The 72,089-nt window shown below is 46.2% G+C and overlaps 4 protein-coding genes across 5 annotated transcripts in view; all 4 read left to right on the forward strand.

Annotated features, from left to right (window-relative positions):
* Positions 1–11,531: 11,531 nt before the first annotated feature.
* Positions 11,532–13,129, forward strand: LOC125540597 (cell number regulator 2-like). Its single transcript, XM_048704203.2, has 3 exons — positions 11,532–11,718; positions 12,327–12,398; positions 12,526–13,129. The coding sequence occupies exons 1-3, from the start codon at positions 11,649–11,651 to the stop codon at positions 12,813–12,815; spliced, it is 432 nt and encodes a 143-aa protein (XP_048560160.2). The 5' UTR covers positions 11,532–11,648; the 3' UTR covers positions 12,816–13,129.
* A 4,864-nt stretch (positions 13,130–17,993) lies between these two features.
* Positions 17,994–41,950, forward strand: LOC125534710 (cell number regulator 2-like). Its single transcript, XM_087539352.1, has 5 exons — positions 17,994–18,011; positions 22,322–22,370; positions 22,681–22,752; positions 22,876–22,888; positions 41,674–41,950. Exons 1-5 carry the CDS (start codon positions 17,994–17,996, stop codon positions 41,948–41,950), a joined length of 429 nt encoding a protein of 142 aa, XP_087395478.1.
* A 14,054-nt stretch (positions 41,951–56,004) lies between these two features.
* LOC125540598 (cell number regulator 2) lies at positions 56,005–57,666 on the forward strand. The gene is made up of 3 exons (XM_048704204.2): positions 56,005–56,195; positions 56,939–57,010; positions 57,087–57,666. The coding sequence occupies exons 1-3, from the start codon at positions 56,144–56,146 to the stop codon at positions 57,371–57,373; spliced, it is 411 nt and encodes a 136-aa protein (XP_048560161.1). The 5' UTR covers positions 56,005–56,143; the 3' UTR covers positions 57,374–57,666.
* Positions 57,667–70,374: 12,708 nt separating this feature from the next.
* LOC125534712 (cell number regulator 2-like) overlaps positions 70,375–72,089 on the forward strand; it is a 6,386-nt gene continuing 4,671 nt past the window's right edge. For both annotated transcript variants that reach the window (XM_087539353.1, XM_048697854.2), the window contains exon 1: positions 70,375–70,447. In XM_087539353.1, coding sequence (XP_087395479.1) covers positions 70,375–70,447 — 73 coding nt within the window. The remainder of the gene's footprint in view (positions 70,448–72,089) is intronic.

The following is a 72,089-nucleotide window of genomic DNA, read 5'->3' on the forward strand; positions in this document are numbered from 1 at the left end:
GATAGATCAAGACGCTTGATAATTTTTTCAATGAGTACATACCTTGACAAGATTTTGAAGTAGTTCAAAATGGAACAGTCAAAGAAAGAGTTCTTTCCTGTGTTACAAGGTGTGAAACTAAGTAAGTCTCAAAACCCGACCACGACAGAAGATAGAGAGAGAATGAAAGTCATTCCCTATGCCTCAGCCATAGGTTCTATAAAGTATGCCATGCTGTGTACCAGACCTATTGTATACCCTGCCCTATGTTTGGCAAGGGAGTACAATAGTGATCTAGGAGTAGATCACTGGACATTGGTCAAAATTATCCTTAGTGGAATAAGGATATGTTTCTCGATTGTGGAGGTGACAAAAGGTTCGTCGTAAAGGGTTACGTCGATGCAAGTTTTGACACTGATCAAGATGACTCAAAGTCTCAATCTGGATACATATTGAAAGTGGGAGCAATTAGCTAGAGTAGCTCTGTGCATAGCATTGTTGACATAGAAATTTGCAAAATACATACGGATCTGAATGTGACAGACCCGTTGACTAAACTTCCCTCACAAGCAAAACATGATCACACCTTAGTACTCTTTGGGTATTAATCACATAGCGATGTGAACTAGATTATTGACTCTAGTAAACACTTTGCGTGTTGGTCACATGACGATGTGAACTATGGGTGTTAATCACATGGTGATGTGAACTATTAATGTTAAATCACATGGTGATGTGAACTAGATTATTGACTCTAGTGCAAGTGGGAGACTAAAGGAAATATGCCCTAGAGGCAATAATAAAGTTATTATTTATTTCCTTATATCATGATAAATGTTTATTATTCATGCTAGAATTGTATTAACCGGAAACATAATACATGTGTGAATACATAGACAAACAAAGTGTCACTAGTATGCCTCTACTTGACTAGCTCGTTGATCAAAGATGGTTATGTTTCCTAACCATAGACATGAGTTGTCATTTGATTAACGGGATCACATCATTAGGAGAATGATGTGATTGACTTGACCCATTCCGTTAGCATAGCACTTGATCGTTTAGTTTGTTGCTATTGCTTTCTTCATGACTTATACATGTTCCTATGACTATGAGATTATGCAACTCCCGTTTACCAGAGGAACACTTTGTGTGCTACAAAACGTCACAACGTAACTGGGTGATTATAAAGGTGCTCTACAGGTGTCTCCAAAGGTACTTGTTGGGTTGGCGTATTTTGAGATTAGGATCTGTCATTCCGATTGTCGGAGAGGTATCTCTGGGCCCACTCGGTAATGCACATCACTATAAGCCTTGCAAGCATTACAACTAATGAGTTAGTTGCGGGATGATGTATTACGGAACGAGTAAAGAGACTTGCCGGTAATGAGATTGAACTAGGTATTGAGATACCGATGATCGAATCTCGGGCAAGTAACATACCGATGACAAAGGGAACAACGTATGTTGTTATGCGGTTTGACCGATAAAGATCTTCATAGAATATGTAGGAGCCAATATGAGCATCCAGGTTCCGCTATTGGTTATTGACCGGAGACGTGTCTCGGTCATGTCTACATAGTTCTCGAACCCGTAGGGTCCGCACGCTTAAAGTTCGATGACGGTTATATTATGAGTTTATGTGTTTTGATGTACCAAAGGAGTTCGGAGTCCCGGATGAGATTGGGGACATGACGAGGAGTCTTGAAATGGTCGAGACATAAAGATCGATATATTGGACGACTATATTTGGACAACGGAAAGGTTTCGAGTGATTCGGGTATTTTCGGGAGTACCGGGAAGTTACGGGAATTCGTATTGGGCCTTAATGGGCCATACGTGAAAGGAGAGAAAGGCCTCAAAGGGTGGCCGCACCCCTCCCCATGGGCTGGTCCGAATTGGACTAGGGAGGGGGGCGCACCCTTCCTTCCTTATCTTTTTCCCTTCCCTTTCCTTCTTTCCTACTCCTACTACTTGGAAGGGCTCCTAGTTCTACTAGGAAAGGGGGAATCCTACTCCCGGTGGGAGTAGGACTCCCCTAGGGTGCGCCATAGAGAGGGCCGGCCCCTCCCCTCCTCCACTCCTTTATATACGTGGCCAAGGGGCACCCCATAGACACAACAATTGATCTCTTGATCTCTTAGCCGTGTGCGGTGCCCCTCTCCACCATAATCCACCTTGATCATATCGTAGCGGTGCTTAGGCGAAGCCCTGCGTCGGTAGAACATCATCATCGTCACCACGCCGTCGTGCTGACAAAACTCTCCCTCAACACTCGACTGGATCGGAGTTCGAGGGACGTCATAGAGTTGAACGTGTGCAGAACTCGGAGGTGCCGTGCGTTCGGTACTTGATCGGTCGGATCGTGAAGACGTACGACTACATCAACCGTGATTCGGTCTACGAGGGTACGTAGACAACACTCTCCCCTCTCATTGCTATCCATCACCATGATCTTGCGTGTGCGTAGGAAATTTTTGAAATTACTACGTTCCCCAACACGAAGGTCCCAAAAATGGGAACAAGAGTGCTCAGGTTTATCCCGAATACCCCAGCACTCGTAGCATGGGGGCAGAAGCTGACGACTAGCCATCTCTCAGACTTGATAAACAGCCGAACTGAAGGCAATATTTTAAATTCAAACAAGCGTTGCATAGCGCATATGAACAAGTTTTCATAAATATAGGATTACACGAGCAAGTTTACTCAAATATTACATCTTTCGTACACTCGTCCGCTACGAGACGGGAACCCTTCAGGACACCCTCATAGTACATCTCGGGGTTGCGATGCTCCTTGACCGCTGGTGGCCCCTCCTTCACCAGCTTCATGGCGTCCATCTTAGCCCAGTGCACCTTCGCATGGGCGAAAGCCCGGCGTGCACCTACAATACAGACGGACCGCTTGATGACTTCCAGCCTTGGGCAGGCATCCACAAGCCGCCTCACCAGGCCAAAGTAGCTGTTGGGAAGGGCGTCGCCAGGCCACATCCGGACAATAAAGCCCTTCATGGCCAGTTCAGCCGCCTTGTGCAGCTCGACCAGTTGCTTCAGCTGGTCGCTCAGAGGCATCGGGTGTTCGGTCCCAGTATACTGACACCAGAACAGCTTCCTCGTTGAGCTTCCCTCCTCGGCCTGGTAAAACTGTGCGGCATCCGACACGCTGCGAGGCAAATCTATGAATGCTCCTGGAGAGCTCCGGACTCGGGTAAGTAACAAGTAATTTACTTTCACATACTTGCTTTGCATATTGAATGCCTTACCCGCCGCTATCTTCTTCATCGCATCAATCTCCTGGAGGGCCTTTCGGGCTTCTGCCTTGGCACTCTTTGTACTCTCAAGGGCCGCGGCAAGCTCAGACTCTCGCGTCTTCAAGTCAAGCTCCAACGCCTCGTGCTTCGTCACAAGCGCGTGGAGCTCTTGCTGCACCTCGCCCACCCATCCCTCCTGACTTTCCCGCTCGGTGCGCTCCTTGGCCGCTTTGTTTTTGGCCTCGGATAGCGCTTGCTTCAGGGTCACCACCTCGGTCATGGCACCTGGAAAATTTATGATGATCCTGTCATTTTTCAATCACATTCTTTTTATATATATCCATAGACTAGGTACTACTTACCTTTGTTCTCCTTGAGCTGCCTCTTAGCAAGGCCGAGCTCTTTCTTGGACCCTTCTAGGTCCTGCTTCAGTACGGCGACCTCCGCAGTCAGTGCGACAGAGGTCAGCAGCGAAGCCTGCATACACATATAGACATACTTATATTAGACTCCTGCAGATATTAGTTGATCCTCTATTCGGCTTTTCTTTTTGAACACCAAACAGAGCATCTGGGGCTACTGTCTATGCGGTAACATTTTTCCTATATTTCAAATACTTACCTCAAAGCCTATTGGAAGGCTGGCACAGGCTTCAGTCAGTCCGCTCTTGGCGGACTGAACCTTCTGGACCACCGCACTCATAATGGTGCGGTGCTCTTCGTCGATGGAAGCGCTGCGAAGCGCTCCCAGCAGATTGTCCGGTGCCTCCGGATGGACGGGGGTCACCAGCACAGGCGTTTTGCCCCTTTTGGAAGAAGGTCGCCTGGCCGAGTCCGGAACCACTGGAGGTTCCGGCGTGGTGTTCGGCTGAGGGCCGAACTCAGAGCCCTCGGGAGCCTTGCTCCTTCTGCTCCCGGAGTCCGGAAGGTCGCCTTGAGGCGCCTCCGGGACTGTCTCCCCTCGACCCGGTGCCTCTTGGGACAGTACCTCGGCGTTGTCCGTAGGGCTAGGGGAGGTGGCAGTTGGAAGTGGATCGCTATCCATATCCGACGAGTCCAGGGAGCCGTCCGACGAGGATACGTCGATACGGGCTCGGGGTGGTCTACATAACCATAATTCGACGTTAGGAGAAGCAGTGCGACAAAGGCATGCTATGAGTTACTCTGGTATCTGAATACTTACGACTTCGCCAGGGGCTTGGCCCTGAGCAACCACTCGTCTTCGCCTTCGGCGGCGGTGGTGGAGTAGTACGGAAGGAGAGTCCTTCCCTTCTTGGACCATTCGCCCCCCCCGGTTGGGGCGGCCTTCCTTTTCTTGTCTCCCCCGACTGGAGGGGGAGCATCTTCATCTTCCTCCTCGTCTTCGGGGGAGGAATGCGTCGCGGAGTCATCGGACGATGAGTCCGATACCACCTGGCGCCGGGAACTCTTTTGGGTTCCCCAGGCCTTCGTGGTCTTCTCTGGCACCTTGTAAGGAGCCGGAGTCAGCATCTCCGTCAGGAGAGCGTCCGTAGTGTCTTCGGGCAGAGGAGCCAGACAATTAATCTGCCCCGACATCTCCACCCAGTCCTGTCAAAGGCAGGGAACTCAGACCCCGTACATGGTAAAGCTAGGGGAAATAAATATCCTACCGGATGTATAGAACTCACCGAATGCGCTAGGCGCTTCGCGCTTAGCCCGCGGTCCTCGGTAAGAGAAGGAGGGTCCTCGGCGCCCTTGAACAGCACCCTCTAGACGTCTTTGTGCGTCGTGTCGAAGAGCTTGCTTAGAGTCTGGTGCCGGGCCGGGTCGAACTCCCATAAGCTGAAATCCTGTTGTTGACACGGGAGGGTCCGACGGACGAGCATGACCTGGACTATGTTGACAAGCTTGAGCTTCTTGCTTGCCATGTTCCGGATACATTTCGGGAGTCCGTCTAGCTACACCGATAAACCCCAGGACAGGCCCTTCTCCTTCCAGGAGGTGAGCCGCGTAGGGAATCCGGACCGAAACTTGGGGGCCGCCGCCTAGTTGGTGACGCGCGGCTCTGTGATGTAGAACCAGGCCGATTGCCACCCCTTTATGGTCTCCACGAAGGAGCCCTCAAGCCATATAACATTGGGCATCCTGCCCACCATGACTCCGCCTCATTCCGCTTGTTGGCCGCCCACCACCTTCGGCTTGATATTGAAGGTCTTCAGCCACAGACCAAAGTGGGGGCGGATGCGGAAGAAAGCCTCATAGACGATGATGAACGCCGAAATGTTGAGGATGAAGTTCGAGGCCAGATCATGAAAGTCCAGCCCGTAGTAGAGCATGAGACCGCGGACGAATGGATGAGGGGGAAACCCCAGTCCGCGGAGGAAGTGGTGGAGGAAAACTACCCTCTCATGAGGTTCCGGGGTGGAGACGATCTGCCCCGCAGCGGGTAGCCGATGCGCGATATTCGCGGCTAAGTATCCGGCTCCGCGCAGCTTTTTGATGTGTCCCTCTGTAACGGAGGAAGCCATCCACATGCCTCCCGCTCCGGACATGTTTGGAGAAGGTTGAGGAGAAGGATGTGGAGTTGGGCGTTGGAGGTTGAGTGCGCGAGAATGGATGAGCAAGGAGGAAGAAGGCGTGGGTAGAAAAAGGTTAAACCTTATCCCTTTATAAGGACGGACGAAGCTATGCGCCCTCACTAGCCTGGTAAAACTCGATTATCCCCCAAGCGCCGTAATTGATGGCGCGGTTGGGTTACCCACGCCCGTATTGATGAGAATCCCGTAATAAGGGGGACACGATCTCTGCTTTGACAAGACGTGTCAAGGAACTGCCTCGCATTATGTGCGGGGCTGGTTAAAGAAAAATAGTTCGAATAATCACCAAGCCATGGCATGATGTCATGTTGCCAAAGCATGTCAGCAGATTGGATTTGTGAAAATATTATTCTCTCTATGGTGCAATGTGGAACTTATTTTGCAGGGTCGGACACTGTCCTTTTATTCAAACTCTTCTGTGGTATATCTGGAGGAGGAACCCTCCTTGCAATGCCGAAGACAGCACTGCGCGCCGGACTCATCGTCATTGAAGCCTGGTTTAGGGGCTACTGAGGGAGTCCTGGATTAGGGGGTCACCGGACAGTCGAATTATATCCTTTGGCCGGACTGTTGGACTATGAAGATACAAGATTGAAGACTTCGTCCCGTGTCCGGATAGGACTCTACTTGGCGTGGAAGGCAAGCTAGGCAATACGGATATGGATATCTCCTCCTTTGTAACCGACCTTGTATAACCCTAGCTCCCTCCGGTGTCTATATAAACCGGAGGGTTTTAGTCCGTAGGACAACATACAATCATACCATAGGCTACCTTCTAGGGTTTAGCCTCTCCGATCTCGTGGTAGATCAACTCTTGTAATACTCATATCATCAAGAATAAATCAAGCAGGACGTACGTTTTTACCTCCATCAAGAGGGCCCGAACCTGGGTAAAACATTGTGTCCCCTGCCTCCTGTTACCATCTGCCTTAGACGCACAGTTCGGGACCCCCTACCCAAGATCCGCCGGTTTTGACACCGACAGGGCCCACGAGGGTGGAGGGCACGCCTGGGGGGGCTAGGCGCGCCCCCTACCTCGTGGCTTCCCTGTTGGTTGCTTGACGTAGGGTCCAAGTCTCCTGGATCATGTTCGTTCCAAAAATCACATTCCCGAAGGTTTCATTCCTTTTGGACTCCGTTTGATATTATTTTTCTTTGAAACCCTAAAATAGGCAAAAAAAAACAACAATTCTGGGTTGGGCCTCCGGTTAATAGGTTAGTCCCAAAAATAATATAAAAGTGAATAATAAAGCCCAATAATGTCCAAAACAGAATATAATATAGCACGGAACAATAAAAAATTATAGATACGTTCGAGACGTATCACACAACCTCTCCTCTCTCTTTCCCCTAAAGCCCAATAAGGCCCATCTACTCCCCGGCGAATTCCCGTAACTCTCCGGTACTCCGAAAATACCTGAATCACTCGGAACCTTTCCGATGTCCGAATATAGTCGTCCAATATATCGATCTTTATGTCTCGACCATTTCGAGACTCCTCATCATGTCCACGATCTCATCCGGGACTCCGAACTACCTTCTGTACATCAAAACACAAAAACTCATAATACCGATCGTCACCGAACTTTAAGCGTGTGGACCCTACGGGTTCGAGAACCAATAGCAGAACCTGGATGCGCATATTGGCTCCCACATATTCTACGAAGATCTTTATCGGTCAAACCGCATAACAACATATGTTGTTCCCTTTGTCATCGATATGTTACTTTTCCGAGATTCAATCGTCAGGATCTCAATACCTGGTTCAATCTCGTTACCGGCAAGTCTCTTTACTCGTTCCGTAATACATAATCCCGTAACTAACTCATTAGTTACAATGCTTGCAAGGCTTTTAGTGATGTGCATTACCGAGTGGGCCCAGAGATACCTCTCCGACAATTGGAGTGACAAATCCTAATCTCGAAATACGCCAACTCAACAAGTACCTTTGGAGACACCTGTACAGCACCTTTATAACCACCCAGTTACGTTGTGACGTTTGGTAGCACACAAAGTGTTCCTCCGGTAAACGGGAGTTGCATAATCTCATAGTCATAGGAACATGTATAAGTCATGAAGAAAGCAATATCAGTAAAACTTAACGATCATTATGCTAAGCTAACGGATGGGTCTTGTCCATCACATCATTCTGCAATGATGTGATCCCGTTCATCAAATGACAACACATGTTCTTGGCCAGGAAACTTAACCATCTTTGATTAACGAGCTAGTCAAGTAGAGGCATACTAGGGACACTCTGTTTTGTCTATGTATTCACACATGTACGAAGTTTTCGGTTAATACAATTTTAGCATGAATAATAAACATTTATCATGATATAAGGAAATATAAATAACAACTTTATTATTGTCTCTAGGGCATATTTCCTTCACTAGAAATGTTCGCGATTCAAGAAAGTTTGTAAAAACAACGTTCACAATTAGAGAAACGTTTGTAAATAGTATAAAATGTTCATGAATTCAAAAATGTTCTTGATTTTTGAAAATGTACGAAAATTTGTAAATGTGTTCATGAATTTGAAAAAGATCACGATTTCATACATTCACGAGTTTAAAAAATGTTCATGATTTCAAATACATTCATGAGTTTAAAAAATGTTCATGATTTGTCAAAATTGAAAGTTATAGTGTATCTCGCTGATGCAGCAAAATATGATCATGACCATTAGAGATTATAATTTTTTTCTCCCGTTGCAACGCACGACGGGCCCTTTTGCTAGTTAGTATTAAAAAGTCGGATGCGGATTGGTAGCACCCGGGTGCTCCACACCCCTATATGAACATTAAATTCAAAAAAATACCGAGAAATTCAAAACAAAATCTGGAATTTTGGGATATCAAACATGTGTTCCTGATCTACTCCCGTAAGAAATTTCGTGAAAAAATACCAGGAAAAGTATTCATGACAAAAAAGACGAAAATTTCCCGTGTATAGAAGAAAACCATTTGGATGGATTTTGGTCCGGACAGTTTTTCCTTCACCACATATATGTTTTCTGGTATATTTTTTACGGAACCTCGTCAGAGGGGGGGGGGGCGCTCCCGCACTGCATATAGAAGAAGAGAGTTGGTCCGGTTCATAAGGGAAATCGGACCCAAAAACCATACATGGCATCGGTTAGTTAAGGGAAATTGGCGAAGACCACACACACCAAACTAGCACTTAAGGAACGTCGTCCGAGCCAGATACAAGGGTGCCGAGGCCCAAGACCATCGTCAACACAACATACCCACCCAAGATAAGCACTGCAACCTCAAGAACATGCCTACAACTAGATGTGAACTCGCACCTAACCTTTTGAAAAATGAGATCAACCATTGGCCTCCACCAATGCACGAATTGCCTGGATCGCCGTCGGCGTAAGCGGTTTTTTTGTACATCCGAAGATAAGAGTTCATCTTCTCTTGCACATACTCCTCGGAGCCTTTCTTAGATGTCATCCCCTTCGGCAGTTCCCCATTAGCCTCTACCAACCTATATTCAGCGCGCTTGGCAGCAGGAATGTCGCAGTTTCTGTTCTTCTTATCCAAACGTCCACTACGCCTCTCGGAACAAGTAGATGCCCCGTCAATCTGTACATGAATCGGTTCCTCAAGCAAGGACCGCGGCGCTGCGCAACTGGAACTGCTTAGGAACTCATCCAACAAGGTGGTTGATGGCACACCAATATCACCAAGTGGCTCCTCGGAACCAAAAGACATCATATTGGTAGTGCCCCCTGAAGCAAGCGTCACCGAAGAGGAGACAAAGGGAGGCACCTCGCCAACCAAACCATCAGGCAAGGCCACCTCAATATGCTCCATATCATTGCTCGATGTGACTATCTCAGTAACCTTAGCTTGCTCCTCCTCACCTTGAATTACCATCTTGTGCAGAGCTACATCCACCGCAGGAAGAACATCTGCAGGTAGCGCCATAGTTGCTAGAACATCAAACAAGCACCCGGCCACTCCCGCCTCACTGACATCCTTAATTACCATCAGCAACAACAAAGGGTGCCGCCTCCTCATGCTCGCACCATGGAGGTGGCAAACACAAAGGCGCCAAGGAAGAAGGTCCCCCACCGTTCCCCATATTCCCTCCCTCTCGTGCCTCAAGAGACTGATTGACAACCGACAAATTAACAACTTTGCCACTGATAGCCTCCAGCCGCTCCAAGAGGCCTGAGACCTGGGCCGCCCAACCATGCAGAGCAACAGCCATGTCGCGGAGCTGTTGAATGACCTCCTCCGCACGAGTAGTAACCAGAGCCTGCAACTCGGCGCGCAGCGCCTCGGTCTGAGCTGCAAAGAGGGGTTTCAACAACCCCAAATCAGCAACCAAGGTCGACTCGTCGGGGTCGGACAGACCCGAACAGGGGGCTTCGGATTTGCTACAAGGGGGCCCTTGAACGAGCCCAGTCAGAGCGGCAACAACATAGGCCCACGAGCACTTCTGCAACCACTGTGAAGGAGCTGGGGGCGGGTGTTTGGGGAGGCGAGGAGCAGTCGACGGCAACATGGCGCCACGGAGATGACCATGGCTGGCAGGGAGTCGGTCTGGATAGCCAGGCTCGCGACGCCCAGAGCGGCCGCGGCCCAGGCAGGTGCCAGGCCCACGACAGTCGGCGACGAAGCGGTTCTCCGCCAAGCAATGGAGGCAGAGCCCATAAGCTCTCTGCTTGAAAGCGAGGGCGCAGTCAGTCTCCTTCTTGCGGGGCGGGGCAGATAGCTTCAACCTCCGGCGATGCTGGTCCCCGACCTCCACCTACTCCTTCTCCGTAGACGCCTGCGATGCGTCGGTCACGACCAGCGGCATGGGGGGAGCCGATCTGGAGATGGTGGTAGCTTGAGCAGAGGGAGGATCCTAGGGCAACCATTGAAGCGCGGAGAGAGTCCCCGTGTTCATCCTCAACACTGGCAGTCAGCAGCTCTGGATCTGGATCGGCAGGGGAGCTAGGACGGAGGGGAGGGGAGGAGGGGGGGGGGGTGGTGGCTGGAGAGGGATCAGAGGGTGTGTGGTTGGTGGTGGGTGAGGAGGCCATTTTCTGGTATTTTTTCACCAAACTTCCCACCGGAGTAGAATGGAAACCCAGGTTTTTTTTTAATTTTTGGTATTTTTTATGATTAATATTTGTACAGGGATGTGGAGCACTCAGGAGCTCCTGTCTATTTTCCTAAAAAGTCAAGCTAATTTATGTTTGCCCAAGTATATAGGGAAAACATGACATTTTCTTCCATGAACTTGGTCAATACAGAAAAGCTTGACTTCTGGAGAAAATCTTTTACCACACCATTCATTCTGAGAAATGGAGAAAGCACTTATTTCGTCACCTAGTGTTCGTCCATCGGATCTACTGGTGGGATGGACTGTATTGGCCCGTCCCTACAGTGAAAAGGTCTCCATCGACCCCACACACTAACCGTGAATGTCAAACTGAGAACTGTAGGTGCACGAAGATCCCGTCACCGGGATCACACATGTCAGGTGAACTTCACCCTAAACCTAGCTACCAGCAAAGCCAGCGCACTGACCGAATGTTTTCCGGCGAGGAGGAGACGTCGACGGCGGCGACTCCGCACTACACAGTGCGTGGGGTCACCTCAGGTAAAGCCATGGCTACTCGGGCGGCGACAGCGCGTGCACCCTAGGACGTTAGCCCGTGACAGCCGACCTTTGTGTGGCCGCGCCTGGGAAACGGGCCGGAGTAGCCCGGCTCTGGCCGTCCTTAAATGCCGCGCGCATGGCCGCTCACAGGGCACACAAGTCTCCGGCGAGCTAGTTGTAATAGTGCTACGCCGGTGACCGCATCGTCTCGACCGCAGCGCCGGCGCGGAGGCTACCTTCTGCCCCGACGTCCCCATGGCCGGCCACCGGAACAAGGTCTCCTGGTCCTCCGGCCTCTGCGGCTGCTTCGACGACCTCGGCGGCTGTAAGCTTAGTTTGATCTCTCCTGTTCATTAATTCAGGGCAACGCTGGTATATACCTGGTATGCATACAGCATAATAAATACTCCCTCGATAAAGAAATATAAGAGCAGCGGGTGCTTATCAAAGAAGATACACTCATACAAGCAATTCTACCATGCACGGAATATTTCATGCATGGATCCACCGTCTACCGCGTGATTTGAGATTCATGCTATATTTTCTCAGGTTTGGACGATTCGTAGTTTCTATCAAAATGTTTTAGTGACGTAACGTTGTGCAGTAGTAATCTAATCTAAAACAATCACACTCTTATTTATTGGTACAGGACGAAATCTTAAGGTACACTTCAGGAAAAGATCTTCTCTTTTTGCAATGGAAACATCATGTAGCACTCTGAAAAAAGACAAATATTGGCCTAAAGCAAAACAAAAGCATAAATCTCAAAGCAGCGTTGGACGGTAGACTGATGCATTGGATATCCCTTCCTTGCACGGTGGAAAAACCACGCCCATTGATAGAAACAAGAAAAGAAAGCTAATAAAATCATATACTAAAATCTAAGATAAGTGGGCTTCTTTTGACAACCCGTGCATCATGTGCAACCTACAGGCTTCCTGACACTCTTCTGCCCGTGCATCGCCTTCGGGAGGATCGCCGAGATCGTCGACAAGGGGGCCATATGTGAGTTTGTCTATGCCCCCACAACAAAAATACAACTATATACTTGTGTTTTCACTAATTGTTGAACGATAACTTGATCGGGTGTCCGTATCAATGAATGAATGAATGCTACTATTGCTCTCCACAGCATGCTGTGCGAGTGGGACGATGCACGTGCTGCAGGGCTTGGGGACGTCCGCGATAGGCTCCATCCTCTACCACTGCTGCTACCGCGCCAGACTGCGGGCAGAGCACGGGCTGGAGGAGAAGCCATGCGCCGACTGCTGTGTCCACACCTTCTGCGGGTATTGTGCCCTCTGCCAGGAGTATCGCGAGCTCAAGAGTCGTGGCTTCGACATGCAGGCGGGATGGCATGCCAACATGGAGAGGATGGGGAAGACCGTCGCGCCCCAGATGAACCAGGGGATGACTCGTTAGTCAATTGAAAGCAATGCAGACGGTTACTCTTCTCTATATATCCTGGCTAGGGGTGTCAACGTCCAGCTACTCATCCAGTCTTACTTTTTTATCCATGTATGTGTCGGTGTGCTTAGCTGTCGCAAGTTGTTCTTCGTCCAACCAGTCACTTCCCACCATGGGTCAAATCTATGTGCAACCAATAAGACGTGTTATCATATCTTTGTGTAGAAGAAACAGATGTTCGCCTCCGTAATGAGTGCAATCACGTTTGGGTATGTAATATCTATGGCAGCTACCTTAAATCTTCAAAAAATTATTGAGGAAACCTTAAATCTCCAAAATGGATGTAGTGACCACGCGTATTTGTATGGGTCACATGGTTTGGACATTTATATTTGTTTTTTGTGGGGTCATTAATATATGTGTTCCTGAAGAATTAAATATTCGGGATCCCAAAACAAACCATCATGCACAACGTCAAATTGCAGAGGTAGCTACATGGGTTAAAATAGTCTTGTGTAATGTGGTACAACCAGCTAAGTGAATTAATTTCTCAAGAAAAGATATTACACAAATCATGATGATTGTCCTTGCGCATTTATTAAGATATCTCGTAATTAATCCTATATTATCTCAGTTTATGTTGATTATATAAATATGATCAGCAATGATAATGGGATAGAATAATCTAGTTCTTACTTTACGATAGAGCTTGGGATGGTAGACTGGGGTGTAAAAACAAGCTGTTCTTGGGGCACAACTTGACCACCTTCCGGAAAGAGGTTTAGTTCACTGGTATGCATATATAGAAAGGGTTCTTCAAAGATTTAATATGGATAAATCTCACCCCTCTTAAAACCCCCGCGGTATACATGAACTACTTGTTGCTCTAGTTGTTAGTACACCCCCTTTAATACCCTAAGGGTGTGAGTTTAAACCCTCCAAGCTGCTAGGATTTTTTTTCTAAGCATGACGAGGCCTTCCACCGGGCCAAGGTTTGGGTTGTGCTAAATTAGTCATACAAGTACTATTTGACACTATTTGAACGCTTAGATTCAAATTCATCTGAATATTTTTGATAAGTACCAAAGCTTCTCAAGGTTGAACGAGATTTCCGGTATCTTACCGGAATTCCAACCGCAATTAAAACCTTACTCACTACTCATCAATTAAGGGTGTTAATGAGTTAGCATAGTAATTTTGTTATCAATAATTGTCATGGTGGACCTCCTACCTGAAAACTAAGAAAAACACATGGCAGGGTGGGAACCACCTCTGGCTCCCCACCGGCCACCAGCTAGCAAGTGCCTCTTTTCACCATGAAAGGACTGCCGAAATATCGTGAAATACACTCAAAGACAGCAGCAGCACCATGAGATGGATGAGCGCCGCTCTGTTTAGCAAATAGGAACAGAAGCATATTCTCTTGCCCTTAAAGCCTAGCTAGCTACAGGCAATAAGCTTTGTTCCCTATGCGGGATCAATCAATTCCTTTGACAAGTAGCAATGCTTGTGCCATCTTCATAGTTGAGTATTGATTCTTCTTGATCTTGTTGGTGACTTGATGTTAAGGTTCCAAAAGTATTCAACAATATATGCAATGGTTGAAGTCCATAAATCATGGGCCATGTAGTCTCTCCAATTGACAGTTAAATCCAAAGAGATGGCCGGCCGCTAGGCTGACGTTTATGTCGGGCAAGGTTTTTTTTAATTCCGATTCCGGGTTTTTGGGATGAACCGGAAAATCCGGTTTCCGAAAAATCTCAAAAAATCCGTATTTTTTCGTTCAAAATTTTCATACAAATTTTGAATTCAAAAAATATAGCATCAAAATATATTTTTTAACCTAATGGGCACACCAACTACTTTTTGGTCTAATGGGCAGTACATCTTGTAACCCTGAAGAGGTCATAACTTCGACTCCATGCCACCACATCATGACCTAAGCCTGAATAACGGAAAAAGAACTTGTTGTTGAAATGGTTTTGATCTAACGGGCAGTACACCTGGTAACTATTAGGAGGTCGTGAGTTCGACTCCATGCCACCGCACTGTGACCAATTTTTTAAAGCCTAAATAACACAAAAAACCTATTGTTGAAATGGTTCTCGTCTGGCAGTACACCTAGTAACCATCCCGAGATTGTCAGTTCGACGATACCTAGTAACCATCCCGACATTGTGAGTTTGACTCCATGCCACTGCACCATGAAGAATGAATTTTTTAGTAAGCCTGAATAAGACGAAAAAAATGTTGTTGGAATTGTTGTTGAATTAATTAGTATGCCTAGTACCCATCAGTAGGTCGTGAGTTCGACTCCATGCTAGTGCACTGCAACCAATATTGTTTTTGTAAGCCTGAATAATGCAGAAAACCTGTTGTTAAAATGTTCTGGTCTAATGGGAAGTAACCATGGTAACCATCAGGATCTTGCGAGTTTGATTCAATGCTATCGCACCGCGACCAATACTTATTTTTAGCAAGCTCTGCATAAGATAAAAAACATGTTGATATGGTTATGGTCTAATGGGCAGTACGACTCGTAACCATCAAGAGGTCGTGAGTTCAACTCCATGCCACCACATCGCAACCAATAATTTGGTTCTGGTCTAATGGGCAGTACACCTGGTAAACATCAGGAGGTCGCGAGTGTGACTCCATGCCACTGCACGGCGAGCAATATTTTTTAGCAAGCCTAAATAACGCAAAAAAAAAACATGTTGAAATGGGGCAGTATGCCTGGTAAATAAACATTAGGAGGCCGGTCACGAGTTCAACTCCATGTCACCGCACGGCTATCAATATTATTTTTATAAGCCTGGTAAACATCAGGAGGTTGCGAGTTAATTTGTTCGTAAGCCCAATTATGGCAAAAAAAACTATTGCTGAAAATGGGACTCGAACCTCCTAAGAGGCACACGCCCTACCGCTTGGCCAAGTGCATGGTTGTTGTATGGCATTTTTACGCAGCTTATTTGACAATTTCAAACGGTGTCCAATTTTTCAGTAAAACCCTATTGTCAGGTACTCATGGAGTCTATGTAGTAGTGGACCTGCTTTTCTTCTGGCGACAATATGATGATCTATTTGAAGGTACTGTAGCTAGCAATGACCTCAGTGATGATGTCAACACACATGACTGGCTACCTGGCCAGAGATTCTAGACATTTGAGGTTCTCCATCGATCACTACTTCACCCCACTAACCAATGGAAATATTCCCTCTGCAAAACAACATCGGTTCACACAGAACAGTGTCAACACCATGAAAGGGAGTATTTCAACCAAAAAAACACCCTTTTTTGCGGGGAGCCCAAAAAACACCATGACTGTTATATTTAATTAAGGTGATCCTCCTCGACGGACCGATGCTTCCAGTGATTTCTCCATGGGCGAGAGTCATGCGTGAGAAGCCGAATCACGATGCTCTATGCTGTGAGTATGGCCGCTGCTCGTAGAGATTCCCATCGGCAGCAACGGCTGTTGTAGCTGATGGGGCAGGGACGCACCGGTGGCTTTGTGTACGATGTAATGGCTGCATGACTCTCTTATGCCCATGTGTCACTTTGGGAGAATAGCCGAGATCGTCAATAAGGGGGCCACATGTGAGGTCCTTCCTGTCTCCCCACAAGAAAAATACAGCTACTTGTGTTTTTGCTAATTGTTGAATGATAACTTGGTCGGGTGTTCGGATCAATGAATGAATGAATGAACCTAGTACTGCTCTGCTCAGAATGTTACACGAGTGGGACGATGTACGTGCTACAGGCCCTGGGGACGACATCGACAAGTTCCATCCCATACGCCTGCTGCTATGCTACCATGCCAGGCTGCGGGCGGAGCACGATCTTGACCAGAAAACCTGCGCTAACTGCTGCGTCCGCACCTTCTGTGGGCTTCACACCCTTTGCCAGGAGTATCGCGAGCTCAGGAGTCGCGTCTTTGAGATGCAAGAAGGGTGGCATGCCAATATGGAGAGGATGGGGAACTGTCGTACCCCACATGAACCAGGGGATGACTCGTTAGTTGACCGAATGCAATGCAGACAGTTACTATATATCTGGGTGAGTCCTGTCTGTGACGTGTGCTTTCTTGTTGCAAGTGAGCTCTCATGTGTCAATTCTATGTGCAACTTCAATACGACGTACTATATGAATGATGCTTTACTATGGTGGGGTACGCGGGTGCTGGTTATCTCTATGATCCCAATGATGCTAGATCTTAGACTGGATTCATGTTTCTCTATAGTGGTGCAAAAATTTCTTGTCCATCATGTTAGTAGACCCTCGAGCCACATCTACTAACCACTCAGACATAGTTCCTTTGTATGAAGCCTCATGTGAATGTGTTCGGCCCATATAAATGATTAACCACATCAAGAAGTCATGGACTCGATACCGTCAACACCCCCACAAATATCTATGATGATAATACCTCTTGTGTTGCATAAATGCAAATAGCCAAAGCTAGCCGCATACATTTTAAACTATTTTTTAACAAACCGGATGAAATTCATGCAAGCACGGACGGATTTCATACAAACACGACGGATTTAACTACATTTCGAACATTTAGAACAAAAAAAAGACCCGCCCCTAAACCTATCCTCCAACGGTGGCGCCCAGCGTCCAAGCTCGTGTTGTCCTCCTTCCGCCATCTTCATGAGCACTGGCGATAAGACCGATGAAGTGAAGCTGCGGTCTTCGACGAGGAAGAGTAGAACACGGGAGACGGACCGGCCCACATGGGATACCAGGCCCCGCCACCTCCCGTGGCCTACTGATCCTCAGAGGAGTCCGCGCCTTTTCCGCCGCCGGTGGACGTGAGGTCCACGAGGGAAATGGTGGCGCCTTGGTTGTCGTCGTCTCATCGGGCTGGCTGATGGTTCGGCGGCGGCGCGTAGGAAGCAAAGCTGGCTATGTTCTGCTCTGCGATGGCATGTAGCTGCGCCTCCACGGCTGCCGCATCGTACCGAGCAGCGGCCTGAGTACGGACGACATCGTAGATGGGAAGCTACTCCGCGACGAAATTTGGGTTCGTCGTGGCCATGGCCGCCACGGCTTCCTCGCTCGCGACCTCGCCGTAGATCTGGCCCTCCGCCAGTCGGTGCTACTCCAGGAGGAACAGGTTGTACCGCTGTTCTTCCTGCACTTGCTGGAACACCGACAAAGGCTCCGGCGTAGGCTGCACCTTCTCCATGGCAGCGTTGAACTGCGTCTGCGCCTGCTCCGTGGTGAAGCCGACATGCACAGGAGGCGCGAGAGCCGGTGCGGAGTCGTCGGAGCCCATCTTCATCGTGGTGTCATCCTCGTCGTCGGAGTCCTCGGGCTAGCTGGCCGGCAAGCCGGCCTCGATCCGCCTGGCACGGTGGCTATGCCAGGTGGTGGCAAGGGCAGCCACCGCGTGCTTCATCTCCGGCGACAAACTACCCCACAGTGCTTTTGCGCTGACGGTCATGGCAGATGCAGTGCAAGGGAGGAGGATGTGGAGGGGCTAGTGTTGTGGTGTGGTGTTAGCTGAGTGTGGCCGCCTTTATATAGTGGATTCCGGTGAGGCCAGGCGTCTGGGTGCGTCAATGCACGGCGCCGGAGTGGGTTTCTCGTCCGGCAAGCCTGCTCAATGGCAGCAGATGGATGGACAACGGCGTTAAAACGGGCGCAGTAGATATCCGCCCCGCCCCGTCCAATCACACGTCTCCAGCATTGAACATGCGCGGACACCGGAGACGCGTCGCGGGCGGTGCCCTCGGCCGGCACGCCGCTTCAATAGCGGCGGGAGTGAGAGGTCGCGTCCGCCCTCAGCGGTCTTCAATGTTGAGCGGCACGCTCTACAGGGGCATGAATGCAGGCAACTGGCACCGGGCGGGAGCTTGCGCGGGAGGGGGAGGTGTATTTGGTGGGCCAGGGCAGTCTGAAAACGAGCTTGGGACCGGTCCATACTCCCGTAAACCTTCCACATTTGTTTCCGGTTTGCGAGAGAAATCACGTTTGAACCGCTCCGCGGATCGACACATGTCGGTGTTGGATGGCTTCCGCTGTCGGGACAGTTCAGTCCAAACGGTTGCGGGAGGTTTACAGGTCCGCCTTGAAGATGCCCTAATACCCCAAGGGTGCGAGTTTAAACCCTCCCAACCACTAGCTAATTCTTTTTCTCTAAGCGCTGTTCTAACTTAGTCATACAAATATTATTTTATACTATTTGAACACAATTAGATTCAAATTTATCCGAATCTTTTTGAACTATACCAAAGTTTCAGCGATATTTCCGGTATAGTTTCTCGTGGTTCAACTAGATTTCCGTTAACTTACCAGATATTGTGACCAAAAGAAAAAAAATCTTACTCACAGCTCATTAAGTAAAGGTGTTAATAAGTTAACATTGTAATTTTGTTACTATCAAGAATTGTCATGATAGATCTCCTTCTAGAAAACCAGAAAAAACACATGGCAGGGTCGGAATGACCATCTTGTTCTTCCCCACCGGCCACCACCATCTAGCGAGTGCCTCTTTTCTCCATGAAAAGACTGCCAAAATGTCGCGAAATCCGCTCAACGGCAACAGCAACACCATGAGATGGACGGGCACCGGCGTACTCACCATTCTTACGCAGATAGGAACAACAGCATATTCTCTTGTGCTTAAAGCCAGCAGCTAGCCGCATGCAATAAGCTTTGTTCCCTAAGTGGGCTCAATCAATCACTTGGACAAATGACAATGGCTTTATCATCTTCATGGTTGAGCTTTTCGAAAGGAAAAAAAATTCTTCATAGTTGAGTATTGATTATTGATCTTCCTATGACTTACTGTTTCAAATGTATTCAAAAATACTCTCTTCGTTTCTAAATATTTTTCTTTCTAGAGATTTCAACAAGTGACTACATACAGAGCAAAATGAGTAAATCTCTAAAATATGGCTATATACATCCGTATGTAGTCCATTTAATAAAATCTCTAAAAAGACAAATATTTAAAAACAGAGGGAGTATATGCGAGGGGAGAAGTACATAAATCAGCGGGATGGCCAACCGCTAGGCTGATGGGTTATGCCATGAGCCATGTACTCGGAGAGTATACGGTAGTAGTGGACTTGTCTTTCCTCTGACGACAATATGATGATCTTTTGGAAGATACTGTAGCTGGCAACGACCTCAATGATGCTGAAAGCACACGTGGCCAAAGGTTCCAAACATTTGAGGTTCTCCACCAATCACTACAGCGCCCCACTATCCAATGAAAATATTCCCTCGCAAAAAGACAACAGTTCACACATAACAGTGTCAATAACATGACAATTGTGTATTTTACGCAAAAAACAAACACCACAAAAAATATGTAATTAATGGGGTTGTGCTACACTCAGGTACCCATGATGAACATCACAATTAAAACAAATAGCATAAAAATATATTTAAATTCTGAAACTTTATAGTTTTGGTTATGACCAAATGTTGTAGGCTCTTGCAAAATTTTGTGGCCAAAAGATACCCGAAAAGCTCTCTACACAAAATAACAAAATCAGTACTTAGATTTTTGTGCATTGTTTAGCAGCATATTTGTTTTGTCTGTTCCGCCTAGTGATCCACGTTGAAGATACCACTGGAGCAAGTATAATAAGGTGACATAGGCGGACCGTAAGACACTAAATATTATATTTTTGCTTACTTGAAGGAGAGAGAAGAGAAGCAGGCTACAAATCAACAGCCGACTGCAGCATGTGCTCCTAGGGACTATGTGAGAGAGTGGAGTGGGTTATGTATCAATAAAATGGTACATATTTATATCAAACTATTGTACTTGCTAACTATAAGGTTAGCAATAGATGATGTAGAATACATATTTATACAATAAGGTTCACATTTCCATGTCTTTTCAACGGTAATATTATTTGAACTTAAACCGTACAAAATGTTGGAAACAAATTCTACATGAAAAAGGAGTGGATTTGAAGTAGCTTTCCACAGACATCTCATTTGCGCCATTCCGATAAACCATTAGAAAATGAGATGAAAAAATACACTTCTTGTTTTTTAATACTAAAAGCACATTTCTAAAATGACTCTTAACCCGCGAGGATTCTGCAAAAACGATCAACATGAGCAGTGATCACCTTGTGCACAGCTTTCCAACAGTATATTACATGCTTTGTTCGGACAAAAAATCACAAAAGTTAATGTTTCGTCTGATTCAGTTCAGGTACTAAGGCAGAGACTGTTCGAGGCTATTAACAGAATACCCCCTCCTTTCCGGTTTATTGGGCTCATCTTATTTTTCTTGGTTTTTCCACATTACAAGTCTCATTTTCACTTCTTTCCACCACATGTTCACATACCAAGGTGCATTAATTGATACATGCAAGGATTAAAAGAAACCAACCAATGCATGTCACCATTCCTACTCATTTAGTGGTCATCCATGCATACACTATAATTAATGCAGATTAAAGTTTGAGCAATTTTGTAAACTATGAGACACATTCCTCCACTGACCATCTACCTTGGTTGATGAGATTTCAAATTTAAGCCCTATAAACCGGAAAGAAGGTAGTAATACTCTGTGAGTAGCAAGACATGTATGTATATATATATATATATATATATAATATATATATATATATATATTATATATATATATTATATATATATATATATAATAGTAATAAAGTAGTTCCAACATTAATAGAATTTCAACCCAAAATAAAATAAAATAATTCCATGTGTTCAGAGTACATGTAGACTCGCAAAATTCCAGAAACCACACATATTAGATAATCGGGACAAGCCATCATGCTTCATGACAACCTCCTGCCGCCAGTGCAATTGAAAAACGATGAGTGGGAGAACAGAGGATCTCTGCAATGTGAACCTGCCTGGCTTGGAAATACGTGGTTTTCTTTTTTGGCAGGAGGTATATATTCGATTGGTCAGTGCGCTAGCGCTACCTAGTAATTCCTTTGTCTCAACTTTGACACTTATTTTGAGATGGAGAGAGTAGTAGCTAGGGCATGCAGTGGACGTGTGGCTTTGTCGTTGGATCTTTGTGCATACATAGGCAATCAGATTCTCATTTTTGATCGTGGATTTTGCATACCAAATTCACCCTCCAAAGGAAAAAGTAATCTTACTTCTTTGGCCACCTAGTACGGATCAATCTGGTCCATCGGATCTGCTGGTTGGACGTACTACATTTGCCCGTTGTCCCTATCGCGAAATACCTCTTTTCTGAAGTGACCCCACACACTAACCGTTGGTGTCACCTGGTCACACGTCGATGGTTCACCCTAGCTACCAGCAAGCTAGCGCACTGGCCGAATAGTTTTCGACGTCGACGGCGACTCCGCACTACATAGTGCGTGGAGTCGCATCAGCAGAATCATCACGTAATGCCACGGCTGCACGTCGGACTGGAGAACGCTAACCCGTGACAGCCGACGTGTGTGGCAACGCGAGCGTGGGAAACGACCGGGCCGGTGAGCTCCCCCCCGGCCGTCCTTAAATACCGCGCACATGGTAGCTCAAACGGAACAAGGCCACCTGGTCCTCCGGCCTCTGCGGCTGTTTCGACAACGTCAGCGGCTGTAAGCTTAACTTGATCTCTCATGTTCATCTGGAGCAGCCCTCGTACCTGATGTATGACTTTACAATATACTTTTGAACAAGAAAATAACACATGGAAACTATATAACACTCTGAAACAAGCTAAACTTTGTAAAAACCCAAGACGGTCACGCCAATCTCAAAGCAGTGGTGGACGGTGGACCACTGCACGGTAGAAAAACACCTATGATACATTATGAATAGAAACAAGAAAAAAACCCTGATAAAAGTATATAAAATCTGGGACAAGTGGGCTTCTTCTAACAATCTGTGCGTCGTGTGCAAGTTCAGGCCGCCTGACCTTCTTCTGTCCGTGTGTTGTCTTTGGGAAGATCGCTGAGATTGTCGACAAGGGAGCCATATGTGAGTTCCTTCTGGCTCCCCATGAGAAAACTACAACAACTTGTGTTTTTGCTAATTGTTGAATGATAATTTGGTCAGGCGTCCGAATCAATGAATGAATGAACCCATTGCTGCTCTGCTCAGCGTGTTGTGTGATGTCTACCACACAACCTTCTTCTTGTAGACGTTGTTGGGCCTCCAAGTGCAGAGGTTTGTAGGACAGTAACAAATTTCCCTTAAGTGGATGACCTAAGATTTATCAATCCGTAGTAGGCGCAGGATGAAGATGGTCTCTCTCAAGCCACCCTGCAACCAGATAACAAAGAGTCTCTTGTGTCCCCAACACACCCAATACAATGGTAAAATGTATAGGTGCACTAGTTCGGCGAAGAGATGTTGATACAAAAGTGCAATATGGATGGTAGATAATGGTTTTTGTAATCTGAAAATATAAAAACAGCAAGATAACTAATGATAAAAGTGAGCACAAACGATATTGCAATTCGTTGAAACAAGGCCCAGGGTTCATACTTTCACTAGTGCAAGTTCCCTCAACAATAATAACATAATTGGATCATATAACTATCCCTCAACATGCAACAAAGAGTCACTCTAAAGTCACTAATAGCGGAGAACAAACGAAGAGATTATGGTAGGGTACGAAACCATCTCAAAGGTATTCTTTCCAATCAATCCGTTTGGCTATTCCGATAAGTGTCACAAACAGCCCTAGAGTTCGTACTAGAATAACACCTTAAGACACAAATCAACCAAAACCCTAATGTCACCTACATACTCCAATGTCACCTCAAGTATCCGTGGGTATGATTATATGATATGCATCACACAATCTCAGATTCATCTATTCAACCAATACATAGGACCTCAAAGAGTGCCCCAAAGTTTCTACCGGAGAGTCAAGACGAAAACGTGTGCCAACCCCTATGCATAGGTTCATGGGCGGAACCCGCAAGTTGATCACCAAAACATACATCAAGTGAATCAATAGAATAACCCATTGTTACCACGGTTATCCCACGCAAGACATACATCAAGTGTTCTCAAATCCTTAAAGACTCAATCCGATAAGATAACTTCAAAGGGAAAACTCAATCCATTACAAGAGAGTAGAGGGGGAGAAACTGTTGGAAATATGCCCTAGAGGCAATAATAAATTAGTTATTATTATATTTCCTTGTTCATGATAAACGTTTATTATCCATGCTATAATTGTATTGATAGGAAACTCAGATACATGTGTGGATACATAGACAACACCATGTCCCTAGTAAGCCTCTAGTTGACTAGCTCATTGATCAATAGATGGTTACGGTTTCCTGACCATGGACATTGGATGTCATTGATAACGGGATCACATCATTAGGAGAATGATGTGATGGGCAAGACCCAATCCTAAGCATAGCACTAGATCGTGTAGTTCGTATGCTAAAGCTTTTCTAATGTCAAGTATCATTTCCTTAGACCATGAGATTGTGCAACTCCCGGATACCGTAGGAGTGCTTTGGGTGTGCCAAACGTCACAACGTAATTGGGTGGCTATAAAGGTACACTACGGGTATCTCCGAAAGTGTCTGTTGGGTTGGCACGAATCGAGACTGGGATTTGTCACTCCGTGTAAGCGGAGAGGTATCTCTGGGCCCACTCGGTAGGACATCATCATAATGTGCACAATGTGATCAAGGAGTTGATCATGGGATGATGTGTTACGGAACGAGTAAAGAGACTTGCCGGTAACGAGATTGAACAAGGTATCGGGATACCGACGATCAAATCTCGGGCAAGTACAATACCGCTAGACAAAGGGAATTGAATACGGGATTGATTAAGTCCTTGACATCGTGGTTCATCCGATGAGATCATCGTGGAACATGTGGGAGCCAACATGGGTATCCAGATCCCGCTGTTGGTTATTGACCGGAGAGTTGTCTCAGTCATGTCTGCATGTCTCCCGAACCCGTAGGGTCTACACACTTAAGGTTCGGTGACGCTAGGATTATAAAGGAAGCTTGTATGTGGTTACCGAAGGTAGTTCGGAGTCCCGGATGAGATCCCGGACATCACGAGGAGTTCCAGAATGGTCCGGAGGTAAAGATTGATATATTGGACGAAGGGTTTTGGAGTCCGGGAGTGTTCCGGAGGTACCGGGTGATGACCAGCATGACCGAAAGGTGTTTCGGGAGCCCCGGCAAGTGTTGGGGGGCTTCATGGGCCAAGGGAAGGGGGCAAACCAGCCCACTAAGGGGCTGTGCGCCCCCCTCACCTATTCCCACGTGACCAGGGGGTTTGGGGCGCCCCATCTAGGGTTCCCACCTCCTGGCTTGGGGGCCAAGTCACCCAAAGGGGAGATCCAATCTGCCCTGGCCGCCGCCCACCCTAGAGGAAACCCTAGGGCGCCTCCCCCTTCCCCTTGCCCCTATATATAGTGGAGGTTTTGGGGCTGCATATGACACGAGATGAGTTCCTCTCCCCGTTGGTGCAGCCCTACCTGTCTTTCTCCTCGTCTCCCGTGGTGCTTGGCGAAGCCCTGCAGGATTGCCATGCTCCTCCACCACCACCACGCCGTTGTGCTGCTGCTGGATGGAGTCTTCCTCAACCTCTCCTCCCCCCTTGCTGGATCAAGAAGGAGGAGACGTCGCTGCTCCGTACGTGTGTTGAACGCGGAGGTGCCGTCCGTTCGGCGCTAGGATCATCGGTGATTTGGATCACCACGAGTACAACTCCATCAACCCCGTTCTCTTGAACGCTTCCGCGCGCGATCTACAAGGGTATGGAGATCCACTCCTCCCTCGTTGCTAGATGACTCCATAGATTGATCTTGGTGACACGTAGGAAAATTTTGAATTATTGCTACGTTCCCCAACAGTGGTATCAGAGCCAGGTTTATGCGTAGTTTCTATGCACGAGTAGAACACAAAGTAGTTGTGGGCGTTGATTTTTTTCAATATGCTTGCCGTTACTAGTGTTATCTTGATTCGGCGGCATCGTGGGATGAAGCGGCCCGGACCAACCTTACACGTATGCTTACGTGAGACCGGTTCCACCGACTGACATGCACTAGTTGCATTAGGTGACTGGCGGGTGTCTGTCTCTCCCAGTTTAGTCGGATCGGATTCGATGAAAAGGGTCCTTATGAAGGGTAAATAGCAATTGGCATATCACGTTGTGGTTTTTGCGTAGGTAAGAAACGTTCTTGCTAGAAACCCATAGCAGCCACGTAAAACATGCAAACAACAATTAGAGGACGTCTAACTTGTTTTTGCAGGGTATGATATGTGATGTGATATGGCCAAAAGGATGTGATGAATGATATATGTGATGTATGAGATTGATCATGTTCTTGTAATAGGAATCACGACTTGCATGTTGATGAGTATGACAACCGGCAGGAGCCATAGGAGTTGTCTTAATTTATTTATGACCTGCGTGTCAACATAAACGTCATGTAATTACTTTACTTTATTGCTAACCGTTAGCTGTAGTAGTAGAAGTAATAGTTGGCGAGACAACTTCATGAAGACACGATGATGGAGATCATGATGATGGAGATCATGGTGTCATGCCGGTGACGATGATGATCATGGAGCCCCGAAGATGGAGATCAAAAGGAGCAAAGTGATATTGGCCATATCATGTCACTATTTGATTGCATGTGATGTTTATCATATTTATGCATCTTATTTGCTTAGAACGACGGTAGTAACTAAGATGATCCCTCATAATAATTTCAAGAAAGTGTTCCCCCTAACTGTGCACCGTTGCGACAGTTCGTTGTTTCGAAGCACCACGTGATGATCGGGTGTGTTAGATTCCGACGTTCACATACAACGGGTGTAAGACAGATTTACACACACGAAACACTTAGGTTGACTTGACGAGCCTAGCATGTACAGACATGGCCTCGGAACATAGAAGACCGAAAGGTCGAGCATGAGTCGTATGGTAGATACGATCAACATGAAGATGTTCACCGATGATGACTAGTCCGTCTCACGTGATGATCGGACACGGCCTAGTTGACTCGGATCATGTAATCACTTAGATGACTAGAGGGATGTCTATCTGAGTGGGAGTTCATAAGATGAACTTAATTATCCTGAACATAGTCAAAAGGTCTTCGCAAATTATGTTGTAGCTCGCGCTTCAGTTCTACTGTTTAGATATGTTCCTAGAGAAAATTTAGTTGAAAGTTGATAGTAGCAATTATGCGGACTAGGTCCATAAACTAAGGATTGTCCTCATTGCTTCATAGAAGGCTTATGTCCTTAATGCATCGCTCAGTGTGCTGAACCTCGAACGTCGTCTGTGGATGTTGCGAACATCTAACATACACATTTTGATAACTACGTGATAGTTTAGTTAAATGGTTTAGAGTTGAGGCACCGAAGACGTTTTGAAACATCGCGAAACATATGAGATGTTTCGAGGGATGAAATTGGGATTTCAGGCTCGTGCCCACGTCAAGAGGTATAAGACCTCCGACGATTTTCTTAGCCTGCAAACTAAGGGAGAAAAGCTCAATTGTTGAACTTGTGCTCAGATTGTCTGAGTACAACAATCGCTTGAATCGAGTGGGAGTTGATCTTCCAGATGAAATAGTGATGGTTCTCCGAAGTCATTACCACCAAGCTGCTTGAGCTTCGTGATGAACTATCAGGGACATATATGATGATCCTTGAGATATTCGCGATGTTTGACACCACAAAAGTAAAAATCAAGAAGGAGCATCAATTGTTGATGGTTGGTGAAACCACTAGTTTCAAGAAGGGCAAGGGCAAGAAGGGATACTTCATGAAACGGCAATTCAGCTGCTGCTCTAGTGAAGAAACCCAAGGTTGAACGCAAACCCGAGACTAAGTGCTTCTGTAATAAGGGGAACAGCCACTAGAGCAGAATTACCCTAGATACTTGGTAGATGAGAAGGCTGGCAAGGTTGATAGAAGTATATTGGATATACATTGTGTTGATGTGTACTTTACTAGTACTCATAGTAGCACCAGGGTATTAGATACCGGTTCGGTTGCTAAGTGTTAGTAACTCGAAATAAAAGCTACGGAATAAACAGAGACTAGCTAAAGGTGAGCTGACGATATGTGTTGGAAGTGTTTCCAATGTTGATATGATCAAGCATCGCACGCTCCCTCTACCATCAAGATTGGTGTTTGCGTTGAGCATAGACATGATTGGATTATGTCTATCGCAATACGGTTATTCATTTAAGGAGAATAACGGTTACTCTGTTTATTTGAATAATACCTTCAATGGTCTTGCACCTGAAATGAATGGTTCATTGAATCTCGATCGTAGTGATACACATGTTCATGCCAAAAGATAGTAATGATAGTACCACCTACTTGTGGCACTGCCACGTAAGTCATATCGGTATAAAATGCATGAAGAAGCTCCATGTTGATGGATCTTTGGACTCACTCATTTTTGAAAAGTTTGAGACATGCGAACCATGTCTATTGGTGTATATGCATGAAGAAACTCCATGCAAATGGATCATTTGGACTCACTTGATTTTGAATCACTTGAGACATGCAAATCATACCACATGGGCAAGATGACTGAAAGCCTCGGTTTCAGTAAAATGGAACTAGAAAGCAACTTGTTGGAAGTAATACATTTTGATGTGTGCAGTCCAATGAGTGCTAAGGCGTGTAGTGGATATCGTTATGTTCTTGCTTCACAGATGATTTGAGTAGATGTTGAGTATATTTACTTGATGAATCATGAGTCTGAATTATTGAAAGGTTCAAGTAATTTCAGGGTGAAGTTGAAAGATCGTCGTGACAAGAGGATAAAATAACTATGATATGATCATAGAGATGAATATCTGAATTACGAGTTTGGCACAGAATTAAGACATTGTGGAAATTGTTTCACAACTAATACAGCCTGGAACACCATAGTGTGATGGTGTGTCCGAACATCATAACTGCACCCTATTGGATATGATGCATACCATGATGTCTCTTATCGAATTACCACAAAAGTTTATGGGTTAGGCATTAGAGACAACCACATTCACTTTAAATAGGGCACCACGTAATTCCGATAAGATGACACCGTATGAACTATGGTTTAGAGAAACCTAAGCTGTCATTTCTTAAAAGTTTGGGGCTGCGACGCTTATGTGAAAAAGTTTCAGGCTGATAAGATCGAACCCAAAGCGGATAAATGCATCTTCATAGGACACCCAAAAACAGTTGGGTATACCTCCTATCTCAGATTCAAAAGCAATAAGGGATTGTTTCTAGAATCGGGTCCTTTCTCGAGGAAAAGTTTCTCTCGAAAAAATTGAGTGGGAGGATGGTGGAGACTTGATGAGGTTGTTGAACCGTCTCTTCAACTAGTGTGTGGCAGGGCACATGAAGTTGTTCCTATGGCACGTACACCAATTGAAGTGGAAGCTTATGATAGTGATCATGAAACTTCAGATCAAGTCACTACCAAACCTCGTGGGATGACAAGGATGCGTACTACTTCAGAGTGGTACGTAATCCTGTCTTGGAAGTCATGTTGCTAGACAACAATGAACCTACGAGCTATGGAGAAGCGATGGTGGGCCTGGATTCCGATAAATGGCTCGAGGCCATATAAACCGAGAGAGGATCCATATATGAAAACAAAGTGTAGACTTTGGAAGAACTACTTGATGGTCGTAAGGCTGTTAAGTACATATGGATTTTAAAAGGAAGACGAACAATGATGGTAAATGTCACCATTAAGAAAGCTCGACTTGTCGTTGAGATGTTTTCTGACAAGTTCAAGGAGTTGACTACGATGAGACTTTCTCACTCGTAGCGATGCTAAGAGTCTGTTGGAATTATATTAGCGATTACTGCACTATTTATGAAATCTTGCAGATAGGATGTCAAAACATTATTTCCTCGATGATTTTCTTGAGGAAAGGTTGTATGTGATACAACCGGAAGGTTTTGTCAATCCAGAAAGATGCTAACAAGTATGCAAAGCTCCAGCAATCCTTCTAAGGACTGGAGTAAGCATCTCGGAGTTGGAATGTATGCTTTGATAAGGTGATCAAAGATTTTGGGTTTATACAAAGTTTATGAGAAACTTGTATTTCCAAAGAAGTGAGTGGGAGCACTATAGAATTTCTGATGAGTATATGTTGTTGTCGTATTGTTGATCAGAAATGACGTAGAATTTCTGGAAAGCATGCAGAGTTATTTGAAAAATGTTTTTCAATGGAAAGCCTGGATTAAGCTACTTGAACATTGAGCATCAAGGATAGATCAAAACGCTTAATGGTACTTTCAAATGAGCACATACCTTGACATGATCTTGAAGGTGTTCAAGATGGATCAGTCAAAGAAGGAGTTCTTGCCTGAGTTGTAAGGTATGAAGTTGAGACTTAAAGCTTGACCACGGCAGAAGAAAGAGGAAGGACGAAGGTCGTCCCCTATGCTTTTGTCATAGGCTCTATACGGTATGCCATGCTGAGTACCGCGCCTGAAGTGTGCCTTGCCATGAGTCAGTCAAGGGGTACAAGAGAGATCCAAGAATGGATCACAGGACAGCGGTCAAAGTTATCCTTAGTAACTAGTGGACTAAGGAATTTTCTCGATTATGGAGGTGGTAAAAGAGTTCGTCGTAAAGGGTTACATCAATGCAAGCTTAACACCTATCCGGATAGCTCTGAGTAGAGATACCGGATACGTATAATGGAGCAACAATTTAGAATAGCTCCAAGTACAATAGTTATTTGGAATAGCACCAAATAGAACGTGGTAGCTACATCTAGGAGATGACATAGAGATTTGTAAAGCACACACGGATCTGAAAGGTTCAGACCCGTTGACTAAAACCTCTCTCACAAGCAACATGATCAAACCCAGAACTCATTGAGTGTCAATCACATAGTGATGTGAACTAGATTATTGACTCTAGTAAACTCTTTGGATGTTGGTCACATGGCGATGTGACCTGTGAGTGTTAATCACATGGCGATGTGAACTAGATTATTGACTCTAGTGCAAGTGGGAGACTATTGGAAATATGCCCTAGAGGCGATAATAAATTAGTTATTATTATATTTCCTTGTTCATGATAAACGTTTATTATCCATGCTATAATTGTATTGATAGGAAACTCAGATACATGTGTGGATACATAGACAACACCATGTCCCTAGTAAGCCTCTACTTGACTAGCTCGTTGATCAATAGATGGTTACGGTTTCCTGACCATGGACATTGGATGTCATTGATAACGGGATCACATCATTAGGAGAATGATGTGATGGGCAAGACCCAATCCTAAGCATAGCACTAGATCGTGTAGTTCGTATGCTAAAGCTTTTCTAATGTCAAGTATCATTTCCTTAGACCATGAGATTGTGCAACTCCCGGATACCGTAGGAGTGCTTTGGGTGTGCCAAACGTCACAACGTAACTGGGTGGCTATAAAGGTACACTACGGGTATCTCCGAAAGTGTCTGTTGGGTTGGCACGAATCGAGACTGGGATTTGTCACTCCGTGTAAGCGGAGAGGTATCTCTGGGCCCACTCGGTAGGACATCATCATAATGTGCACAATGTGATCAAGGAGTTGATCACGGGATGATGTGTTACGGAACGAGTAAAGAGACTTGCCGGTAACGAGATTGAACAAGGTATCGGGATACCGACGATCAAATCTCGGGCAAGTACAATACCGCTAGACAAAGGGAATTGTATACGGGATTGATTAAGTCCTTGACATCGTGGTTCATCCGATGAGATCATCGTGGAACATGTGGGAGCCAACATGGGTATCCAGATCCCGCTGTTGGTTATTGACCGGAGAACGTCTCGGTCATGTCTGCATGTCTCCCGAACCCGTAGGGTCTACACACTTAAGGTTCGGTGACGCTAGGATTATAAAGGAAGCTTGTATGTGGTTACCGAAGGTAGTTCGGAGTCCCGGATGAGATCCCGGACATCATGAGGAGTTCCAGAATGGTCCGGAGGTAAAGATTGATATATTGGACGAAGGGTTTTGGAGTCCGGGAGTGTTCCGGAGGTACCGGGTGATGACCAGCATGACCGAAAGGTGTTTCGGGAGCCCCGGCAAGTGTTGGGGGGCTTCATGGGCCAAGGGAAGGGGGCAAACCAGCCCACTAAGGGGCTGTGCGCCCCCCTCACCTATTCCCACGTGACCAGGGGGTTTGGGGCGCCCCATCTAGGGTTCCCACCTCCTGGCTTGGGGGCCAAGTCACCCAAAGGGGAGATCCAATCTGCCCTGGCCGCCGCCCACCCTAGAGGAAACCCTAGGGCGCCTCCCCCTTCCCCTTGCCCCTATATATAGTGGAGGTTTTGGGGCTGCATATGACACGAGATGAGTTCCTCTCCCCGTTGGTGCAGCCCTACCTCTCTTTCTCCTCGTCTCCCGTGGTGCTTGGCGAAGCCCTGCAGGATTGCCACGCTCCTCCACCACCACCACGCCGTTGTGCTGCTGCTGAATGGAGTCTTCCTCAACCTCTCCTCCCCCCTTGCTGGATCAAGAAGGAGGAGACGTCGCTGCTCCGTACGTGTGTTGAACGCGGAGGTGCCGTCCGTTCGGCGCTAGGATCATCGGTGATTTGGATCACGACGAGTACAACTCCATCAACCCCGTTCTCTTGAACGCTTCCGCGCGCGATCTACAAGGGTATGTAGATCCACTCCTCCCTCGTTGCTAGATGACTCCATAGATTGATCTTGGTGACACGTAGGAAAATTTTGAATTATTGCTACGTTCCCCAACAGAAACATCAAAAGATCCAACTATAATAGCAAAGCTCGTGATACATCAAGATCGTACCACCTAAAGAACACGAGAGAGATAGATCAAACACATAGCTACTGGTACATACCCTCAGCCCCGAGGGAGAACTACTCCCTCCTCGTCATGGAGAGCACCGGGATGATGAAGAAGGCCACTGGAGAGGAATTCCCCCTCCGGCAGGGTGCCGGAACGGGTCTAGATTTGTTTTTGGTGGCTATGGAGGCTTCTGGCGGCGGAACACCCAATCTATTGTGCTCCCCGAAGTTTTTAGGGTATATGGGTAGATATGGGAGGAAGAAGTACGTCGGTGGACCTCCGGGCTGTCCACGAGGCAGGGGGGCGCGCCCCCCACCCTCGTGGGCAGCCCGGGACTCTCCTGGTCCAACTCCGATACTCCGTGGGCTTCTTCTGGTCCAAAAATAAGTTCCGTGAAGTTTCAGGTCAATTGGATTCCGTTTGATTTTCCTTTTTTGCGATACTCTAAAACAAGGAAAAAACAGAAACTGGCACTGGGCTCTAGGTTAATAGGTTTGTCCCAAAAATCATATAAAAAGCATATAAATGCATATAAAACATCCAAGGTTGATAATGTAATAGCATGGAACAATCAAAAATTATAGATACGTTGGAGACGTATCAGCATCCCCAAGCTTAATTCCTGCTCGTCCTCGAGTAGGTAAATGATAAAAACAGAATTTTTGAAGTGGAATGCTACATAACATATTTATCCATGTAGTTCTCTTTATTGTGGTAAGAATATTCAGATCCGTAAGATTCAAGACAAAAGTTTAATATTGACATAAAAATAATAATACTTCAAGCATACTAACCAAGTAATCATGTCTTCTCAAAATAACATGGCCAAATAAAGCTAACCCTACAAAATCATATAGTCTGGCTATGCTCTATCTTCACCACACAAAATATTTAAATTATGCACAACCCCGATGACAAGCCAAGCAACCGTTTCATACTTTTGATGTTCTCAAACTTTTTTAATCTTCACGCAATATATGAGCGTGAGCCATGGACATAGCACTATAGGTGGAATAGAATGGTGGTTGTGGAGAAGACAAAAAGGAGAAGATAGTCTCACATCAACTAGGCGTATCAATGGGCTATGGAGATGCCCATCAATAGATATTAATGTGAGTGAGTAGGGATTGCCATGCAACGGATGCACTAGAGCTATAAGTGTTTGAAAGCTCAACAAAAGAAACCAGTGGGTGTGCATCCAACTTGCTTGCTCACGAAGACCTAGGGCATTTTGAGGAAGCCCGTCGTTGAAATATACAAGCCAAGTTCTATAATTAAAGATTTCCACTAGTATATGAAAGTAACAACATAAGAGACTCTCTATCATGAAGATCGTGGTGCTACTTTGAAGCACAAGTGTGGTAAAAGGATAGTAGCATTGCCCCTTCTCTCTTTTTCTCTCATTTTTTTATTTTTTTATTTTTTTATTTGGGCCTTCTCTTTTTGTTATGGCCTCTTTTTTTATTTGGGCTTCTTTGGCCTCTTTTTTTTCGTCCGGAGTCTCATCCCGACTTGTGGGGGAATCATACTCTCCATCATCCTTTCCTCACTGGGACAATGCTCTAATAATGATGATCATCACACTTTTATTTTCTTACAACTCAAGAATTACAACTCGATACTTAGGACAAGATATGACTCTATATGAATGCCTCCGGTGGTGTACCGGGATGTGCAATGACTCAAGAGTGACTTGTATGGGAGAATTATGAACGGTGGCTTTGCCACAAATACGATGTCAACTACATGATCATGCAAAGCAATATGACAATGATGAAGCGTGTCATAATAACGGAACGGTGGAAAGTTGCATGGCAATATATCTCAGAATGGCTATGGAAATGCCATAATAGGTAGGTATGGTGGCTGTTTTGAGGAAGGTATATGGTGGGTTTAAGGTACCAACGAAAGTTGCGCGATACTAGAGAGGCTAGCAATGGTGGAAGGGTGAGAGTGTGTATAATCCATGGACTCAACATTAGTCATAAAGAACTCACATACTTATTGCAAAAATCTATTAGTTATCGAAACAAAGTACTATGCGCATGCTCCTAGGGGGATAGATTCGTACACTACTAGGGAAAAGCCTATACACAGAATCTTACCAGCAGCGCGCTTTAAAATCAGGCGCTGCTGCTAGGTAGCAGTAGCGCGGGCCATGGAAACTCGTTGATGAAACAAGTTTATCAGTAGCGCGTGCACTCCAAGAAGCGCTACTGCTAAAATTCCCACGCCGCCGCCACGAGGCCAGTTATAGTAGCAGCGCGTTAAAATAAACAGCGGTACTGCTACGTAACGTAGCAGCAGCGCATTCAGGCAATAATCGCTACTGCTAAATTAACTACAAAAATCAATGAGCATTCAGCGCATTCAGCGTAACGTAGCAGCAGCGTATTTTTTATGTCTATTTCTATTTTTACATACTGACACATAGCAGTAGCGCGTTCAGGCCGAAAGGCGCTACAGATAGGTAGTTTAGCAGTAGCGCGTTTACCTATAGCGCGCTACTGCTATTCCATTCCATCTCCCCCCACTCACTAGCCTCATCCACAGATCACACTCACACACACTCACGGTCTCCTCCTCACCCCCCGCGCCACCGGTCTTCCCCCGTCGCCCCTCCCCCGATCTGCGCCGCTGTCGCCTCATCCTCCTCGCTGGACTCGGTACCGGCCTCCTCCTCCGTCCTCCCTCCACTCGCCGCTGGCCGCCCCCTCCTCGCTCCGCCTTCCTCCTTGATCCGTCCTCCCTCCACTCGCTGCCGGTCGGCCCCTCCTCGCTCTGCCTTCCTCCTCCGTCCTACTATCTTCTGCCTCCTCGAGTCGCCCCTCCTTGTCCCTCCTCCCTGATAAATTTTGATTTAGTAGGCTTTCATATGTAACATTTTGATTTAGTTGATATGATTCAGTTGATTTAGTAGGCTAGTTTATTTAGTTGATTTAGAACATTTTGATTTAGTTTATTTAGTAGGCTAGTTGATTTAGTAGGCTAGTTGATTTAGAACATTTTGATTTAGTTGATTTAGTATGCTAGTGGATTTAGTATGCTAGTTGATTTAGTATGCTCGATTTAGTTTTTTTGTAGTAAGTTATTTTTTGGCAAAATGTAGGTGCCAATTTAGTTAAATTTGCCACTTGTTTCCTGTGAAGTGAATCGTTAATCCTTTGCTCATATTGCTTTAGGAAAATGGCGCCACCACCAGCACCACTATGTCGACTGTGCAAGTCAAGGTGCGCCAGCAGCCTTGCAACTGGCAAGCCGTTCGACATCTACTTCCATCCGAGTTTTCGTCATGCGGCGGTAAGAAATTAGATGAAATGTAACAACTATTTTATTTTTAGTGTTGGCATTACTGCATTGTGTCATTTTGTTTTTCTTACACAGATCGTCCCATGCAATGTGAGGTTGAAATTCAACAAACTGACAGGAGACACTGTGACATTTGAGGCTCCTGGGGGGGGGCGTACACTATGGAGGTCGAGAAAGGACGCAATATATCGCAGATTGGAGGAGATGGATGGGCCCGTTTCCTCGCTCGCATGCGTCTTACTGGTGGTGAGTTGATCAGATTCTCCTTCAGAGCAGAAAGACCCAAGCTGGTTGTCATTTATATCAACCTGGTGGAAGATGATGAAGATGACGAAGATGATGAAGATAATGAGGACCCACTCAATGAAGATGATGAGAACCCACTTCATGAAGCCATCATAGCTCAAAGAATGAGGCTGAGCGAGGAGGAGGTGTGCAACCTATGGGACATAATTCCGCCACGTGATGACTTTGTCGGGGTGCCATTCGTGACCCGCCTGACAAGTACCATGGTCGATTGGCATGAAAAGGTATGTTATACATACTGCATGTAGTAATTTGATGATATATATATGCTTTATTGTTATACTTACAAATGCAAATTATCCGATTATATGCTTAGTGAATCCGATGATATGCTTAGTGTAGAGTCCAATGATATGCTTTGTGGAATCTAGTCGATGATATACTTTAGTGTAGAGTCTGATCACATGCTTATTAGTGTAGAATCCAAGGAACTATTAATAGTGTAGATAATCCATATATATACTTATTAGTAGAATTCATGATTAATTAGTACAAATGCGTAGTACTGTTTCTTTTGATAGTGTAGAAATCTAGACTTAATAGAAATATATTTGCAAGAGTATGTGTGAGGCTATTTATTAATTGATATGTTTTTTTTATTCAGAGATTGCCAAAGAACCTATCTGTGAGTTGTGGTATCGAGCCTGATGAAGAAGGCTCAGTTGGACTACGCCTTACCACAAGGGGCTCTATCACCACATGTACTTACCGCATGGGCACAGATGGTCGCACACACTTTAACTCGGTTGGGTGGAAGAGATTCCTCGTTGGCAAGAATCTTCGTCCTGGACAGGCCATCCTAATTACTATCAGGAACACCCACCGCCCAGGCTTGAGGATGATGATCATCGTCGATATCATCTAGAACTACATATGTGTGTGTGTGTGGCTATATCATCTAGAACTACATATGATGATCGTCGTCGATATCATGTAGGACTACATATGATGATCGTCGTCGATATAATCTAGAACTAAATATGATGATTGTCGTCGATGTCACCTTGTACTGCTTGAGGATGCATGTTGAGTATATATGAAATTGTTATCTAGTACTCCCTCGGTTCCAAATTACTCGTCGTGGTTTGAGTTCAAATTTGAACAAAAACCACGACGAGTAATTTCGAATCGAGGGAGTACTACCTAGTACCTATAATGCTTTATGAAATTGATATCTAGTAGTACCTAGTATCTGGAAATTGCAGTTTATCGAAGCTGGAATGGGGAAATGGTGAAAGATATAACAGTAGCGCTGGACTGGGAAATCGCTACAGCTAAGTAATAGCAGCGCGTTCCTGAAAAGCGCTGCTGCTATAGTCAATAGTGGTAGCGCGGGTACAGGCAGCGCTACTACTAAGAGTTAGCTGTAGCGCCTTATTGGTAGCGCGGGCACCCGCGCTGCTGATAGGCCTAAAACCCGCGCTGCTGCTAGCCTTTTCCCTAGTAGTGGTAGGAAAAGACCATCATCGTCCCCGACCGCCACTCATAAGGAAGACAATCAATAAATAAATCAAGCTCCGACTTCATCACATAACGGTTCACCATACGTGCATGCTACGGGAATCACAAACTTCAACACAAGTATTTCTCAAATTCACAACTACTCAACTAGCATGACTCTAATATCACCATCTCCATATCTCAAAACAATCATCAAGTATCAAACTTCTCATAATATTCAATGCACTCTATATGAAAGTATTTATTATATCCCTCTTGGATGGCCATCATATTAGGACTAAATTCATAACCAAAGCAAATTACATGCTCTTTAGGACTCTCAAAATAATATAAGTGAAGTATGAGAGTTCATTAATTTCTATAAAATAAAACCACCACCATGCTCTAAAAAGATATAAGTGAAGAACTAGAGCAATAACAAACTACTCCGAAAGATATAAGTGAAGATCAATGAGTAGTCGAATAATTATGCAACTATGTGAAGACTCTCTAACATTTAAGAATTTCAGATCTTGGTATTTTATTCAAGCAGAAAGCAAAACTAAATAAAATAAAATGACGCTCCAAGCAAAACACATATCATGTGGTAAATAAAAATATAGCTCCAAGTAAAGTTACCGATGAATGAAGACGAAAGAGGAGATGCCTTCTGGGGCATCCCCAAGCTTAGGCTTTTGGTTGTCCTTGAATATTACCTTGGGGTGCCTTGGGCATCCCCAAGCTTAGGCTCTTGCCACTCCTTATTCCATAGTCCATCGAATCTTCACCCAAAACTTGAAAACTTCACAACACAAAACTTAACAGAAAACTCGTAAGCTCCGTTAGTATAAGAAAATAAATAACCACTTAGGTACTGTTGTGAACTCATTCTAAATTCATATTGGTGTAATATATACTGTATTCCAACTTCTCTATGGTTCATACCCTCTGATACTACTCATAGATTCATCAAAATAAGCAAACAACACATAGAAAACAGAATCTGTCAAAAACGGAACAGTCTGTAGTAATCTGTATCAAACATATACTTCTGGAACTCATAAAATTCTCAAATAAATTGGTGGACCTGAGTAATTTGTCTATTAATAATCTTAAAAAATAATTAACTCAATAGCGCTCTCCAATAAAAACTGGCAGGAATTCTCGTGAGCGCTAAAGTTTCTGTTTTTTTACAGCATGATCGCAAAGACTTTCCCCAAGTCTTCCCAAAGGTTCTACCTGGCACAAACACTAATTAAACACAAAAAACACAACCATAACAGAGTCTAGATAAATTATTTATTACTAAACAGGAACAAAAAGCAAGGAACAAAAATAAAGTTGGGTTTCCTCCCAACAAGCGCTATCGTTTAACGCCCCTAGCTAGGCATGATGATTTCAATGATGCTAACATAAAAGATAAGAATTGTAACATAAAGGGAGCATCATGAAGAATATAACTAGCACATTTAAGTCTAATCCACTTCCTATGCATAGGGATTTTGTGACCAAACAACTTGTGGGAACAATAATCAACTAACATAGGAAGGCAAAACAAGCATAACTTCAAAACTTTAAGCACATAGAGAGAAAACTTGATATTATTGCAATTCCTACAAGCATATATTCCTCCCTCATAATAATTTTCAGTAGCATCATGAATGAATTCAACAATATAACCAGCACCTAAATCATTCTTTTTATGATCTACAAGCATAAATTTTTTATTACTCTCCACACAAGCAAAATTCTTCTCAATCTGAATAGTGGGAGTATACTCAACAAAATAATTATCATGTGAGGCATAATCCAATTGCAAACTAAAATCATGATGACAAGTTTCATGGATATCATTATTCTTTATAGCATACAAGTCATCACAATAATCATCATAGATAGCAACTTTGTTCTCATAATCAATTGGAACCTCTTCCGGAATGGTGGATTCATCACAAACTAAAGTCATGGCCTCTCCAAATCCACTTTCATCAATATAATCATCATAAATAGGAGGCATGCTTTCATCATAATAAATTTCCTCATCAAAACTTGGGGGACAAAAAATATCATCTTCATCAAACATAGCTTCCCCAAGCTTGTGGCTTTGCATATCATTAGCATCATGGATATTCAAGGAATTCATACTAACAACATTGCAATCATGCTCATCATTCAAAAATTTAGTGCCAAACATTTTAATGCATTCTTCTTCTAACACTTTGGCACAATTTTCCTTTCCATCATACTCACGAAAGATATTAAAAAGATGAAGCGTATGAGGTAAACTCAATTCCATTTTTTATAGTTTTCTTTTATAAACTAAACTAGTGCTAAAACAAGAAACAAAAAGATTCGATTGCAAGATCTAAAGATATACCTTCAAGTGCTAACCTCCCCGGCAACGGCGCCAGAAAAGAGCTTGATGTCTACTACACAACCTTCTTCTTGTAGATGTTGTTGGGCCTCCAAGTGCAGAGGTTTGTAGGACAGTAGCAAATTTCCCTCAAGTGGATGACCTAAGGTTAATCAATCCGTAGGAGGCGTAGGATGAAGATGGTCTCTCTCAAGCAACCCTGCAACCAAATAACAAAGAGTCTCTTGTGTCCCCAACACACCCAATACAATGGTAAATTGTATAGGTGCACTAGTTCGGCGAAGAGATGTTGATACAAGTGCAATATGGATGGTAGATAATGGTTTTTGTAATCTGAAAATATAAAAACAGCAAGGTAACTAATGATAAAAGTGAGCAAAAATGGTCTTGCAAAGCGTTGAAATAAGGCCTAGGGTTCATACTTTCACTAGTGCAAGTTCCCTCAACAATAATAACATAATTGGATCATATAACTATCCCTCAACATGCAATAAAGAGTCACTCCAAAGTCACTAATAGCGGAGAACAAACAAAGAGATTATGGTAGGGTACGAAACCACCTCAAAGTTATTCTTTTCAATCAATCCGTTGGGCTATTCCTATAAGTGTCACAAACAGCCCTAGAGTTCGTACTAGAATAACACCTTAAGACACAAATCAACCAAAACCCTAATGTCACCTAGATACTCCAATGTCACCTCAAGTATACGTGGGTACGATTATATGATATGCATCACACAATCTCAGATTCATCTATTCAACCAACACATAGGACCTCAAAGAGTGCCCCAAAGTTTCTACCGGAGAGTCAAGACGAAAACGTGTGCCAACCCCTATGCATAGGTTCATGGGCGGAACCCGCAAGTTGATCACCAAAACATACATCAATGAATCAATAGAATAACCCATTGTCACCACGGTTATCCCACGCAAGACATACATAAAGTGTTCTCAAATCCTTAAAGACTCAATCCATTACAAGAGAGTAGAGGGGGAGAAACATCATAAGATCCAACTATAATAGCAAAGCTCGCGATACATCAAGATCGTACCACCTCAAGAACACGAGAGAGAGAGAGAGAGAGATCAAACACATAGCTACTGGTACATACCCTCAGCCCCGAGGGAGAACTACTCCCTCCTCATCATGGAGAGCACCAGGATGATGAAGAAGGCCACCGGAGAGGAATTCCCCCTCCGGCAGGGTGCCGGAACGGGTCTAGATTGGTTTTCGGTGGCTACGGAGGCTTCTGGCGGCGGAACTCCCGATCTATTGTGCTCCCCGAAGTTTTTAGGGTATATCGGTATATATGGGAGGAAGAAGTACGTCGGTGGACCTCCGGGCTGTCCACGAGGTAGGGGGCGCGCCCAGGGGGGGCGCCCCCCACCCTCGTGGGCAGCCCGGGACTCTCCTGGTCCAACTCCGATACTCCGTGGGCTTCTTCTGGTCCAAAAATAAGTCCTGTGAAGTTTCAGGTCAATTGGACTCCGTTTGATTTTCCTTTTCTGCGATACTCTAAAACAAGGAAAAAACAGAAACTGGCACTGGGCTCTAGGTTAATAGGTTAGTCCCAAAAATCATATAAAATAGCATATAAATGCATATAAAACATCCAAGGTTGATAATATAATAACATGAAAAAATCAAAAATTATAGATACGTTGGAGACGTATCATTGTGCGAGTGGGACAATGTACGTGCTGCAGGCCTTGGGGATGACGGGGATAGGCTCCATATTCTACCATTGCTGCTACCATGCCAGGCTGCGGACGGAGCATGGGCTGGAGGAGAAGCCGTGCTCCGACTGCTGCGTCCACACCTTCTGTGGGTACTGCGCCCTCTGCCAGGAGTACCGCGAGCTTAAGCGTCATGGCTTCGACATGCACGCAGGGTGGCACGCCAACATGGAGAAGATGGGGAAGACCATGGCGCCGCAGATGAACCAGGGGATGACTCGTTAGTCGAATGAATGCAATATAAACAGTTACCCTCCTCTATATAAAGGGGCAGGGGAAGTCATCGTCGAGCTACTTGTTCATTCTTTCTTTTTCATCTATATATGTGCTGGTGTGCTTACCCGTTGCAATTCGTTCTCCGACCAACCAGACACCTCCCACCATGTGCCAAGTCTATGTTCAACTTTCAATAAGACATGCTATCATGAAAAGAGTCTTGCGTATTTATTAAGAATTTTCCTAATGGATTTTATATCATATAGGTATGTTTAAAAAAGCCCAATTGTCTTAGATTTTATATAGTATTATCAGCTCTTTTCTTATTTCTATTCAGTGTGTATTGTAAGTGTTTTTTCTACCATGCAAGGGATATCCCATGCACTGCTCCATCGTCCACCACTGCTTTGAGATTTGTGCTACCAATTTGGTTTTGGACAAAGCTTGGTTTGTTACAGAGTGCAATAAAATGTGGCGTTGCCTTATTTTCTTTTTTTCAAAAATGGATCATAAAGTTTCATCGTGTACCAACAAATAATAGCTCATATGTTTTCGATTGCATTTTCTCGTACATAATGGACCCATACGTGGTTGTTACTACACCATGCAGAAGTGCATGAGCTTATGATATATGGGTGCAACCAATGGGAGACAGTAGCACGGGATATGTACAACCAGTTTGGATGGCGGCCCAGTAGTAGGCTATGTGTCTAGGCATATATCCCTATTTTTGCCGGTTGTGGCTTTATTTTTATTTGTTTGGCAATTTTGTACTGCACTATTGGAGCTTCTTACTTGGATTTTAATAAATATACAGTTGTGGGCATCGCATTGATGAAGAGGCCAAGGGATATCCCCGTTTCCTAAAAAAAGGATGATGATTATCTGAATACAACCAGCAATACAAATGGCATAGAAGAATTTAGTTCGTACGTTATGATGGAGCTTGAGATGAAAGCATTGAGGTAAAAAGATACTTTGCTTAGGCTACAGCTTGAGGACTTTCTGGAAGGAGTTCTAGTTCACCAATATGCATATATACACATGGTTCTTCAAAGATTTAATATGAATAAATGTCACCCTCTTAGAACCGCAATGGTTGTGAGATCCCATGATGTGGATATATAAAGTCCCGTTCAAACCTCGAAATGAGAATGAGGAAGTTCTGGGACCCAAAGTTTGATATATGAGAGTTATGTGAGCAGTAATGTACCTTGGGAATTACACTCGGCCTCACATTATGTTTGTGGTTAACTACTAGCCATGTATAGTGCAGTCCCAACATGTAGGCATTTTCTAGGCGTCAAAACTATCTTCAGATGCCTCTAGGTATTCATGATCTTAGATCTTATTACTACAAGAACCAAGACTTAACTATCATGGGGTACATAAATGCTGATCCCCATAATGCTATATCTCATACTACATTTGCGTTTATGTATAGTGTGACAACAATTTCTCATAGGTAATATAAGCAAAACCTCATAGCCAAATGTACTAACCACTCAAAGATAGTTTCTTTATATGAATCCTCACTTGAATCCATTGGCTCATATGGACAACTAACCTCATCAAAAAGTCATGTGGACTCAATATCGTCATCACCCCCACAATTATTTATTATGAAACTGCCACTTCTGTTGTACAATGTCAAAGTTAAGAACAATGTCACTAGCATATTGCTCCCTAAATTCTCTACCCTCATGAGCTCCAGAAGAGTGGGAAAGTGAAGATCTTGCAAACTAAATTATGTGTTATTCTTGTTGATCTACTTACAAAGTCTCTACCTGCTAGCATCCTATTTGAGATACGTGCCAGCCGCACTAATATGAGAAAACTTAGAGGATTCAAGGTTCGGGGGGGGGGGATTACCCTTAAATAGTAGCTCTATTTAGTGATATCAAAGATTGTTGGTCTAGTAGATGAATTCAAATACACAAGACTAGAGGTTGTACTTTTTTCATTAGTGGGTTTTCCCCCAATGAGGGTCCTCACTTATGTTTTAAAGAGACAACAATTGCAACGCAATACACTATTTTATCCTTTTTTTTTGGGAGGAGCTTTTGACGAGACATGTGCGTTCCAAAATAATTAAACGTTCAAGTGGGAGTATTAAAAACAGACACCAATGCATATTAAGAAAAGTCCAAGGGGGCATTTAGAGATAGTAATCAATGTCATTAGTAATATGGAATGGTACTTTTGCAACATATGAAAAGGTTAATGTGAGCTTATTGGTGAACTTTCCAGGGTGGGTTAGGCTATATAAAGGCATGATATGGAGAACTTCTATACATAGGTTGATTTACGCACAAGAGAAGACATTTTTAAGAGAATATAATATAAGAGTTTATAAGTTTCTCTTTATACTTGTGTCCTTGTTCGTGCAATGTGTTCATTTGTCTGTTGAACATTCGAGTCAAAGAGGAAGACCAACAAGCGATTTTGAAACATAAATCACCATCTTGTTCTCGACCCGTGACCAGCTAGGAAGCACCTCTTTTCACCATTAAAAGGCAGCAAAAATATCACAAAATCCATGCAAAGACAACATACCATTTAAATTCAAGTTTTTTTGAAGGTCAACAAGCTTTCAAGACGGTTACCAGAATTTTGACCGAAAATAAAACATTGCTCGTCATTATTTAAGTAAAGGTGTTAATGACACAACACAGTAATTTTGTTACCAAGACTTGTCATGATAACGGATGTCTTGTCCCCACCGGCCACCAGTTTGCGACCGCCTCTTTTCACCTTGACAAGACTAACAAAATATCGCGAAATCCAGTCAAAGACAATGGCAGCACTGTGTGGGATGGAAAAGCACTGTGCGGGAACATTGCAAGCCTCTCTCTCCTAGTTAGTAGACCTGCCTTTAATCAACACAACTTTGAAACAAGTTTGAACATTAAATTGAGCACACGTACTAACACTTCACATCAATCAAATCACTTAAAACCATGTACACTGACTCACTCCTTCCATGGTCAACTTGTCCACTGCACCACTCAACCCAAATTTAACTCATGTACCCACTGCACAACACCAGCAAATTTCAATAGTGGCATTTAGTGTCAGTTGCATTGCACAAGGCTAACTCAAATGCAAATTACACATATCAATTAGTAAAGTAACTAACCCTAGAATAATTAACCATTTGAAGGCACCCAGCTAGATGAATACACCAGTTAGATAGACTCAAACTCTATTTCAGAACCCTAAAATTAAGTCAAATGTGACATGTTTCAGTTAATTCAGAGTTCTAAAATTCAGTCAAACAGAACATGAACCTTCAATTAATTTAGAGTCCTAAATTCAGTACTTCAGTTCATTCAGTCACAAACAGCAACACCAAGATTCAGTTAACCTAGGCGAGCGACAAAATTTGCTAGAATTCCAGCAAACCCTAGTTTCCAAATCTGGAACCCTAGAATTCCAGCAATGAAATTTGCTAATATAAAGAGGCAGGCAACTCACCTAGGGGCTCGACCACCCCCGTGAGGGCATAGGCAACATCTGCCATTGTCGGCGGTGGCGATGATGAAATACTCTGAAATGAATATGTTGTGGCTGCAACAATATTCCTCCTCGCCGCGGGAGCCCCCTGCCACACCGGCCAACCACGCTTCACATTATGTCCACCATGCCTTGTCCCCGCCACTCCCTTGCTGATGGATCCGAAGCCACCACCGCCGCCATGTCCGCGACACTGGTAGAAAAAGGGCCTATAGTCCCGGTTCGTAAGGGCCTTTAGTCCCGGTTCCGGAACCGAGACTAAAGTGTCGGTACTAATACCTGCCCCCTTTAGTCCCGGTTCAATCCAGAACCGGGACTAAAGGCCCTCCACTTGGGCATTGCGCAGAGCCCAGTCAGGAGACCCTTTGGTCCCGGTTGGTGGCACCAACCGGGATCAATAGGCATCCACGCGTCAGCACTTTTGTGGCTGGGGTTTTTGTTTTTTTTTGAAAGGGGGGGGTTGGGGGTTTTGCGGGGTTAATTTAGGTGTTTCATATATTGTGTTAGCTAGTTGTAATTAATAGAGAGAAGTGTCCTCTCTTATGTCCGTGCTTGGTCGACGCTACGTACTATACATATGTATATAGAGAGGACTAGACACGCTAGCTAGCTAGTAAGCAAACGAAGGAAACAGAAGATCGTCATGAACATATATGCATATATACAGAGAGAAGTGATATCGACCACCTCTCCTTCTCCGAGAGATTGGTCGAACAACAAGTTCTCGTATATCTATCTGACACTACCGGCTACATATATACAATAATTATCTCTTACAAATGTAATCAGACGGACTCAGGGTCCACATAGAATTCTCCGTCTTCAGGGATCACGTGGTCAAGAAAGAATGCCGCCAATTCCTCTTGAATTGCTCGCATGCGAGCTGGTGCTAGGAGTTCATCCCGCTTCCGAAACATCTAATTTGAAGAGGGGGGTCAATACATATATGTATATATATATATATATATATAAATGAATAAAACTCAACACAAATGATGGTAATAAAATAAAATTGTGAATGTTGTTATTTACGTACTTCATATTGTTCGTTAGAGTACCCGCCCCGCTCACAGGTCGTGTGGCGGATGGACTCGCAGATGTAGTATCCACAGAAATCATTCCCTTGTTCCTGCCACAACCACTTTACAAGAAATAGAGGTCAATCAAACTGATAAGCAAGAATGCTAAATGGTATTGATGAAACTAGCGCTTGAACCACTAGGAGATGCGCGGAACATGCTACTATAGTACTTACTTTCGGGTGTCTAAATTCCAGCTCCTTCGGCAGTCCCGGAACTGTTTTGGTGAATTTTCTCCAAACCCTGCCGGACAAAGAAAACAATTACTTGATATCAGAAAATGAACAAAGTTGCTGATATGGTGGATAATGATCGATTTAACTTACTTCTTGAGGATTTCAGTCATGTCCGCATACTCCTTGGGATCTTTTCGTTTAGAGTCCAAGACGGTTACTACTCCCTGCTCAAGCTTAATCTCTAGGAGAATATAGTGGTAACTGCACACACATGCATAACTCATCAATTACATTACTATAACCTTGACTAATATATAAGGGAAACCGAATACGCACAAGACAGTAACACTCACCTGAAGTTGTAAGGAAAGAGTATTATATCTTTGTTTTGATTTATTACGAACGATCGTAGCAAGCTGGCCTCGGTAGCTGCGGCATGAAGTTTAACCTGAGTTGCATCTATGAGATATGTGTTAATGAACCCAATATCACCAACTTGTCTTTTCTTCAATTCGACGATCTTCAATCTGCATAATATAGTGAGGATGATTATAAATACATGCAATGAAAGAGCTAAGCTATATAGAGAAACTTAATGACAGAAGTAGTACTACTTACAGACAGTAGCAGGCGACCGTTGTTTTATCGAGGGCCAATTGATTGAAGAACTGATAGAACTCCTCAAATGGAACAGGCAACAGATCAATTCCAACGAGGTCATGCTCCGGTTTAACTCTCGCATACAAAGTACTCCTCGCCCCAGAGTCTCTGCAGATTTTCAAGTACCAATCATGCAATCTTCGCATCATCGTTGATAGAGATCTTTCATCTTTGATGAGAAGCTTCCCGTACTCGTATCTTTGTATCTGCACGTCCATGGGTTCATAATGTACTTCGTCGGGCAGGTAATCTGCAAGATTGCTATAACCGGGCACCATCCTCGGATCATTATCGACGTTGTGGCTAGGCACCTTGAGCGGGGGGCACGATTGCTTCGCTTGTTCGCCGAGCTAGGCAATTTGTTTCCCAGCTCGTCTTTCTTTCAGCCTTTGATCACTGACAGTACTTCCCGACCGCTCCGCTTCGGCAAATTCCTTTCCAATAATGCGGTCATAGTTTCCTTTTGGCGAATCAGACTTCGGTGGTTTTGTCAGGGCAGCCAGAGTGCGCTTCACTTTCACCCGATCTACCTTCTCCTCCGGAGGTGGATGTTTCTTTGCTTTCACCCCTTTAAAGAATTTCTTCACTTCTTCTCGCGCGATCTCGGCGTTCTCCTCCTGGGTCCTCTTGTATGGTAACTTCTCTGGAGTCTTCAGAGAAGGACCGAATCTGTATGTCCTCCCGCCTCTGGTTGTACTGCTAGACGCCGACCGAGCAGACGTAGCGGTTGTCTTCTTTACTTGCTTAAGAGGCGGAGGAGAAGGACTACGACGCGCCGGAGCAGCTGGAGCGGCGGCAGGTCTCTTCCGCCCTTGCTGACGAGGTGGAGAAAGAGGAGGCTGGCTGCTCGGGCGCGTCGGCGCAGGCGGAGAAGGAGGCGGAGTGCCGCCCCACGCCGGAGAAGGAGCCGGCCGAGGGCCCTGATCGTCACTCGCCGGAGGAGGAGGCGGTGGAGGCGGAGTGCCCTGACTCGCCGGAGGAGGAGGAGGAGGCGGTGGCGTCCAATTCGGAAGGTTGATGAGCTCCTTCCGCCATAGGCATGGAGTCTTCAGAGCAGACCCCAGCCGAGTCTCCCCTTCACCGGTAGGGTGGTCAAGCTGGAGGTCCTCAAATCCCTCCGTTATCTCATCCACCATCACCCTAGCATATCCTTCTGGAATCGGCCGGCAGTGAAAAGTTGCGCCGGGTTCAGTAGGAAAAACAGAGCCAACAGCCGCCTTGACCTTCAAATTCATCCATTGCGTCATAAGGTGGCAATTTTGAGACTCTGTTATAGCATCCACGGGATAGCTGGCAGGAGCCGTCAAGTCATGCTCCGGCTGAAGCAGCTCGGTGGAAGCCATGCTGCTTCTGCGCTGAGATGGCGGGGTAGCTTCGGGGGAGGCTTCGGCAGTACGTTTGCTGCGATTTGCTTCTCGTTCCTCTATCGCGTCTACCCTTGCTTGCAGCGCCTGCATTTGGGTCTGCTGCACTTTTTTCCTCCTCTCATGGGATTTGTAACCGCCTGCGTCCGGAAACCCAACCTTCCACGGAATGGAGCCTGGCGTGCCTCGTGTCCGTCCAGGGTGCTCAGGATTCCCGAGGGCCATTGTGAGCTCGTCGTTCTCTCTGTCTGGAAAGAACGTCCCTTCCTGCGCTGCTTCGATATACTGCTTAAGCTTACTGACTGGTATGTCCATTTGATCGTTCGTCCAAATGCACTTCCCTGTTACAGGGTCCAGTGTTCTGCCAGCCCCGAAGAACCAAGTTCGGCAACGGTCTGGCCAGTTAATTGTCTCTGGTTCGATCCCTTTATGAACCAGATCATTCTGAGTCTTGGACCACTTAGGCCGGGCTACGAGGTAGCCACCTGACCCCGTGCGATGGTGAAGCTTCTTCTTCGCAGCATTTTGCTTGTTTGTCGCCGACATCTTCTTACTCTTTTCCGATGTCTTGTGGGCCACAAATGCGGGCCAGTGATCTCTGATATTCTCATATCTGCCCTTAAATTCTGGTGTCTCATTATTTTCGACAAACTTATTCAGCTCTTTCTTCCACCTCCTGAATAGTTCTGCCATCCTCTTCAGAGCAAAAGACTTGATTAATTTCTCTTTAACTGGGTTCTCTGGATTATCCTCAGGCGGTAGGGTGAAATTTGACTTCAGCTCAGTCCAAAGATCATTTTTCTGCATATCATTGACATAAGAGACCTCAGGGTCTTCTGTAGCCGGCTTAAACCGTTGCTGGATGCTTATCGGGATCTTGTCCCTAACCAGAACCCCGCACTGAGCAACAAATGCGCTCTTTGTCCGGAGGGGTTCAATAGGTTGGCCGTCGGGCGCGATTGCTATGATCTCAAACTTTTCATCCGAGCTCAACTTTTTCTTCGGGCCTCGTCTCTTTACCGAAGTTGTGCTCGATCCGGAGGGCTAGAAAAAAGAACAAAGACTTAATTAATATGTGTACATACCAAAACAATGAATGCATCAATCAGCTAGTCAGCATAGGCTTAACTAATATATATACCTGGCTGGACTCGGTTCGGTCACCGGAGCCGTCCTCATGTCCTTCTTCTTGCACCGGCATTAGGTCACCGTAGCCAGCTTGTTCACCCTCTCCTTCCAGACCATCGGTTTCGTTGAGAAACAACGAGATGGCATCACTTCCTTCTGCGATTATGTCCCTCAACAACGCTTCTTTTGTTGCTTCGTCTAGGGCGGTGTCCATAGTTTCTACAAATATTTACAACATGGCAATTATTATTCAAACATGATAGATGGATATATTAGTGCCAAACGTAGAACTAGCTACCTAATCATAGTAAGCTATCGGGAGGGGGTATATATCGACAACGATGACACTACATCTATGTCCCTCTATTTTCTCTTTTCTCCACTATTCCTTTCTTCTTCTCCTCTTTTTTTTTCATCTTTTTTCTTCTTATTTATTTCTCCTCTTCTTTTCGGTAGAGGAAACCCTAAATAGCTAGCAAGTTTCGTGGGTGTGAGATACATGTGGCCTTCGGTGTCGGACACTACATCCACGTCCCACAAGTGACGTGGGCGTCGAAGCCCGCGCCACTTGTGGGATGTGGGTGTAGTGTCCGACACCGACGGTACATGTATCTCACACCGACGATACTTTCTATTTAGGGTTTCTCCTCTACCGCTCCTCGACCTCTCGACAACCCTCGTTCCCGATAAAATAAAGAGGAAGAAGAAGAAGAAAAAAGAAGAAAAGAAAGAATAGAGGAGAAGACTTCCTCTTCTTCCTCTCCTCTTCTTCACCCTCTTCTTCCCCTTCTTCCTCGCCTCTCTCATGAATGTCCGATGTTCTCGACCTCCCCCATGTGTCGAAGAAAAAAAAGAAGAAAAAAAGAAGAGAAGAAGAAAGGAATAGAGGAGAAAAGAGAAAATAGAATATATATTCTAATTTTCTCTTCTTCTCTTCTATTCCTTTCTTCTTCTCCTCTTCCTTTTCTTCCTCTCCTCGTCTTCTCCTTCTTCTTCTCCTTCTTTCTCTACTTATTTTCCTTTTCCTTATTTTACTTTTTCCTCTCCACTAACATCATCATATATATGAAAAAATGCATATATGAAAAAAAAACATCATCATATATGTCATCTATCATCTATGAACAAAAATATTCCTAGATACATAAAAAATTTCTACAAATGAAAATAACCTAAAAAAATCATATGATCATCTATGAACAAAAAAAACATCATTTGATCATCTATCATCTATGAACAAAAAAATCATCATTTGATCATCTATCATCTATGAACTAAAATATTCATCATTTGATCATCTATCATCTATAAACAAAAATATTCCTAGATACATAAAAAAATTCTACAAATGAAAATAACCTAAAAAAATCATATGATCATCTATGCACAAAAAAACATCATTTGATCATCTATCATGCATCTATGAACAAAAAAATCATCATTTGATCTCTATCATCTATGAACAAAAATTTGCAAAGGGATGGCGCCGGCGGCCGGACCAAGCTAAGGAGAGGTCGGCGGCGAGGATGGCGTCGGGGCAGGGGCGCGGGCGACGGCGAGGGCGGGCCGGGGCGGCGCGCGGGCGACGGCGACGGGGGCGGGCCGGGGCGGCCGCGTCGGGGCAGGGGCGGGCCGGGGCAGGGGCCCGGGCGACGGCGAGGGCGCGGGCGACGACGGGCATGGGCGAGGCGACGGCGACGGCGGGGCAGCCTGACGGCGTCGTCGGGGCGAGCTCGGGCAGCCTGGCGGCGTCGTCGGGGCGGGGAACTGGCGATGAAATCTGAAAAAACGCTAAGTCTCTGCTTATATAGAAAAGGCTTTGGTCCCGGTTCGTGGCACAAACCTGGACCAATGCCCCCCTTTAGTCCCGGTTGGTGCCACCAACCGGGACCAAAGGCCGCCGAAAATTGGCCTTTGGTCCCGGTTGGTGGCACCAACCGGGACTAAAGGGGGGCAATGGTCACGGTTGGTGCCACGAACCGTGACCAATGCCCCCTTTAGTCCCGGTTGGTGCCACCAACCGGGACCAATACCCTTGTGCTGCCCCGCGCCCATAAGTTTAGTCCCACATCGCTAGTTGACAGTGCCCAACACCAGTTTATAAGCTCTGCTGCCTCCTCCCTCTCGAACTCCTCTGAACTGCAGGCCTATGGGCCTAATTTGACATTGCTTTGCCTGTGGGCCTATTGGGCCTTCTGCGGGCCTGAATCCTGGCCCATGTAGGGTTTCTAGTCGTATTCAGGCCGTGGAGGCCCAGTAGGTGGCATTTTTTTTTGGTTTTTTCTTTTTTATTTCTACATTTTTTGTTTTTTTATTTTTTATTTCTACTTAAAACTAAATACTTACAGTTTTTTAGTGATTTCTTTTTGCTTTTAGGTCACAAAAATTATAAACTTTCTGTTAGTGCCAAAATATAGATTTCTTCTTCCACATGGGTGCGTGTCCCTCAGCGTCATTCGGAACAGCTAGTCCACCGGGACGCTTTCCAAAGATTACGTAGTGTAAATCATTGACCATAGCAAGCACGTGAACACCGGTGCTCATGGCGGGCTTCTTCCGGTGATCTGCCTCGCCTTTGAAATGCTTGCCTTTCTTTCGACATTGATGGTTGGTCGGAAGAAATCGACGATGGCCCAGGTACACATTCTTCCTGCATTTGTCCAGGTATATACTTTCAGTGTCATCTAAACAGTGCGTGCATGCGTGGTATCCTTTGTTTGTCTGTCCTGAAAGGTTACTGAGAGCGGGCCAATCGTTGATGGTCACGAACAGCAACGCCTTAAGGTTAAATTCCTCCTGCCTGTGCTCATCCCACATACGTACACCGTTTCCATTCCACAGCTGTAAAAGTTCTTCAACTAATGGCCTTTGGTACACATCAATTTCGTTGCCGGGTTGCTTAGGGCCTTGGATGAGAACTGGCATCATAATGAACTTCCGCTTCATGCACATCCAAGGAGGAAGGTTATACATACATAGAGTCACGGGCCAGGTGCTGTGATTGCTGCTCTGCTCCCCGAAAGGATTAATGCCATCCGCGCTTAAAGCAAACCATACATTCCTTGGGTCCTTTGCAAACTCATCCCAGTACTTTCTCTCGATTTTTCGCCACTGCGACCCGTCAGCGGGTGCTCTCAACTTCCCATCTTTCTTTCGGTTCTCACTGTGCCATCGCATCAACTTGGCATGCTCTTCGTTTCTAAACAGACGTTTCAACCGTGGTATTATAGGAGCATACCACATCACCTTCGCAGGAACCCTCTTCCTGAGGGGCTCGCCGTCAACATCACCAGGGTCATCTCGTCTGATCTTATACCGCAACGCACCGCATACCGGGCATGCGTTCAGATCCTTGTATGCACCGCGGTAGAGGATGCAGTCATTAGGGCATGCATGTATCTTCTCCACCTCCAATCCTAGAGGGCATACGACCTTCTTTGCTGCGTATGTACTGTCGGGTAATTCGTTATCGTTTGGAAGCTTCTTCTTCAATATTTTCAGTAGCTTCTCAAATCCTTTGTCAGCCACAGCATTCTCTGCCTTCCACTGCAGCAATTCCAGTACGGTACCGAGCTTTGTGTTGCCATCTTCTCAATTGGGGTATAACCCTTTTTTGTGATCCTCTAACATGCGATCGAACTTCAGCTTCTCCTTTTGACTAATGCATTGTGTCCTTGCATCGACAATGACCCGGCAGAGATCATCATCATCGGGCACATAGTTGTCATCGTACTCTTCTTCTTCGCCGTCTTCCATCATAACCCCTATTTCTCCGTGCCTCGTCCAAACATTATAGTGTGGCATGAAACCCTTGTAAAGCAGGTGGGAGTGAAGAATTTTCCGGTTAGAGTAAGACCTCGTATTCCCACATTCAGTGCATGGACAACACATAAAACCATTCTGCTTGTTTGCCTCAGCCGCATCGAGAAACTCATGCACGCCCTTAATGTACTCGCGGGTGTGTCCGTCACCGTACATCCATTGCCGGTTCATCTGCGTGCATTATATATAATTAAGTGTCCAAATTAATAGAAGTTCATCATCACATTAAAACCAAAGTGCATACATAGTTCTCATCTAACAACATATAGCTCTCCAGAGCATCTAATAATTAAACCATACATTGAAACTATGTAAAACATTTCAATGCGAAAACAAATGCGATCATAATCGCAACCAAGGTAACAATTGATCCAACGGCATAATGATACCAAGCCTCGGTATGAATGTCATATTTTCTAATCTTTCTCATCTTCAAGCGCATTGCATCCATCTTGATCTTGTGATCATCGACGACATCCGCAACATGCAACTCCAATATCATCTTCTCCTCCTCAATTTTTTTTATTTTTTCCTTCAACAAATTGTTTTCTTCTTCAACTAAATTTAACCTCTCGACAATAGGGTCGGTTGGCATTTCTGATTGACATACATCCTAGATAAATAAAATCTATGTCACGTTGGTCGGCATAATTTTCATAAACAATAAATAAACCAATAGTTATGAAGATAATATACATACCAAATCCGAATCATAGACAGGACGAGGGCCGACGGGGGCGGATACCAAAACCATCGCACTATATAAGATGCAATAATAAATGTAAGAAAATGATACAAGTATCTATCTAAACACACAAGTAAGAATATTTTTCCTTTCAGAAAGAAGATAAGAACGAGAGGCTCACCACGGTGGTGTCGGTGATGAGATCAGCGCGGGTGATCGACGGCGGTGAAGACGGGGACGGGGCGTGACGGACCGCTAAATCTAGACAAATCTCGAGGAAAATGGAGCTTGGAGGTCGAGCTTCGAGAGGAGAAAGTTTAAGTAGTGTGACTCGGGCATTCCATCGAACACCTCATGTGCATAGGAGGTGAGCTAGAGCACCACAAACCCCTCCCCTCGCCGGCCAGAGAAAAACAGAGCACTGGAGTGCTCTGCTCGCGGGCGAGGGTATATATAGGCACCTCATTGGTCCCGGTTTGTGGCAAGAACCGGGACTAAAGGGGAGCCTTTGGTCCCGGTTCAGGCCACCAACCGGGACCAATGGTGGTGGGCCAGGAGCGAGGCCCATTAGTCCCGGTTCGTCCCACCAACCGGGACCAAAAGGTCCAGACGAACCGGGACCAATGGCCCACGTGGCCCGGCCGGCCCCCTGGGCTCACGAACCGGGACCAATGCCCACATTAGTCCCGGTTCTACACTGAACCGGGACTAATGGGCTGAGCCGGCCTGGACCATAGCCCTGTTTTCTACTAGTGGAGAGAGAGAGAGAGAGAGAGAGAGAGAGAGAGGAGAGGGAGGGGAGTGACGGAGGGAGCGCTCGGTTTGGGCTGACCCAGTCGCTTCGGACATAGCCGTTAATGGCACACCATCACCGATGTCGGACCGTGAGGGATCAGCCACGTCAAAACGTGCTCAAAAAATGACTCAATGGTTTTTGCCGCTATCAATTTGGTGGAGAAGCCCCTACTGATTTTTAATAAAGAAGGAGATGTGAGACCCGTGTAAGAACCGATGTCCGAACCAACACAACACTCTAACCACTGAACTAAGAGCTCATCCACCACTATCAGAATTTCGGTTCAGTGTGAAATGTGTGAAACCGTGAAGTGGTGGTTTTCCGCTAATCATAACACGAATGTGATGGTTTTGTGCATTTAACTTGATGCCCTCACATTTGCAAGGGCCACCTTGCTAGTTTACCCATTGCTTGAAAATAATACTGCATTCTTTCGTCGCCTAGTATCGATCAATCTGAACCATCGAATCTGCTGGTTGGACGGGCTATATTTGCACACGTCCCTAGCGTAAAAGGCCGTGACTTTGTCTGAAAGTGACTCCACGCACTAATGCGGAGTCGTTGCAGTTGATGTCAACGGAGAGCCTGTAGCGACACGTCCCGTCGGCATCTCTGAAAGAAGGTTCCTTGCTAGTACTAGCTAGCCAGCGCACCGGCAAAATATTTCCAGCAGAAAAGAGACCTCGACGGTGACTCCCCGTGCTAGTGCGTGGTGGAGTCACTTCAGGTAAAGCCATGGCCGTCGCACGCACTCAGGAACCGACAGCATGCACAACTCATACCCATGTCGTTAGCTCGTGACAACTGACATCTGTGGCTGGCGCGCGTGAAAAACAGGCTCCGGCCGTTGTTAAATGCGCGCTCCACCGGACACACGGCCGCTCACACAAGTCCGGTGAGCTGCTTTAATTCTTCAGCTAGTCCGGCGAGCTCTTACAAACTGCAAGTCTCCCAGCAGCGGCGGCAAGGCATCCACATGGCGTCGTGGTCCACCGGCCTCTGCGGCTGCTTCCACGACGTTGGCGGCTGTAAGCTAATAGCTTCATCCCTCCCTCCCACCCTCCTGTTAAAGTAGAGCAACACGAAAAGTGGCTGCAGAGGCCGAGCTCCATTGAGCTCTATATACATTTCTCAGCCAAAATACCTTTTTCATAACTCAAAAAATTCTGAAAAAAATGTTTTCATGTAAACATATACTTAAGTATGCGTGTACAAATTTTTATAAACATATGTATTCATATGTGATGTATGTAAAAAAGACAAATACACAGATTGAAATAGGCTTTTTCTTTGTTGTATTTGTGTCAGATATTTGTCTTTTTTGTGTAGCATGCAAATGATAAAATTAGTTACTGAAAATTTATACATAGTTAAAGAATATGCATATGTATTTGTAAAAAAAATGGCATTTTTTGAAACTTTTAAATATATTTTGATTTTTTTTTTTACAAAACGAGCTCCATGGAGCCCGGTCTTTGCAACGCCGCACTCTAGAGCAACACCGCTATAGTGCTTGTGATGAGCAGCACAGAGTGATTTTTCTACCACACACGTTGGTTAGTTGCCCGGCGGTAAATTTGGTTATCTCCGGGTAACCGGATTTCTCGCTGCTACCCCACGGTAAAAGGAGGTACCGAGCACCTTTTTTTGTTGCAAATTTTGAATTTGGACGCCGAACTTGTATAGTAGTTAAAATACCGTAGCATCAGCCTCTCATAATGTAAGATAACTACTAGTCTTGGCGTAGTGGTAAGAACGTAGCTTCCTGCAGGCTGCCTGACCTTCTTCTGCCCGTGCGTCGCCTTCGGGAGGATCGCCGAGATCGTCGACAAGGGGGCCATATGTGAGTTTTTTCATTTCTGTCTCTGCACTTGATAGTAGCCGAAGGAGGAGTAACTCACTACCTACTCACTTGCCAGCATGCTGTGCGAGCGGGACGCTGTACATGCTTCTGGCCATGACGACGGGGGTGGGCACCGGCTTCTACTCCTGCTGCTACCGTGCCAAGCTGCGGGAGGAACACGGGCTCGCCGAGAAGCCCTGCGGCGACTGCTGCGTCCACTTCTTCTGCGGCCTCTGCGCCCTCTCCCAGGAGTACCGCGAGCTGAAGAACCGTGGTTTCGACATGAGCGCGGGATGGGAAGCCAACGCGGAGAGGATGGGGAAGACCGCCGCGCCCTATGTGAACTCCGGGATGACTCGTTAGGTGGATCCAAATGCAGTGCACACTTCTATTCTAGTAGTCAACATGCAGCTTCTATTCTAGTCTTGTTTCTTGTGATCCATGTAATTAATATGTGTTAGTGAACCCTCAAAATAAAAAGTGTGCAAGGGTGTTTTCCTGTAACTCCGGTGAAATCATGTTACTGTGTGCAACTGCGGGATGGGAAGCTAGCTTAAGTCTTGAATGCAGTTCATGGGTGTTGTGACCGCATATTTGTATGGACGACTTGACTTGGACATTTACATGAAAGCCTCCGAAGGATTGAAAATTGCGGATCTTGTATGATGCGTAAGACCGGCTAACTGAATAAAGACCCATTCTAACCTTTAAAGGCGAACGGGGAAGTTTTGGGACCCAAAGTTCCGTGTTTGAGCGCCATAGGTGCAAAAATGTATGTTGCGAATTGCAACAGGCCCAACAGTATGTTCACGGTAAATCTGCTAGCCAAGTATAGTGTGGACCTGACAAGGGGTTTGTGAATTAGTTTGGGAAGCGTAGAACCCTTTGTCTCGGACTGTATGTATATATTGAGGCAATGCCTTGGTGCATACGTTTACGGAGAGAAAAATCGAGGGAGAGGGAGATCGGTTGGGAGGAGATCGATCTATAAGGAGAAGATGAGATAGAGTTGGATACAAGTTAAACACCTCTTCTATCCCTATACAATAATTCTAACACTCCCCCTCAATCTAAACCTCAAGCCTTGCTAAGGTTGAGATTGTACTTGAACTCGTCTAGTCTTCTCTCGGTCAAGGGTTTAGTAAACCCATCTGCAAGTAGATCCCCTGTAGGAATAAACCAGATCTCAAGTAGCTTTCGAGCTACTCTCTCTCTGACAAAGTGGAAATCCACTTCAATATGTTTTGTTCGTGCATGAAAAACAGGATTTGCTGAAAGATAAGTTGCACCAATATTGTCACACCACAGCCGTGCAGCTTTTGGAGCTTTAATCCCAAGTTCATAAAGTAATGTTTGTATCCACATCACTTCAGCTGTAGCATTTGCCAACGACTTGTATTCAGCCTCCGTACTGGATCTTGAAACAGTGGCTTGCTTTCTTGCACTCCATGACACAAGGTTAGATCCCAGAAACACAGCAAAACCACCAGTAGATCTCCTATCATCAGCACACCCTGCCCAGTCTGCATCAGAATATGCAGTAACAAGCAAGGAAGGAGACTTGACAATCTGAAGTCCAAGTCCTTGAGAATACTGAACATACCTCAGAATTCTTTTAACTGCTGTCCAATGAGTGGTTCTAGGAGCATGCAAATATTGACATACCTTGTTTACTGAATAAGAGATATCAGGGCGTGTAAGAGTCAAAAATTGCAAGGCACCTACAACACTTCTATAATTTGTTGCATCCTCTGGACCAAGAGCTGCTCCACTGTCAATTGTAAGCTTTTCTGAGGTGGAGATTGGTGTACTGACCGGTTTGCAATTCTCCAATCCCACCCTCTTTAGAACATCAGCTGTGTATTTCTCTTGTGATAGAAGTATTCCATCTCTGATATGCTTTACCTCTATGCCAAGAAAGTAGTGAAGATCACCTAGATCTTTGAGAGCAAATTCAAGATTTAAATCCTTAAGCAAACAAGTAGTGGCCTCTTGACTTGAGCTAGCAACAATTATATCACCAACATAAACAAGAACAAAAACAATGATATTGCCTTTGCTATAAAAGAACAAGGATGTATCTGCTTTGGACGATGTGAAACCAAGATGCTGTAGCTGCATGCTCAACCTAGAATACCATGCTCTTGGAGCCTGCTTCAGACCATATAGGGCTTTATCCAACTTACATACATAATGTGGTGTGCTGTGATTTTCATCACCTGGTGGTTGCCGCATGAACACATCTTCCTCAAGAACAACATGAAGAAACGCGTTCTGAACATCCAGCTGTCTTAAGCTCCAACCTCTGGAAACAGCAATGGACAAAATAAGACGAATAGTAGTTGCTTTAACCACAGGACTAAAGGTATCATCATAATCAATTCCAAACCTTTGCTTGAAGCCCTTTGCAACCAACCTTGCCTTGTATCTGTCTATACTGCCATTTGATTTTCTCTTAATCTTGTATACCCATTTACAGTCAATTATATTAGCACCATGTTGCGGTGGTACTACATGCCAACTCTGATTCTTTATAAGTGCATTATTCATTATCCATGGCTTCCTTCCAATCTTTATTAGCAAGAGCATCATGCAAATTAATAGGTTCACCAGAAGTGGCAAGGAAGGCACGCCTGGTCGGATTATACCTTATTGTACCATCACTATATTGTTTTTCTTTAACAATACCTGACCGAGACTTGGTGTTTCGACGAAGAGGTGAAGGAGCCAGAGAAACAGTTTATGTTGGTTGTGGCGCAGGAGATCCTGCTGATTCGGTGTTGTGCACAGAAGATCCAGGTAGATCCGGCTCCTGATCCGAGGAGGATTGACGCTGCTGGCGCTGCTCCTCGTCTGACGCGCAGCCAGAGCCAACCAGCGAATCAGAACCGCCTGGCCGGTTCTGTGTTGTCGCAGTAGAACTGGCAGGACCGGTCGGTGGGGCCCAAGGTGACGTGGCGGCGAGGGACTCGCTCCCCCGTGCCTCGCTCGATGGACGTCTCGGGGCGCGCTGGCGGAGATTGGCGCGACGCGCCTGGACTGGCGCAACCCACCTGGTCGGCTGCGCCGCTATCGGCCACTAGGGAGCGCAGGGGCGGATCTGCACCGGATCGCACGCCTACAGTCTGACGCGAATCCTGCTCGGATCGCGCGCTGGCAGAAGGATCATCGGAGTCCGGTCCTGGTTTGTCCTGTGTGCACATAAAATGACAGATAGAATCTGCGCAAGAGGTATTAGAAACGCAATTTTCTTTGGATTTTTGCACATGGTCATGATCAGTTAATTCACCCCCGTGATCAGGACATGTAGGAGAGTCGGAGAGAAGTTCGATTTCTGCACGAAGCAAAGCACCTGCATTGGGATGAAGCTTGGAGAAAGGAAATAGTGTCTCATCAAAAATAACATCCCGAGAGATATAGATGCGTCCGGTGGATGGTTCAAGACATTTGTAACCTTTATGAAGATTACTGTACCCAAGAAAAACACATTGTGTGGAACGAAACTCAAGTTTGTGATGATTGTATGGACGTAAATTGGGGTAACAAGCACATCCAAAATTTTTGAGATAATTGTAATCTGGCTTTTGGTTATACAATCATTCTAAAGGAGTAGAATTGCCAATAACCTTACTGGGAAGACGATTGATGAGATATGTAGCTGTGATGAAGGCCTCATCCCAATACTTGAGGGGCATGGACGCATGAGCTAAAAGAGAGAGACCAACCTCAACAATATGGCGGTGTTTGCGTTCAGCAGAGCCATTCTGCTGATGAGCATGAGGACAAGATACATAATGGGTGATCCCAATACTACGGAAAAAGGAGTTGAGTTTTTCATACTCCCCTCCCCAGTCACTTTGGACTGCGATGATTTTCTTATCAAAGTGTCTCTCAACAAGTTTCTGAAATTCTTGAAAGATGGAAAAAACTTCAGATTTATACTTGAGCAAATAAATCCATGTAAACTTGCTGTAATCATCAATGAAGCTAACATAGTATTTTTTTTCGACCAAAAGAATCTCGGGCATGACCCCATACATCACTGAAGATCAATTGTAGGGGAGCATGAGAAACACTACTAGACTTAGGATAGGGAAGCTGATGGCTCTTGGCACATTGACATGCTTCGCAAACAGACTCATTATTGGAGCTAAGTGACAAAGGAAGATTGTCTTTATTGACGACTTGCCTAACTATGATTGATGAGGGATGACGTAATCTTTGATGCCACCTTGCCAAAGAGGGCTTGATGACGGAGTAGACTCGACGATGCTTGTTGCTAAGTGCTCCGAATGAGATGGGGTAGAGGCCGCCAACGCATCTACCATGATAGAGGAGTGCCCTCGTTGCCCGATCCTTGATAAAAAAATTGCAAGGATGAGTTTCAAAGAAAACATTGTTATCAGTGGCTAAGCGAGACATAGAGGCAAGGTTTTTATCAGCTTGAGGAACATGAAGGACATCCTTAAGAACTAGATCACGTTGAAGGTTAGGGGAATTAACCGAAACTTGACCAATATGACAAATATCCATACCTTTACCGCTAGCGGTGTGGATCTGATCGGTGCCATGGTATGTCTCGCGCAGAGCAAGTTGCTCTAACTCATTTGTGACGTGGTCCGTAGCGCTGGAGTCAACATACCAAACGCCATCCCCGCCTTGCTCACGCATAGCAGCTGCAACCAAGCGAGCATCCAGGACGAAGTTTTCATCATATCGATGCCAACAGTCGATGACCTCATGACCAGCCTTCTTGCAGAGCTGACAGTGAGGATGGCTGCGGGAGGAGGAGGAGGGGCGGCGGCCAGTGTTGGAGTTGAAGCCGCCACCCCCATGGTTGTTGCCGTAGCCGCCGCCCTCGGTGTTGTGGCCATAGGCGCCACCAGAGCGGGTGCCATCGCCCGAAGAGGAGCCACGGCCGCGACCACCGGCACGGTTGCCGCCCTGGTGACCATGGCCACGGCCGCGACCCCGTGCAGCGGAGTATGCAGATGATTGCCGGAGATCGCCGCCGTGGAGGAGGGTGAGGCGGCATCAAAACTGAGGAGCTGACTGTGCAGCTCCGGGACCGTGATTGGTTCCACGCGTGCAGCAAGAGCAGAGACGACAGGGTTATATTCCATGTCAAGGCCAGCAAGGATCTTGGAGACGATCTCCGGGTCGGAGAGCCCCGAGGCCGTGCACGCGACTTCATTTGTGAGCGTCTTGATCTTGCCGAGGTACTCTGCCATAGACATATTACCTTTTTTAAGGTTGGTGAGCTCGATGCGGGTGTTGATCGCTTGCCCTTGGCTCTAGGAAGCAAACATGTCGTTGATGGCACGCCATACCGCGGCCGGCGTCTGGAGCGTGGCCACCTGAGAGAGAATCTCACGGGAAAAAGAACCCATTAAGAACCCTAGGAGTTGTTGCTGTTGGGCATACCAGAGAGTGCAGGCGAAGTTGACGACTTGCTCGTCCTTGCCATCCTTGGTGATGGTGAGGGTGGCAGGCGGCGGTGGGCTTATTGCGTCGAGGTGATGCTCCATCTGAGCACCCTTGATCTGGGGAAGCACGATGGCTTTCCAAAGGAGGAAGTTCCCCCTGGTCAGCTTCTCCTGAGGCGGCGATCTGAGGGAGGAGGTTGTGGCTGTGGATGAGGAAGCAAAGGTGGAGGCGGAGGAGGTGGTGGTGATCGCGCCCATGGTGCTGGGCGATGTGGAGGTGGAGGTGGTAGACATGGCTCGGTCGCGAAGGTAGCTAGATGCGGTCTCTTTCGATCTGATGAGGAAGAGGCTCTGTTACCATGTGAATTAGTTTGGGAAGCATAGAACCCTTTGTCTCGGGCCGCATGTATATATTGAGGCAATGCCTTGGTGCATACATTTACAGAGAGAAAATCGATCGAGGGAGAGGGAAATCGGTTGGGAGGAGATCGACCTATAAGGAGAAGATGAGATAGAGTTGGATACAAGTTAAACACCTCTTCTAACCCTATACAATAATTCTAACAGGGTTTTCCCAAGTGGTTTTTTTGATGAGGCAACAAGTGCAACTAGATGTATGCATGCAATGCACTCTTTTCCCCATCCCTTTTCTTACATTGGGTTTCCGTAGGGCGTTTTCAACGAGGCATGTGGGTTTGAAAGTACACGCCAGGAGGAGGAGGTTTAAAAAAATTAACCGTTGGATGTTACTCAACCAATTTCTGTGGGTGAGAGAAACATTAATTAGTGTCATTATTAGTAGTATGTCATGAAACCTTTGCAACATATCAGAAGGTTAAATATAGGCTTGTTACTAAAATGCCCATGGTAGGCTAGGCAATAAAAAGGCATGAGATGGAGAGCTTTTATACATAAGTTGATTTGAGTTCACAAGAGAAGACAATGAAAAGAGCTTACACGTTTCCCTACATACATATTGGTCTCCTTGTTGGTGCAATCTGTCCATTTTCCTATTGAACGTTCTATTCGAAGAGGAAATCAGCAATTATAATAGTAATGATCGTCTTGTTCCTCAATCGGCAACCAGCTAGCGAGTGCTTCTGTTCACTGCGAAGAGACTACAATAGTATCACGAAAAGCTACAAAGACAGCAACAACACCATGAGATGGATGAGCACCGGCTTACTCACTAGTCGTTAAGAAATCAGGAACATTACCATATTTTATTTTGATTAAAGCCTAGCTAGCCATAGGCAATAAGCTTTGTTCCCTAAATTGACGACATCTTCACAGTTGAGCATTGATTCTTGGCAGAATTCTAATGAAATTATGAAAGTGGTAAAAGACTGAGAGTGGTTAGGAAACTAGGAGATAAGTACCTTACCGTTAAGGTTCCAACAATATTCGACAAAGAAAAAAATTGTCATGGTAGTAATTTTGCTATCATAAACTAATGTTTTCTATGAGTTAATATAGTAATTTTGCTATCAATAATTATCATGGTATGCCTCCTACGTGAAAACCAAGAAAAACAAATGGCAGGGTGGGAACGACCTCTTGTTCCCCACCGGCCACCAGCTAGCGAGTACCGCTTTTCACCATTAAAAGACTGGCAAAATATCGCGAAATCCACTCAAAGACAGCGGCAGCACCGTGAGATGGATGAGCACCAGCATACTCGCCGCTCGTTAAAGCAAATAGGAACAGCAGCATATTCTCTTGTGCTTAAAGCGAGCTAGCCGCAGGCAATAAGCTCTGTTCCCTAAGTGGGCTCAATCAATCCCTTTGACAAATGGCAATGCATGTGCCATCTTCCTAGTTGAGTATTGATTCTTCTTATCTTGTTGGTGACTTGTTGTCAAGGTTCCAAAATTACTCAACAATATATGCAATGGAAGAAGTACAGAAATCATGTGCCTCCAGGTCAAAGTTAAATCCAACGGGATGGCCCGGTGCTAGGCGGTCAAGGTTTTTTTTTCTTCTTAATTCTGATTCCAGGTTTTTTGGGAATGGTCGGAAGATCCGGTTTCCAAAAAATCTTAGGAATTCTGGATTTTTCTTGTTCAAAAATTTCAAATGAATTTTATATTCAAAATTATGTAGCATTAAAATATATTAATTTTTAACACATAGTGCACACCAACTAATTTCTGGTCTAATGGGCAGTATGCCTCATTACCATCAAGAGGTCACTCATGCCACCGCACCGTGACCAATACGTTTTCTTTAGTAAGCCTGAATAACGAAAAGAAACCTGTTGTTGAAATGGTTCTGGGCTAAGAGCATCTCCAGCCGTTGGCCCCCCAGGAGGCATAAAAATCACCGTCTAGGGGCGATCCGGCGGTATAATCGGCTATGAGGGCGGTTGGGCACCCAGTCGTCGCCCCCAGGCGCCGATATCAGCCCATTTTTGGCATAAATGTGCCTGCTTTTCGGCCCACTTTTGGCGATAAATGGCCCGATATATATCAACACGAATCAGCCCATATTCGGCGTGGTTCGGCGTGAATTCTCAACACAAGTACTTTTTTATCACATAGTTCATCACAGAATATCAATAGAAATCAAATAGTTCAACAAGAAATAGTTCAATACAAATTATATAATTCAACAAATAAAAACTCACATTTCATCACACGTCGAGCTAGGCGTTGCCCTTGAGCCTCCATAGGTGCTCCACCAGATCATGCTGCAGTTGTTGATGCGCCTGTAGGTTTCGGATCTCCAGATGCATATTGAGGTAGGCAGTCCAGGTTGCCGATAGCTGGTGATCAACTTGAGCAAGAGGACCCTGCCTGTAGTAAGGTTCAGTGTCAAACACTGGCTCTTCCTGCTCGCTCTCAATGATCATATTGTGCAAGATGACACAGCAAGTCATGATCTCTCACATTTGATCTTTCGACCAGGTCTGAGCAGGGTATCGGACAATAGCAAATCGAGATTGGAGCACACCAAATGCCCGCTCGATATCCTTCCTGCAAGCCTTCTGAACCTTGGCAAAGTAGGACTTCTTGCCTCCTGACACAACGTTTGAGATAGTCTTCACATATGTAGACCATTTCGGATAGATTCCATCAGCTAGGTAGTACCCCTTGTTGTAGTGCCGCCCATTGACCTCGAAGTTCACCGGAGGAGAATGACCTTCAACAAGCTTGGCAAAGACAGAGGATCACTGCAGCATGTTGATGTCATTGTGAGTTCCTGACATACCAAAGAAACAGTGCAAAATCCAGAGGTCCTGTGTGGCCACTGCCTCAAGTACCACACTGCAACCGCCTTTGACGCCTTTGTACATTCCCTGCCAAGCAAATGGGCAATTCTTTCATTTCCAATGCATGCAGTCGATGCTTTCAAGCATCCTAGGAAATCCTCTTGTTGCATTTTGTGCTAGGATCCGAGCAGTGTCTTCCGCATTGGGTTTCCGCAAGTATTGCGGTCCAAACACTGCCACCATTGCCCTGCAGAACTTGTAGAAACACTCCATGGTCGTGGACTCGGCCATGCGCCCATAGTCGTCGAGTGAGTCACCGGGAGCTCCGTATGCAAGCATCCTCATAGCCGTCGTGCACTTCTGGATTGAGGTGAATCCAAGTATGCCGGTGCAATCCTTCTTGCACATGAAGTAGCTGTCGGCTCATCCAATAACGGCGCCGAAATACTTTATTGCCATGTAGTGGAGCATCGGCGAAGTAGTCGGAGTAGAGCATGCAGTAGCCTTTCAGACGATGCTAGTTCTTTGCTTTCAGTCGCCCCGACGCCGAGCCACCACGCCGCGGCTTTTCATTGCTCGCGAGCAGGCCGGCGAGGGCGGCGAGGACCATGAGATGTTCCTCTTCCAGGACGTTGGCATCGGTTTCCTCCTCCAGCAGAGTGGCGAGTGCCTCCTCGTCATCCGAGTCCATTGGCGAGTAGACAAATGGCCGAACACCTTGCGGGCGTGGTGGGCGCACACCGCCGGTACACCGCCCTGCGCGGCCGGAACACCGGAAAAATCGCTCGGACGGTGGTGGAGAGGCTGCCGCGGCGAAACCTCCTGTCTTTTCTAGTGAAAAATGGCCTATCTAGCGGTGGTGGGCGGTGGGCGGCGCCGGGATCGGCAGGGTGGCGGTCGAGCACGCGAGAGGTGGAAGGCGAATCTGGACGATTGGCTTGACTTTTCGCCTGATAGTGTGGTCCAGACGTGTTTTTCCCTTGCGCCGGAGCCCCCGAGCGCCCCCCCCCCCCCCCCCAGCGTGCCGTGTTCAGCCTGGGATCGCCGGGCCCAAAAACAGGCCGAGCCAGCGGATTTCGGCATCTTGGGGACGCGACTGGGGTTTTTCTCGGCGCCAGCGTGTAAAAAATTGCCTGAGAGAGCCTGTTAGGGACGCGGTTGGAGATGCTCTAATGGGCAGTACCCATGGTAACCATCAGGATGTCACGAGTTTGGCTCCAAGCCATCAAAATGACCAATATTTTTTCAGCAAGCCTGGATAAGGCACAAAAACATATTGTTCAAATGGTTCTAGTCTAGTGGGCAGTACGACTCATAAACCATCAGGGGGTCGCGAATTCAACCCCATGCCACCGCGCCGTGGCCAATAATTTGCTCCTGGTCTAATGGGCAGTAAGCCTGGTAAACATCAGGAGGTCACGACTTTGACTCCATGCCACTGCATCGCTATCAATATCTTTTTCTCATGTAGTAGTGGACTTGCTTTTCTTCTGGTGACGATATGATGATCTATCTGAAAATACTGTAGCTAGGAACGACCTCAGTGATGCTGTCAGCACATGTGGCCGGCTGCCTGGCCAGAGATTCCAGACATTTGAGGTTCTCCATCGACAACTACAGCTCCCCACTACCCAAGGAAAATATTCCCTCGGCAAAACGACAACAGTTCACACAAATGCAAAAGACCATGTCAAGTGTAATCTACAAAGCATATTGCTTCGAAAATTTTCTATCCTCATGAAATTCAGAAGAGTGGAAAAGTGAAGCTCTTGCAAACTAAATCATGTGATAATCATGCTCACTCATACTTGGACATCACTATAGATAGGTCTTTCTGTTAGATTATAGATGGGACCCACATAAACAACAATCCTTGGTTAATCTCCAAGGCCCATGTAGATGTATGACGAGTGGAGGAAAGTTTAGTACCACCTCATTAGTTGATGAGAGTTGAGACCCTTTTATAAGGGATGCTCTTTCACTTACCATTGAGAGCTTGGGAAGAGACGTTGCTAATGCGCACTCCACCTCCGCAATCCTCCCACACACGTTTCGTGAATGAGCCGAGCCAAGTCGTCATCTACTATTCCAATTAATTTGGATTAATTACGAGTCACTAATGGATGTGCAACCCTAGCCATCATCTACTATTTGAAGCCTTGTGCTCACCCATACATCCATTACTAACTCATTGGCAGCGTGTACGGCCGGACAAGAGAGAAGGCCTTTGGAACCCCATCCTTTGAGATGTTGCACTGCAAGAAAGGTGTAAGTTTTTTCGGGAGTGTCTTGGCGCGACTGCTCCCAGTTCGTTCTCTTTTTCATCCTCGGCAACTACTTCCCCGACATAGAAGCCATGGTGGAATATGATGCTGCCAAAAAGAAGGCTGCAAACAAAACTACAGCCGATGCCGTTATCGCGGCCTTAGCCTGGCTGACTGGAGGGTATTATTCATCCATCTCTTTTTTACTCATTTCATGTGCTATATGTGTCAATTATATGCTTTGCCCAGGCTCACATGCTTAGGTTTTGGTATGAACTTCATACCGGTTTTGCCATGTTCATGATTTACTTAGGGATTAAATCAATCGCTAATGTGCTAACTTTTCAAACAATTCAAAAACTTTATTTTAGGTACTTTCTGATTCAAGACTTTGCTGCAACATTGAAACCTTCCCATTTATGGGGACACATAAAAGATAAGGTAGATGTTAATACCTTTTTATACACTTGGTCAAAGTTTGGCTTTGATCAAAGCTAATATTATTCTTAAATAAAAACCGAGAGAGTACCACATTGTTTGGTCGTTTAGTCTCTATCAATCTGAACCATTGAATCTGCTGGTTAGACGGGTAATATTTGCACACGTCCCTGCTGTAAAAGGCCGTGACTTTTAACCTTTTGAATGCAAGGCCGTGACTTTGTCTGAAAGTGACTCCACGCACTAGTGTCTAATGCTGAGTCGTTGCTATCGATGTCAACCGATTGCCCGTAGGTAAACGAGGATCCAGCCACGGAGCCACACGTCCGGCCGGCATCTCTGAAAGAAGGTCCCTTGCTACTGTACTAGCTAGCCAGCGCACCGACCGAATTATTTCCAGCAGAAAAGAGACATCGCCGGTGACTCCCCTTGCTAGTGCGTGGTGTCACTTCAGGTAAAGCCGCGGCCGTCGTCCTCAGGAGCCGACAGCACACACAACCTAGGATAACTGACGTCTGTGGCGCTCGTGAGAAACAGGCCGGAATCCCCCCCCCCCCCCCCCCCCCCCGCCCCCGCGTCGCTCCCGCAGGGGCGACTCGGGCGGCGCCAACCCTAGCACGCCACCGGCCTCTCTCCACCTTCTCCTCTACCTCGTCGCCACCGGAGGGGGTCGCCGGCAAGCCGCGCGGCCGCCGGGGAAGGTGGCGGCGAGGATTTGCCTGCTCCGTCGTGCGCGGGGGGCTCTCGAGCCAAGGCGGCGGCCTCGGGTGGTGGCGCGACGCCGTTCTCAGCCGGCGGCGGCTGCGGGTGCTGGCCGGCTGCCTTGGCCGCGCGGGCGGCAAGGTGGCGGCGGGTGGAGGCTGCTGGACGCCGGGCTGCGGGGGCTCCCGTCCGGATCTGACGCCTCCGCCTTCAACACTCAGATCCCCTTTCAAATCCGGTCTTCAGTCGTCCCAGGCGCCGTGTTTGAAGCTGGGGTTGGGGGCGGTGTAGTGCCCGGAGAAATCCAGGCCGACTCAGCCGGCCGCGACCGTGGCGACACCCGCGGGCGCCGTCCCCTATCTGTAGGCACCGTTTTGGTACTTCCCTCCCCCTTTTTGCCTTTCTCCCCTGCTCGTTTCTGGGCGAAAGCCAAAATCCCTCTGGATTGGGTGGCAGCGACGCCCGTGGCACTGTCTCCTTCATGAAGGTGCCTCCTTTGGTGAGTTGGGGCGATGGCGAGTCTGCTTCGTTGGTAGGCGTTCGAGGGCTGCGTGGTTGGAGTCTGCGGTGTTTTGGGCTTCCTCCATTGCAGCTTTGTCATCAACAGTCTCACGCCGTGCATTTGCTTCTCCTCGTGTGCAGTTCCCTCTCAGTGCCAAGGTTCCCCCTTGTTGAGCCCGGCGTTGCATGTTGGCGGTGCTCTGGTTTGGTCTTCCCGATGGCAACGGTGGCGGTTATTCATCTTAGCTCTTGGAGAGCGTCTGTATCTTCCGACGGATCGGCACCTCATGCCAGGCGAGGGGACAGGGAGCCCCTTTCGGATATGGAGGAGGTTGTATCTGTTTTGGCCGTAGCCCATGGAGCTGACAACATGTTCTTCCAATCTGCTAGTGGTGTCTCCTCAAGGCCTTCCTGGTGTCACTGAGCGATGGATTGTGATCGGTGGAGGGCTTCATCCTCTTCAAGCTGCTCCTGGGCTTTAGTTTTCTTCATCTTTGCTTGTAGGTTGTATGAAGCTAGTTAGCTGTTGCAGAGCACTATGTATCTCTTAGCTGTTTTGTTTTTCTGCTCCAGTAAGTGGGTTGATGCTGTAATCCTGACCGGTTGATGGCTTTGTTAATTCAAAGGCGGGCTCGACTTGAGCCTTTATTCTAAAAAAAGAGAAACGGGCCGGAATAACCCACCGGCTCCGGACGCCCTTAAATACACGCCCCACCACAGACACGGTCATACACACACACACAAGAACGACAAGCTTCTTTATAGTTGTCCGGCGAGCTCCTACAACCACGAGTCTCGTGGCGCGGGTGGCGAGGCAGCCCCATGGCCAGCCGCAATGTTAACGGCGCGGCATGGTCCATGGGCCTCTGCGGCTGCTGCGACGACATCGGTGGCTGTTAGACTGTATAGCCTCTGTATTTACACGTGTATATTGTAACGTTGTATCTCTCTCATTATATATATGTGATAAGACACCCCTGAAGGGTTGTGCTGGTTTCCCCCAAACCTATTGTCTCACATGGTATCAGACTAGGTTACGTACGCTTCCTCCCAAACCCTTGCCAGCACCGCCGCCGCCACCGCCGCCGCAGCGTCTCTCTCTCCGGGTCGCATCGCCACCATGTCTTGCGCAGCTGCGTCCGGATCCACCACCGTCGGCTTCTTGCCGGCCTCCCTTGCGGCGCTTCTATCCCGGCCGCTGGACGCCGCCCCTATGTAGGCTCCGCTCGGGACGCGGAGCGTGGGCTCCCTCTTCGCGCTTCCACCGGCTGCCTCGTCGCCCGGACGGATGCTTACGGTGCACACCACCGCCACCCCATCCGCCCTTTCTGCCGCGACCGCCGTCTTGCCTTTGCCGCTGGTGGACGGAGTCCGCCATGATGGCGGGTCTTGCGGTATCGGCCCCGGCCGCCGCGCCCTTTGCACCCACGCCGGCTGCGCCTCTGACTGTCTCCACGGTGTCCGCACCTCAGCCAGTCTCCTCGATGGGATCGCAGCCACCGCCGCCGTTTCAGTTCGGCCATCTCATCATCATTAAGTTGTCATCGGACAATTACATCTTCTAGCGAGCGCAGGTTCTTCCGCTCCTTGGGAGCCATTACCTGCTTGGCTACGTCGACAGCTCTCTCCCTTGCCAGCCCGCGCTGGTGGACAGCGTGCACAGTCCGGTCTATAATCCGGCCCACCGTGTCTGGACGGGGCCGGACTAGGCGAACCTCTCCTCCATCTAGGCGTCGCTCTCTCCATTGTCGCCGGGCTTGTCGTCTTCGCTAAGACGTCTCATGAGGCATGGACCATCCTCGAGCGCTCGTTTGCGGCGCAGTCATAGGCGCGTGTTTTTGCGCTTCGTCGTCGGCTTGGCGAGTGTGAGAAGCTTGACTCCATGGCCGTGGAGTTCTATAACAAGGTCAAGGGCCTTGCTGACACGTTGGCCTCCATTGGACAACCGCTCACCGATTCCGAGTTCAACTCATTCATCGTCAATGGGCTCGACGAGGAGTATGATGCTTTGGTTGAGATCATTAACGAGCGGGGCAACTCAACCCCCATGATGGCACATGAGGTTTACTCTCGCCTCCTCCTCACTGAGCAGCATGTCGAGGCGCGCCGCTCCAAGGCCAGTCACAGCTCCCTCTCTGCGAACGCCGCCACTAAGGGTGGCCGCAACTCGTCCAAGGGGCCGCCGCCTGCTTCGTCTTCATCATCTTCGGTTCCCCCGCGTCTGCAACCCTACCAGGGGCAGGTGGTCAACGCGTGTGTCAGTTGTGTGGCTTTGAGGGGCACTGGGCCTCCAAGTGTCACAAACGCTTCGAGCGGAGTTTTCTTGGTCTTGGCAATGATGGCAAGGACACACACAACTTTGCACGTCAGGTTGCCATGGCTGATCGTCCGGTGCCGCAGAAGCAACAAGGACAACACGGACACACTCAATCCTACTCCATCGATCCCCACTGGTACATGGACTCTGGGGCGATGGTGCACCTGACGAGCGAGATGGGGAAGCTTCACACTCATGAACCCTATCATGGCTCCGACAA

This window comes from Triticum urartu, chromosome 2A (assembly GCF_056163025.1).
Source record: "Triticum urartu cultivar PI428250 chromosome 2A, HENAU_Tu73, whole genome shotgun sequence".
NCBI lineage: Eukaryota > Viridiplantae > Streptophyta > Magnoliopsida > Poales > Poaceae > Triticum > Triticum urartu.

What these genes read in the sequence shown, in the direction of transcription:
- LOC125540597 (XM_048704203.2), top strand. Translation starts at nt 11,649, where the DNA reads ATGGCCGGCCACCGGAACAAGGTCTCCTGGTCCTCCGGCCTCTGCGGC. An exon ending in CTTCGACGACCTCGGCGGCT is followed by an intron (nt 11,719 to 12,326) that starts GTAAGCTTAGTT and finishes TGCAACCTACAG; the next exon opens with GCTTCCTGACACTCTTCTGC. An exon ending in CGTCGACAAGGGGGCCATAT is followed by an intron (nt 12,399 to 12,525) that starts GTGAGTTTGTCT and finishes TGCTCTCCACAG; the next exon opens with CATGCTGTGCGAGTGGGACG.
- LOC125534710 (XM_087539352.1), top strand. An exon ending in TTTCGACAACGTCAGCGGCT is followed by an intron (nt 22,371 to 22,680) that starts GTAAGCTTAACT and finishes GTGCAAGTTCAG; the next exon opens with GCCGCCTGACCTTCTTCTGT.
- LOC125540598 (XM_048704204.2), top strand. Translation starts at nt 56,144, where the DNA reads ATGGCGTCGTGGTCCACCGGCCTCTGCGGCTGCTTCCACGACGTTGGC. An exon ending in CTTCCACGACGTTGGCGGCT is followed by an intron (nt 56,196 to 56,938) that starts GTAAGCTAATAG and finishes AGCTTCCTGCAG; the next exon opens with GCTGCCTGACCTTCTTCTGC. An exon ending in CGTCGACAAGGGGGCCATAT is followed by an intron (nt 57,011 to 57,086) that starts GTGAGTTTTTTC and finishes CTCACTTGCCAG; the next exon opens with CATGCTGTGCGAGCGGGACG.